General features: G+C 37.6%; 1 protein-coding gene across 3 annotated transcripts; it reads left to right on the top strand.

Moving 5' to 3' along the window:
- Positions 1-18,302: 18,302 nt before the first annotated feature.
- Positions 18,303-57,211, top strand: LOC127160183 (NACHT, LRR and PYD domains-containing protein 12). 3 transcript variants are annotated; one of them, XM_051102835.1, is made up of 11 exons: positions 18,303-18,529; positions 28,267-28,548; positions 28,689-28,730; positions 29,317-31,120; positions 31,297-31,470; positions 33,226-33,399; positions 33,528-33,698; positions 41,715-41,888; positions 53,502-53,675; positions 56,151-56,197; positions 56,326-57,211. In XM_051102835.1, the coding sequence occupies exons 2-11, from the start codon at positions 28,287-28,289 to the stop codon at positions 56,877-56,879; spliced, it is 3,576 nt and encodes a 1,191-aa protein (XP_050958792.1). In that variant the 5' UTR covers positions 18,303-18,529; positions 28,267-28,286; the 3' UTR covers positions 56,880-57,211. The 3 variants fall into 3 exon arrangements, 2 of the variants coding, with proteins under 2 accessions (XP_050958792.1, XP_050958793.1); XR_007826663.1 differs by lacking the exons at positions 53,502-53,675; positions 56,151-56,197; positions 56,326-57,211 and adding exons at positions 42,861-43,044; positions 43,703-43,998; XM_051102836.1 differs by lacking the exons at positions 53,502-53,675; positions 56,151-56,197; positions 56,326-57,211 and adding an exon at positions 42,861-43,998.
- Positions 57,212-66,948: the final 9,737 nt, after the last annotated feature.

The following is a 66,948-nucleotide window of genomic DNA, read 5'->3' as shown; positions in this document are numbered from 1 at the left end:
TAACAGTAATACGAACCTATTGAGTACTCCTGCCCCAAGAGCAGCGCATAATTCAGTTTGGTACTGTTAGTTTTACTCCTGACCCGAGAGCAGCGCATAGTTTGGTAAAAATAACAGTAATACGAACCTATTGAGTACTCCTGCCCCAAGAGCAGCGCATAATTCAGTACTTTAGTACTGTTAGTTTTTACTCCTGACCCTGCCCCAAGAGCAGCGCATTCAGTTTGGTACTGTTAGTTTTACTAAAAATAGTTTGGTAAAAATAACTAGAACCTATTGAGTACTCCTGCCCCAAGAGCAGCGCATAATTCAGTTTAGTACTGTTAGTTTTACTCCTGACCCGAGAGCAGCGCATAGTACACTAAAAATAACAGTAATACGAACCTATTGAGTACTCCTGCCCCAAGAGCAGCGCATAATTCAGTTTAGTACTGTTATTTTTACTCCTGCCCTGAGAGCAGCGCATAGTTTGGTAAAAATAACAGTAATACGAACCTATTGAGTACTCCTGCCCCAAGAGCAGCGCATAATTCAGTTTGGTACTGTTAGTTTTACTCCTGACCCGAGAGCAGCGCATAGTTTGGTAAAAATAACAGTAATACGAACCTATTGAGTACTCCTGCCCCAAGAGCAGCGCATAATTCAGTTTGGTACTGTTAGTTTTACTCCTGCCCTGAGAGCAGCGCATAGTTTGGTAAAAATTACAGTAATACAAAGCTATTGAGTACTCCTGCCCCAAGAGCAGCGCTAATGTTAATGCTAGCGCTAACTGACTAATGAAATGTCACGGAGATTTGAACGAGTTCTGTTGTCGCTCATATCGGTATCACGGACAGCGCGGTAGCATTGGAAAAGCATGTTTTACTCAATCTACCCCATAAGCAGCTTTGGTGCGATCGACTGATAAAGCAGTTGAATGAAAATGCATATGATGTGATATGTAGGCGATGATTACTTGTTCTGTGCGTCTTTGCCGGCTAATTATCTCAGTAAACGTTAGAGTTATGTTGATTTATTTATATTTTATTATATAAAATACATGGTAAATTCACTTACCTTGCGACAAATGCCTCCCACGAAGCGCTAATAACGTTTCTGTCTGAAGTATTCCCTCCACACGTCCAAATTTCCTGACCCCGCCTCTGCTTCAATTTCATTGGTTGAATCTGTCAACCAATCATTTTCCTTTCTGCCCTTAGAACATCTTTGTCTAAGGGAAATTCCCATCTGCATTTTTTGACCCATCTGTATATATTTGAATACAATTAAAATATTTTTGTTTCAAATATTGATCTACTATTTCCTCTTTAGTCATACACCTATTCTTATCGTTAATTTTACCATGCAACTGTAAATCTACTAACGGCATTTAAAACAACCAAGGAGGTATAACAGGTATTACTACTGTAGGGCTTGTTTTATACAATCAATTCCTATTTCCTTGGCCTCCATATCTGCATTCCACCGAAAACTCCTGTACTTAGTATTCTCATGTTCCCAACATTTTTGGAGTACTTCTTTGACTGGATGGGTGTCTACATGCCCCCTTACAGAATTCCAATATGCCATCTTTAACTTAAATGTCCTAAATTTTAATGGCATCTCTGCCATTTCCACCTGCATTGCTGAAACTGGCGATGTTCGAAATGGCGATTCCTGTCCTTAATGCTTGAGACTGAATAACACTAACTTTTTTTAACAAAGATTCTGATGCTGAGCTATAAGCTATATTGCCATAATCTATAATTGGTCTTATCATTGCACAATATACTCTTTGCAATGCCTGTCGGGTTGCACCGCAATCTACCCCTGCTAAACATCTTAAAATATTTATTCCTTTTTTACATTTATCTTGAACTTTCTTTATATGGGATGCAAAAGTTAGCTTTGTATCCATCCATACTCTGAGGAACCTAATTTTTGTTACCTGCCCTAAAGTTTGCCCATAAAGGTTTATTTTGATATTAGGGGATTTCCTCTTCTTTAAGAAAAATATCACTTTGGTTTTTTCTTCAGACAACCTAAAGCTTCATTTATTAACCCAATTTTCCACTTCATTAACTGCTTTCTGCATGCTTTTCTCCACATACTCAACATTTCTTCCCCTTCTCCACAGGGCACCATCATCTGCATATAAAGACTTGCCTAGTCCTTGTCCAATCGCTGAAAATATATCATTTATCATTAAATTAAGTAACACTGGACTGCACACACTACCCTGTGGGGCCCCATTATCTATCGAGTATATCCTAGAGTAACTTGTTCCAACCCTAACTTGAATAGTTCTGTTAAACACGAAGTCCATTATCCAATTATACATTTTCCCTTTGATTCCCATATTGCCTAATTTTATTAAAACTCCCTTTTTCCAAAGCATATCGTAGGCCTTTTCCACATCGAAAAAGACCCCTACTAGCACCTCCTTATTCGCCATTGCTTTTCTAATTTCAGACTTTAGACATAATACTGAATCCATAGTATTTTGCCCTTTTCTAAAGCCACTCTGATAATGACTTAAAAGGTTTTTGCTTTCTATTACATAATTTAGTCGAGATACTATCATATTTTCCATTACTTTACATAAGTTAGATGTTAACGCAATGGGTCTATAATTTGATGCTACTGTATGGGATGATATTAGACTCAAAACGATTAATAGATGAACGCACAATTATCCATGTACTGGATCAATTTTATGCATGTGTTTGAGTCTGGAATTCGGGATTAAATGATTGTGCAGCGATTTGTACAAATAAAGACATGTTTGCACATAAAAATGTTCTGTTCTGCATTAATATATCATAAATTGCTCATGCAAAAAGGAATCAGTGCATTTGTGGATCAGGTGACATGCGTGCATTTATTGAGGTCTTGCTCGAGTCAATCTTGTTCCGTTCATTTGGATTTTGAGACTTCATTTTCGCAGTTTACAGCATTTCATGACGCACACACACACAACTACCAATGAACAAGGCCCAGTGCAATTCATTAACGTGTACGCGATTCGAAGAATTCGCAAATTTGCGTCACTACACTAATGTGAAAAATGTTATAATTTGCATTAAAGTATCACAGTTTGTGCACGTGGCGATTAAAATGTTCATTTGTGGATCAGACGACATGCATGCATTCATTCACATCTCTTCTGAATCGATTCTTTTTGATTCATTTGAATTTTGAGACTTTCGTTCCGCCCTTTTAGCCTTGCCCAATCCACACACACACAGCTCACGATCCACACGCAGCTGAACCTAAGAAAATCGGCGACCGCTAGATGGCGCTATAGCCACAGTCACATGTGCGCATTCCATTGTGTACGCTTTTATGAATGTTACATCGTGTTTTATTTGTTTCTTTTTGGTTTGGCTATTCTCCCCTGCCTGTTGAAATATAGTAAACATGTTTTATTGAACTTGTTCTAACAGAATAACTTAGATTATTTTTGCCAAACAAGAACTTCGTCATGGCACCTTTTTCTGTACTTCAATGGCACGTTGTCACTTATTCCTTCCTTGTATTATTATTATTAGGGCCCGAGCACCGATGGTGTGAGGACCCTATTGGAATTGCTCAGTTTCTTCTTCTTCTCCAAAATGAACTGCATTTTTGAGGGCCTAAACATGCTCGAAAAGTCATGAAACTTTGCACACGCATCAGAACTGGCGAAAATTTACGTCTGAGGGTTTCAGAAGTGGGTGTGGGAAAATGTCTCAATAGCGCCACCTATAAAATTTCAACGGAGCGCGCCTCAAGCTATGTTTCACCTACATGTATGAAAATCGGCACACACATGCAACACACCAATACCTACAAAAAAGTGTCCAGGTACGAAATCCAAATCCCAACAGGAAGTAAGTTATTTTGATTTTTCCCGGCAAATTTTGTGTCATTTTTGCCATTTCCAGGTGTCGTACTTGAACTCCTCCTCCTAGAGATTTATTCAGATCACCACCAAATTTGGTCAGTGTAATCTAAAGACCTTTGCGATGTTAAATTGTGAAGATCTTGAGTTTTCGTTGAAGGGCGTGTCCATGGCGGCCTTACAACGTTTGATGTTTCGCCAAGGGAATAGAAATTGTTGTAACTCAGACATACGATGTCCGATCTGCCCCAAACTTCACATGTTCGATAAGAGTCCTGACCTGAACACATCTAGAGGCCAGTATTCCGTTATAATCATAGTGCCACCTGCTGGCAACAGGAAATGTCTTGTTTTACACTAACTTAAACATGCAATGTCCAATTTGCACCAAACTTCACATGTTTGGTAAGAATCCTGACCTGAAGACATCTAAAGGCCAATATTCAGTTATAATCATAGCGCCACCTGTTGGCAGCAGGATATGTCATGTCTTACACTAACTCAAGTGTGCCATGTTCAATCTACACCAAACTTCATATGTTTGACAAAACCAATGACCTGAAGACATCCACATGCCAATATTCAGTTATAGGCATAGCGCCACCAGCTGGCAGCAGAAAGTTTGGCACATCTAAATGACTTTGACATATTTCTCCTAAATTTACTATGTGAAAAGCATTGTGCCCACCATTCGCCACCGATCCGCAGTGAGCCCGGGTGCGAGGGCCCTTTCATCGCTGCTTGCAGCTTTAATTATTATTATCATTATTATTATTACTATTATTATATTTATATATTATTATTAAAGTGTTATTATAGTCGCTTGTTTAAGCCATTAGTAGGCTAGTCGCACGTTTCTATTAAAGTGTGATGCGATCAAGGAAAGCCCAACATATGGTGAAATTTAACCTTTTACTTGATACCATATGAAAGCTGGGTTCAAGCCCTTTTCAAAACAGTTTTTATTTCCATTTTTTTTATCTATTTCCGTAGATTGAACGTAACAATATGACTATCTTAAGTTGGCTGATATAGATATGATTTTCAGGAATTGAATTTTGAGAAAAACGGGTTTAAAGTGAGATGGCTTTCACTTTCACTTCAGGGGTTTAACAAGATCTGTCTGTCAAATCAGGAGCGCTATACTGCATCATTACACAAATACACTAACGTTTGTTTTCTTCTTCTTTTTTGTGTCATGGCCATAGTCTCCAAACTTTTGATCACCCCTTGTATGTTTAGATTGCACGAATAATGTAGCCTACCTTGAAGTTTACATTTAGAAAAATTTGCGCAGCCCAACTGTTCACTGTGCATAAAAGTTCACTGGACTCTTCCTCTTTAGTAACTTACTTCATCCTTCATTTCTGGATGTGAAGTAAGATTAAGTGAGCAGCTAAGTTACAGTACTTAAGATTGCATTGTTGTGCTCCGCCATCTCACGATATGAAAAATAAATAAAAACCTTGCATGCAACATATTTTTCGAATTTCCTGAAAACATCCCGGCGCTTTCCCAGATCGCATCACAATTGATTATATTAAACCAATTTATTGTTTATTATGTAAATCTATTATTTATTATGTAAACCAGGGCGACAAAAAGGTCTTCTTCACATGTAAAATCATCCTCTTCAAACCCATAACATACACTCTCTCATTACTCTAAGTCGTATAAAATTTCTCTCCTACTGAGAAGATGGCGAATCAGCATCATCAGCTTCATCTTTGCAGCCGACACTGACCCAGAAATCAGTTTATCAAAAAGTACATGAAATATGTTACAGCTATTTTTTCCCTAGACATTCATTGTCATTCCTTTAGTCAGCAAGCTTTATTCGTCCGCTTGAGCGCGGAACAATCTATAAACGGCTCACTGGTTTAATATATTATAGTTAATTGAATATAAACGTGCGATTACTAATGGCTCAAACGAGCGACTACAATAGCACTTATAATAATAATAATAATAATAATATTAAGGAAGGAATAAGTGACAACATGCCATTGAAGTACAGAAAAAGGTGCCATGACGAAGTTCTTGTTTGGCAAAAATAATCTAAGTTATTCTGTTAGAACAAGTTCAATAAAACATGTTTACTATATTTCAACAGGCAGGGGAGAATAGGCAAACCAAAAAGAAACAAATAAAACACGATGTAACATTCATAAGAGTGTATGGAATGCGCACGTGTGACTGTGGCTATAGCGCCATCTAGAGGTCGCCGATTTTCTTAGGTTCAGCTGCGTGTGGATCGCGAGCTGTGTGTGTGTGGATTAGGCAAGGCTAAAAGGGCGGAATGAAAGTTTCAAAATTCAAATGAATTAAATAGAATCGATTCAGAAGAGATGTCCACAAATGAACATTTTAATCGCCACATGCACAAACTGTGATACTTCAATGCAAACTATAACATTTTTCACATTAGTGTAGTGATGCAAATTTGCAAATTTTTCGAATCGCGTACACGTTAATGAATTGCACTGGGCCTTGTTCATTGATAGTTTTGTGTGTGTGCGTCGTGAAATGCTGTAAACTGCGAAAATGAAGTCTCAAAATTCAAATGAACGGAACAAGATTGACTCGAGCAAGACCTCAATAAATGCACGCGTGTCACCTGATCCACAAATGCACTGATTCCTTTTTGCATGAGCAATTTATGATATATTAATGCAGAACAGAACATTTTTATGTGCAAACATGTCTTTATTTGTACAAATTTGCCACAGCCATTTCACCCTGCAGCCCAAGACTGGCTACCCACTGAAGCTAAGCAGGGCTGAGCCTGGTTAGTACCTGGATGGGAGACCTCCTGGGAAAACTAGGTTGCTGTTGGAAGAGGTGTTAGTGAGGCCAGCAGGGGGTGCTCACCCTGTGGTCTATGTGGGTCCTAATGCCCCAGTGTAGTGATGGGGACACTATACTGTAAAAAGCACCGTCATTCGGATGAGACGTTAAACCGAGGTCCTGACTCTTTGTGGTCATTAAAAATCCCATGGCACTTCTCGTAAAGAGTAGGGGAGTATCCCCGGTGTCCTGGCCAAATTCCCTCCTCTGGCCTTTGTCAATCATGGCCTCCTAATAATCCCCATTCACTGAATTAGCTCTATCAATCTCTCTCCTCTCCACCTGCAGTTGGTGTGTGGTGAGCGCACTGGCGCCGTTGTCCTGTGGCTCCCATATCTTATTAAAAATCCTTAAAATAATATTTAGAGATGCATCAGAAAGATGTTTTATCATTTTATAACAAATTTCATCTTTCCCAGGAGATGTACGTTTCACACACTGTAGCACCTGTTTTAGTTCATACATAGTTAAATCTGCATCCAATGTACACCCAGACGGAGCTTTTTGTATTAATACATTAGGATTATCTTTCAAAATTTGATCCCTTTGCACTCTCATACTATCTGATATATTATTGTTACTGTGAACCTTAACAAAAGCTTCTACCAACTCCTCTGCCTTTTCTATGTTAGTCATTTTATATTTACCTTCTTTTATTAAAACTGGAATACTTTTATTCATTTGCTTCCCACCCATTTTCCTAATCATATTCCACATATCACTTATATCTATGTCTACACCAATTTCATCACAAAACTTTCTCCAATAATTTCTTTTTGTTATCCTTATTACCTTCCTTACCTCTGCCTGAGTTCTCTTATAGTTAATAAAGTCATCAAAAGAGTATGATTTTTTAACTTTTCTTAGAGCTCTGTTTCTAATTTTAATTACTTCACTACCTTTTTCCTGTCCACCATGGTACAGCCTTTCTCATTCTAGCCCCTTTACTCTTCCCTATTATCTCTTGTGCTGTACTACACAATATTGTATTTATTTTGTTATTTGCATCTTCTACATCTTCAAAATTAAATTCCGTACTAAGCATTTTAACTTCACACACCTCTTTATACTTAGCCCAATCTGCATCTTTAAACTTCCATCTTACCATATTCTCCTCATGACATTCATCTACTTCTATCCCTATTGAACATTTTATGGGATAATGATCACTTCCTAAAGTACTCTGATATAAAACTTCCCATTCACATTGCCTAGCTAAGTTATTGGATACAATTGTTAGATCTATTACCGAATTTCTCCCTCTAATTGCATCTAACCTTGTTATATTTCCATCATTTAAACATACAAAATCATTACAATCTAAAATTTCTTCTATTACATACCCGTTTTGATCATTATTTACACATCCCCACAAGGTACTGTGTGCATTAAAATCTCCGCACCACACTATGTTAGAATTTCCATCTACTCCAATATTTTTAGTTAGATCTATATTTAATCTTTTACAGGGATTATAAAAATGTATCACTCTTATATTACGATTATCTGCCCTTACATCAATCACAACTGATTCATACTCCTCATTCACTTTCACCTCCCTGTATGCTATCCCTAGCTTAACAAGAGTGACCACTCCTCCTCCATTTCCATTAATTCTATCTTTTCGTACTACTTCATAACCTTGGACCACATAACTTAAGTTAGGTTTTAACCATGATTCTTGTACACATACTATATGTGGTTTAACCTTAAAATCATCTAGCCATTTCTTGAACTCTAACCCATTTGATATCAAACTTCTTTGCAAGACCACATAAGAGTTTAATGCAACTTCAGATTCTCGTTTATCTGTTGATGATCATTAATATCATTTTCTTTTCCCTTGTTTCTCCACATACTGTCTGAGAGTTTGCTTTCATGCAACTTCAGTTTCTCAGTTTTCTATTCTGAAGGTTGAAATGCCATCATTCAAATGATCTTAATATGCTCTCAGCTTTTTCTTGAACTTTCATTTCTCATTCTCATGTTGCAACCAGTTTACTTCTTTTCTTCATTGAATTCTTAAATGCCTGCATATGTTAATCCTTCTGTAATCTTAATATTTTGAACTTTAACAGCATTTCTCCTTACCTGACATCCTCCATACCCTGCACTATGTTCTCCCCCACAGTTGCAGCATTTCGGTTTTACACCTTCTTCACACTTTCCATATTCATGCTCCCCCCCCCACATTTGGCACATCGCTGTCTCCCTCTGCATACTGCTGCCACATGTCCATATTTTTGACACTTGAAACACCTCAGCGGCGGAGGAATGAAAGGTCGAACCACATAGCTCAAGAATCCTACAAACACTCTTTCCGGCAATTTTTCTCATCAAAATGTATCATTACCGAAAGACTATCACTTCTCTCCTTGTTCCGGGTGATTTTAAGTCTCCTTGCATCTATCACTTTCGCTCCTGTAATGTTTTTCTTAATCGTTTCTATAGCAACATTGATTGGAATTCCTGTAATGACCCCTCTCGTCCATTTCTTTTCTCCCATAAGTTGACTTGTGACTTTTTGCCCTAATATAGACTTAATCCCTAAAGCAGCCTTTTGTTGTTTACCATCTTTACAGAAAATGATCATTTTCCCATCTCTCAACATTTTAGCACTTTCTATATTTCCAATCAATTCCTTCAATGATTTTGTCAGTTTCAAAGGGTTCAAATTACTTGCTTCCCCTGACGTAAACTTCACCATTACTTTAAATTCCTCCTTTATTTTCCTCACCTGGTGACTTCTCTCACTTTCTGTTCCTGAAGTTTGGCTCCAGTCTTTCCTTCTTTTCCACTTTTCTACTAAAGTCCATTTGCTACTTTTACTTCTTTCATATTCCCCGCCATCTATTTCATCCTCCATATCCAACTCACTTCCGGACTCTATTCCACTTCCGCCCATCCTGGTCTCAGTCACAACTCAGTGTTGCCACCGTACTCCTTTTTCCATACTGTTAAAGGGATAGTTCACCCAAAAAAGAAAATTGTCATAATTTATTCAAGTTTTCCCAAATTCAATCCTTGATTCTGTCACACCCCTGTGGACTGTTTTGTTGGTTTTGCCCTCGTGTCCTTATTTGGTTTTTCCTGTTCCGTTGCTTGTTAAGTCGTCATTGGTTTATCACTCCCACCTGTCTTTGTCTATTAGCTGTCTTGTATAAGTTTGATTCAGTTCCTTGTTTCTGGTCCGTTCTTAATGTTAGTTTTCATCGTATTGGCATGTGTTTTCCCCACTGTTCCTGTTTGTTCCTGTTCCCTTGGATTATTATATTATTGGATTATTATATTAAAGCACTTTTGTATGATTTCCTCGTCCTTGCTCCTCCTTCCAGCACACGACCTTGACAGAAGAAAGGACCCAAAACAACACAAATATGTTCTGGGCTGAAGAGTTCCTGTTTAATATTCTGAGCGTGTTACATCTGGTGAGTTGGAGCGATTCTACGGTTAACGCGTGCTTTCAGATGGGGCTAAAAGACGATCAGTTGTTTTGTTCCTTGACTCCTGACGATTGTCGCAGACCCGTAGCAGACTTTATTAACTATATCCTTGCTCTAAGTAACTCTGAGTTCTATGTCGATGTGGAGGATTCTAATCTTCCCCCCATTCGAAAGTACGCGGACGCTCCAGCTCACCACCAGCCAGCATCCTCCACCTGCTGCTCCAATAAGCTTACTCCCGCCATTCCTCCCTCATTTTCCCCAGTTCTCCAGAGCTCCTCCCTCATCCTCAGCCCAGAACCTGCGACTCCGGCCGCGGCCCCATGCTCAAGTCGACCTGCCGCTGACCCGCGCTCAAATCGGCCAGCTGCAGCTCCGCGCTCAAGTCGGCCTGCTACAGCTCTGCGCTCTAGGCCGCTGGTGGCTTGCCTCTAATGTGGCAAGCCACATTAACATTAAAGACAATATGGACTGGACGATCCCCCTGAGGTTTAATCTCCCTGAACTCACTCCTTCTCCAACGTCTCTGCTGGCCCCGTCCAGCCCTCCTACCTCTCTTCTGGTGCTGTCCAGTTGTCCAAAGCGCCATCCTCTGCCAGCGCCCTCCTGAGCCAACGCCTCCTGTGTGCCCTCCCGACCCAGCGCCTCCTAAGCCCGGTCCTCCTGTACTCTCCCGGGCTGACAATACCGTAATTTCCCCCAAGAAAATTTTGGGGGTGAACTACCCTTATGAACTGTGTGCTCCGCTGTGGCTGCCCAGACTGTATACTCGGCCATGGCTCCCCGAGCTCCCTGATCCGCCATGGCCGCCCGGACTGTGTATTCGACCATGGCTCCCTGAGCTCCCTGACGCGCCATGGCTCCCTGATCCGCCCTGGAGGCCCACCCCCCCTCCTCGGGGGGAGTAATGTCAAACCCCTGTTTGTTGGTTTTACCCTCATGTGTCCTTATTTGTTTTTTCCTGTTCTGTTGCTTGTTAAGTCGTCATTGGTTTATCACTCCCACCTGTCTTTGTCTATTAGCTGTCTTGTATAAGTTTGATTCAGTTCCTTGTTTCTGGTCCATTCTTAATGTTAGTTTTTCGTCGTGTTGGCATGTGTTTTCCCCGCTGTTCCTGTTTGTTCCTGTTCCTTTGTTGGATTATTATATTAAAGGGGTCATCGGATGCTAAGTTCACTTTTTCATGCTGTTTGAACATTAATGTGTGTTGGCAGTGTATGTACAAATCTATCCTATAATGATAAAAATCCATGCAGTGGTTTTTAATTAATCTGTAAAAATAATATTCCCTTTTTCAAATCAAGCCGTTCTCAGATGCCTGTCGGTGTGCCGTCACACGACAGACGCCGCTCCCACGATAGTTGATTGACATGAGCTCTCACCTCAGACCAGCTGTCACAGTCCAGTAACTTTCCGTTTCCGTTTCGATGCCGAAGCAGGGATGTAAGTTAGACAAGAATATCTCCGATTGAGCGATTGAGGTGTTATGTTGCTGGATGTAGTAATGAACATAGTGGTCGTCATTTACTCCCGACATCTAAACTGCTGAAAATGCAGTAGATTACATTTGTTTGTGAAGGGAATACGCCTCCCGATCTACATATATCTGTCTATGTTCATGCGAATTATTCATGATCCAGCTTCACTTACAGCAGAAGTGAGTATAAGCATTTTTTTATGAATCTTTGCGATTGCCTTTCCTAATAATGTGGTAGTTAGGAAGTTTAGCGGCTAAACGCGGCTAATGTAAACAACACCGTCTTTCCACACAGAGAAGAGAGGGGCGGGGTGAGCGAAGCTCATTTGCATTTAAATGAACAACCCCTTAGAATGAGATGATTTTTGCAGAGCTCATTTTGGCAAGGTAAAAAGGGTGTTATTTTACAAAACCATTGAGAATTTTTAATCAAAGTATATTAGAGACTTTTCATTAAGACCCTAAAGAATCATATCAACTTGGGAAAAATGGGCATCCGATGACCCCTTTAAAGAACTTTTGTATGATTTCCTGATTTCCTCGTCCCTGCTCCCCCTTCCCGCACAACCCTGACAGATTCTAATTTATCATAAGCTTTGATTTGGTCTGAAGGATTATTGATTATTTTAGTTTGAAGACTAAAATAGCTACCAAAATAAAAGTCGGTAACTGCAGTTTGACTAAAAGTAATGACTAAAAGTTGTCAAAAATGCAATGACTTTTCGTCAACTAAAACTATGAAAGATTTAAATAACTAAAATGTGACTAAGACTATTAAGCATTTTAATCTCAAGATAAAGACTAAGAGTAAATCAAAAATTCTAGTCAAAATTAATACTGGATCAAACTGTATGGAACAAAAATAATGCCAAAAGTATTTCAAATAAAAAGCTTGTTGAATTACACAACTGGGAAAAAAAATGCATTGCAATTAACAGTGCTTACATTTTAATGCATTGTATTTTCAGGGGTTGCATTTTTGTGCGCTGCATTTTAACATGGTTGTATATTTAAGTAGTGAATATTTCAATCGGAAACATTTCACCAACTTTTTCATTGTTAAAAATTCAATAATTAATATTCACCTCACAAAGTCCATTTCCAAAATATTCAGTTTGTTTAATAATTCCAACAATAACATTCGTCAGACAATTTTCGGTTAATTTTATTTCACTTTACAAATTCGTTTCCGAAAATTCACTGGTTCAAATTCGACAGCTCTTAGCAGCGCACATCCGGGAACTGCAGGAAAAGCAGTAGAGTACCGGTAGAAGATCGCCATCTGCTGTTAGACGTCCTCACCAGCAGGTGGTGATAGCGGCTGTAAACGGCTTCATCAACAGGCCTGTGCAAAGCGATATGTGCCGAGATGGACCAAGCGGTGAGTATTAAATACCAATTAAGACATAAAACCGAACTTTACTTCTTCAGTTGCCTATAGTAATATGTCATTTCTTTTTACCTTGTGTAAACATGATCTTCTTTCACTGTAACGTTAAAGGTGATATAACGCAATAAATGTAACACATCACATCCAGTTTTCCTGTAGTTGGCAGTTATGTTACGTTTTAGAGAAACCAACGTAATTCGCAGAGAACAACTTGTCTTTGCTATTGACTTTTATTTGCAACAAAAATGTGCACTACAAAAATGTTTTGTTGTGTTTCCAGTCCAAATACTGACAATAATTTACTTGCTTGTCTAGTATTTTTAAGATATGTGGAGTGGAAACAAAACATAATGAGTCCGCAGTGCACACAGCGTTCCTCCACGCCTCATGATGAGCATCGCACTCACATCAGATGCGCTGGAAAACACTTGCCCCACTTCCGCTGTTGTCCCACCACAATGTCGTCACTTCTCATTCACCTTTTCCTCCCCTCTCTTTCACTCTTCAAAACCTTCTCTCCCATAGAAGTGGTGATTCTCTCTCTTAAAATCAAACGCACGTAAACGCCATTCAGAGCAGGTTGTTCCATTCGTGAAGCTTGTCACTCGTGACTGGTGACTTCTCCATCCCTCTTTTTAAACAGCTGAAGATGACTGGATGTCAAATTAACAATTAGTGGTGACGCATTACCTTTTGCCACAATACGAATTTTAAATTTACGTAAAAACAACCGAAAATACGTACAGACAGAATGTGCTTTGACCAGTCAGTTATCCAGAGATCAGAATCACTGCGGTTCTGACATCTCGTGTTTCAAGGTAAGGAAAATTATTTACATTTGTTAATTTGTATTTGCGATTTGTTTTTCGACAACTGGTTTTGGGTTGGTAAGCAAAAAAGTGCACCAACTGAAATGGTTTTAGGTTTTTAGGTTTTAGCATTGGGTAACTTAGCCATTAGCCATAAGTGGTTATTATCAATCTAATATAAATTAATAATTATGTTATGCACTTGTTGTGTTTATGTGTTCTAAGATCACACTTTATTACACCATGGCACACTGTGACAAAGAATTTAACGAGTTTCTCAAAAAAGGCGCGATGTTGCAGCGTCCCTCTGAAAGGTTTACGACTGCACCAAAATCCATGCATATAAAATGCCATCATGAGGAAAGGCCACAATGACCCTGCAAAAATGGCCCCGAGTCAAAGCGTCAAGCAGGGGCAAACAGTTATTCAAAACCTAGACAATGAAAGTGCAAGAAATCATTTGGATCGTCTTCTAAAACAATCCATAGATGTCTTTGGACGGCCAAACCAGAATGGCCTAAAGGTCAGTCTTTTTTGAATTTCCAAACTTTATGGCAGGGTTGCCCAAACTCAGTCAGGGAGGGCCAGTGTCCTGCAGAGTTTAGCTCCAAGTTGCCTGAACACACCTGCCTGGAAATAGTTTCTAGTTATGTCTAGTAAGAGTTTGATTAGCTGGTTCAGGTTTGTCCAACTGGGGTTGGAGCTAAACTCTGTATGACACCGGCCCTTCATGCCCGAGTTTGGGAACCCCTGCTTTAAGGCAATTAGTGTATATAAAAATAAGAAAGTTATGAAAGATGAGTGGAACAACGGATATAATTTATTTATACATTTTATATTATGTTATTAATTTTAAGATTAGAACAGACATAATCCTATTAATCTTGATGTGCAAAACAAAGTGTCAAGGTTTTTTAACAGATGTAGAGACTTAATGATGCACAGATATGGTGTAAGGTTTAAAATTCACAGGAAAAGAAGAGAAAAAAGGATCCAGTCCAGCGGTAAAATCAAATATAAAATGAGAGATAGGCTTAAGTTACGTCCACAACAACCAAAACCTTCTACTTAACATGGCACGGTTCTGTTGAGCTAAATGAAAAAAACATTAATTGTATTGTTTTGTTTTGAAAGAACAAATATGATTTGACTCACTTTTACATGCATTAATCAGATGTCCAAAGCCTACAGAATGTCATGATGACCAAGGGTCCAGATCATGGTTAGATATAATTATGATTATTACATTTTAACACTTATTAGTTGTTTTTGTAAAATCCAGTTTGTTTTTTTTGTTTTGTTTTTTTTGCATATAAATAACAGTAATTTTTTTTATGATGTGCTGTTATAAAAAAGTGCCCACGATTGCTTTGCTGGATATATATACACACATATACATATACATACACACACACACACACACACATATATACATATATATATATATATATATATATTATATATTATCCTGTATTTTCTCATTTTCTATGCCCTTACCCTAACCCCGCCCCTAAACCTAACCCTTACAGGAAACTTTCTGCATTTTTACTTTCTCAAAAAAAAAAAAAAAAAAAAAAAAAAAACTCATTCTGTATGATTTATAAGCTTGTTTCCCCATGGGGACCTCAAGTCCCCATGAACCTGTGTGTTTTCAGGTTTAGGTCCCCACCAGGATATAAAAACAAGACCACACACACACAGTTGCACACAGGCTACCTGGCTTTCCAGCAAATGCTGGATACCTACAGACGTATCACCTGCATTTCTATGGAGCAGACTGAAATGTTTTCCACATTATTTTTAAATGTTGGTATGCTTATTGGACTACAGTATTTTCTCTGTCTCTGTTCACATATATTTTGTTATTTTTGCATTTCGCAACCATGAAAAAAACATGAAATAACATTTTATTTTTAACATTTACTCTCCAAGCAAAGCATGCTGAGAAAAAAAAATCTAGAAATCTGCTGTAACTTATTCCATGAATGTGTGTGTATCTATGCGTGAACATACATTCAAATTTATATGGGACCATCTATGTGCAATATTTATGCACAAGAAATGATACCCTAAATGAAACAAAATATAGGTAATATATATCGATTTATAAGACTTTATGAAAACTACGTGTTATTTTTGAATCCATTACTAAATGTTTTTACTTTATTTACTTTATATTTTTACTTTATTGACTATTAATGTTTAGCTATACATCAGGGGTTCTCAACTCTGAGAACATTTTTTCCATTTTTCCATTTTTTTTTTCCAGCTCCAACCCTAATCAAACACACCTGAACAAGATCATCAAGGTCTTTAGGACAAAGCCACTAGATGGCAAACCTGCAACCATTAGACAAGAAAGCGTAACGGCTAAAGCTAACGCTTACAGTCTGACAGTATGTGGGAAAGGAGACCAGAGGTCGTTTTCTTTGAATGGATGTCAGTGGAAGAGAGGCTTTACTACACTGAATAAACAGCGTTTTAGAAGAAACGGCTTATCATTTAATGAATCAACAGCCTATCTGCTAATCTTTTTTTAATTACTGACTTTTTGCAACAGGTGGGATTCAGATTACGGCACATCTCATTCATTCCCATGGTATCCGTAAATGGCGATTGAGTGTCGCACAACTCTGACTGAAATTCAGTGACGTCAAGGCTGTAATGTGATTAAGGGACACGTGATCCAAGTTAGCCGTTACACTTTCTCCAATAGTAAGTAATACAGACCCTCTCATTTCCCAATAGTAAGAAAATCTCTATTTAGGATCACAAAAAAGTTACAGGCAGGTGAGTAAGATCAAGGTTGGACTAAAACTCTGCAGGAAAATGGATCTTGTGGGTCAGAGTTGAGAACCCCTACCATATATGGTCAATGCATATATTGCAGTATACTGAAAAATATAAGTAGTTTTAGTTATTTTCCATATATAGAAGTGTATTATATATGACATTATATTTTGCAATATAGTCCCATACATTGTTGTTTTGTAAAGGATGATAACTATATTAAGAAATCATATCAGTAAATGGAAAGAAAAGCCATATGGGGAAAGGGGCTGGAAAAAAAACAAAATTCAATAAATTAAAGAAAGGGTTTAAAAACCCTTCACTGCAACAGTTTCCACCCTACCCCACAGCTCTGTGTGTATAAAGCCCATACTGTAGAGCAGGGGTGTCCAAACTTTTTTAAAGGGGGCCAGATTTGATAGCCTTGACACACCGGGGGCCAGATGCTTCTCCATATATAATCATATATATGCATATATAATTACTCTCTTACATTACATTCATTTGGCCTTTACACTAACAGTCAAAAGTTTTTGAACAGTAAGATTTTAATAGAGTCTCTTCCGCTCACCAAGTCTGCATTTATTTGATCCAAAATACAGCAAAAACAGTACAATTTTGAAATATTTTTACCATTTAAAATGAATATATTTTTAAAATGTAATTTGTGACATGTGAATTCAAAGCTGAATTTTTAGAGTCATTACTCCAGTCACATAATTCTTCAGAAATCATTCTAATATTCTGATTTGCTGCTCAAAAAACATTTTTTATTATTATTATGTTAAAAACAGGTTTCTTTGATAAATAGAAAGTTCAGAAGAACAGCATTTATCTGAAATAGAAATATTTTGTAACATTAAAAATGCCTTTATCGTTACTCTTGATCAATTTAAAGCATCCTTGCTAAATAAAAACATTAATTTTATAATTTCTTTTCCAAACTCCTAGCTTTTGAATGGTATATATAAAAGCTTTTTATTTCAGATAAATGCTGATCTTTGGATTTTTTTTTTTTTTTACTCCTCAAAGAATCCTGAGAAAATGTACTCAACTGTTTTAAATATTGATGATGATGATGATGATGATAATAATAATAATAATAATAATAATAATAATAATAAAACATGTTTCTTGAGCAGCAAATCAGCTTATTAAACTCATTTCTGAAGGATAATGTGACTGGAGTAATGATGCTAAAAAATCAGCTTTTAAACCACAGGAATAAATTACATTTTAAAATACATACAAATAGCAGTTAGTTTAAACAGTAAAAATATTTCCCAATATTAATGCTTTTGTTGTATTTTGGGTCAAATAAATGCAGCCTTGGTGAGCAGAAGAGGAATTTGAATTATGTTTGGCGGGGCACGTACAATACATTTCAATAGACAAGCTGTGGGCCGTTTGAAATTTATCCACGGGCTGCATTTTTGAACACCCCTGCTGTAGAGGAACTGAGGGCTCCACACCCTACCATGAGTACAAGCCTATACCACAAATCAGGAATTATATGTGTGCTGACAGCTGAGGTGTTAGTCATACAATAGCCTCTAGCTGCACAGCACACAGGCTTGTACAGGCTTGTACTCATGGTAGGGTGTGGTACAGAATACCAAAAAGGAAGTGATGCCAAGAGTGATTCAGAGCTTGCTTGCATGGACTAAGAGGTTCATGCATGCATATATATATATATATATATATATATATATATATATATATATATATATATGTAGGTGAGTGTGCATGTGTGTATGTGCGTGAGTGCGTGCATATGTGTGTGTGTTATTCTTCTGATTCTCATGTCTCTTCATGAAAGAAAACAGGAAGCTAGTTTCAGTTGGTTTACGAAATCTGTTCAACACAACAGTTCAGAGAAGGAAATACAAAGATCTACAAATATATTTTGAGGTGAGTGTTTCATTCTTCTTTATGGTTTTTATCATAGTCTTTTTTCAGTGTCTCATTGGTCACTTAAGACTTTAAAGCTGTGCTTATGATGATGATTAATTTAGATGATTCTATTGCAACAGATGAGAGTGTCTTTGTCAGTGAATCATGAAAAGGTGATATTGTTAACCCATGGTGTGAAATCACTGTTTCTCATTTTACTCTTTATTAGTGAGTCTGTGATTCTCAAAACATATTTTTTATGTTGTGCTCTTTACTTTTTGAGGCAAAAACTATCACTCAACAGCTTCATGCATCTGCAGAAAGCTTTAATGTAATACTGTGTCTATATGATGAGCTTTATAACATAAAACATTATACAGTGAGGTCTATATATATTTGAACACTGACTCAATTGTCATAATTTCAGCTCTGTATGCCACTAGAATAGATTTAAAATGAAGAAATCAAGATTAAATTGAAGTGCAGACTTTAAGCTTGAGCTTGGTGAGAATCCTTTGGAAGCAATGACTGCCTTAAGTCTTTCTGCCTTTAGTTTTGTCTTCAGCAAGTGAAATGCATGCTCAATTGGGTTGAAATCAGGAGATTGGCTTGGCCATTGCAGAATACTCCAGGTTTTTTTTTTTTTTTACCTTCAAAGACTCTTGGGTTCCTTTTGCTGTATGTTTTGGGTCATCGTCCATTTGTACTAAGAAGTGCTGCCCATTCAACTTTTTGACTGAATCTGGGCAGAGAGTATGTCATGGAATTCATCTCACACCACAACGAACAGGACAGGACAGGAATTAAAGGGTCATGAAACTCCAGAACACATTTTCTGAGATGTGAACAAATATGTACAGACTGCATTTCAGTGAAAACACTAAAAGCACTCTTAAATGTAATCAAAAAGTGGAAATTGGTTATTTTGTTTATTTTTCTGAGCAATTTCGTTCTTTCTGGTTGAAAAGCAAAGTCGAGGATACGTCACGAGATATGACGTAGAGCTGGCCCTCGGCGTGTGTTACAGATAGGCTGCAGGGGAGAGAGAGGGTCATTTTTAAGTCACTGAGCACTTTTCTGCATTTATTCATAAGAAAGAGCTTGTTAAACCCACTGCTCTGTAGTGTGCATAAAAAATATCTGCTGTATTATCCATAAGATAATACAGTACCGTTTCTTCTCTCAGTGTCATTCAGAGACATGCCTCGACATAGATGGTCGTATCGTCTGTGCAACAACCAAAAAGTATTGTTTGTGTTTCCCTACGACGCGACCAGAGCTGAGGCTTGGGTGCAGGTGGTTGGTTTTCCGTGTTCCGTGACGATTTGCACTTCCTGTAGACGTACACATATGGTCCTGGACCGACCGACGCAATATAGATATGATCTGCACGTCGGACAGACATCTCATGTTTGTTGGGAATGTAAATTTCTGTTTTTTAAAGTAACAACCAAGGGGCCAGCGGCAGTAAATTGATCATAGTCTATGTTTGATCAATTTTACTTTCTCAAATCATCACGATTCAAGCATTCAATGCTAGTTTAAATGTTAAATCTAGATGAATGTGTGCTATTAGGTGCATATCCAATTGTTTGTGCGGAGAGTATAGGCTAAAGGGCGTTTTGCAGAACATGAAGGCTCAAGGGTGTTTACTTGCTTCCGCTGTCTCAAAAAAGAAACCAAATCTCAGCAAATAGATGCATCACAGACATATGTATATGTAGAAAACTTTAAATTACTACTTAAGGAAATAAAACAAATCGAAAACAAAAACTCTTTATCCATCTAGATGCATTTCTCTCTAAAGACGCGTCCAATGAGAAAATGAGTTAGGATCATCAACTTCATCCTTGCTACACTGACTCAGAAAACACTAGTTTATTAATAAATAATTCAAATATCTCCTTACTATTTCCCCCAACACATTCATGGTAATTACTTTTGCCAGTGCTTTGTGGCAAGCTTTGGACTATTGCGTGCACTTGAACACGGATCTCTCCCAGCAGCGCTGAAGGTGCGCTCACTGCTGCTGCTGGTGGGACACTAAACACCATCCATAGGTGGTTGTCTTGACAGTCACGGTACCTTGGTCTTGTGTCGTTTCCACTAGCAATGAAATGCAGAACTCTATTTGCAACTGCATTAGCTGTTAATTAGCTGTCTTTATGCATTTGATGACACTCCCCTTTTTTATGCAAACCCTTCCTTTTTTCAACACATTACCCACCCACTTTGTCACAGTGGAAACCTTTTCCACTCTGAGGTGTAAAAAAATACTGCTGAAGCAGGGGTTTCATGACACTTTAACACCACGCAAACACACAATCTTGGTTTTGTGGTCAAGAAAAGAAGGAAAAACCCTGCTTTTAAAAATGGTGCAGGTGGCAACTTAAACCAACTCATTAGCACAAAACTCGAATATACACAAAAAATAATGACATATGGACACATTATTTGACTCAAACCAGCAACAAAACATGTCATCCACTGATATCAATGAAAATTGTAACTCAGTCTGATGTATTTTATGTTACAGACTGTATTTGCAACGTACTTGTCTCGCTCAAGTCCAAAGCCGTTCTGACGAGAGCGGGATGCGATTGGGCAATTCAAACAGGGGAAATGACATCACAGCTTAAAACTCAATATATTATTTTGAAACAAAAATACACTTCCATATAGTCTTATAAGGTTATTATTAATGTTATGTATGAAGAGACATAAATAAAAATAAAAATTTATTTCTTAGAAAACTTTAAAGTTTGCTGGAATTGTCAAACTCAAAACATTTTAAAACTGTAGGTGAGGCTTTTTCTTTTCTTTACCATGACTCAAGTCATTCAGACGAATAGCAAAGATACTTTGCCTGGTAGAAACATGCCCTTATACACTGCCCTCCATAATTATTGGCACCCCTTGTTAAGATATGTTAAAAGATGTGTTCAATTTTTATTGTAGAAGCATACTCTCACACTAAAAATTGTAGAAAAATATAACCTTCAACTCAAGTGAATTTTAAGGGGAAAAAAATCCCTGACTAAGAAATAACTATTTTTCATACAATCACCTGTTCCACAATTATTGGCACCCCTAACAATTCCTAGGAAAAAATGTAATTGAAGTATTTCTGTCATTTCTACAGTAGTTTACAAAGTTGATCAGAGTATCTAGGAACATTTAATTAGTAATTCATCACTTCCTGTTTCCCTGGGGTATAAATATGACGTGACACAGAGGCCATTTCTCTTATCCACTTTTCAACATGGGAAAGACAAAGGAACACACTATTCAAGTAAGGCAGATGTGTGTCGACCTTCACAAGTCAGGCAATGGCTACAAGAAAATAGCCACTCGCCTGCACCTGCCCATATCTACTGTCAGAGGAATCATTAAGAAGTTTAAAACAACTGGAACAGTGGTAAGTTGTTTCACAGTTTCTGAGCCACTACTTTAGCTTTTTGGTTGGGACAGGGGAACGCATGGGCTAGTTTTGTGAAATGGTCTGTTATGACTAGAACATCAATGCTCTTCCCATGTGTTCCCTCTGTGGACCAGAAATCTATACATACAAGCTCGAGTGGTGCACTTGTTCTGATAGATTCTAGGTTCCTGAGTCCTTCCAACCACACATCGTTTACAGTATGAGACATAGTTTTTGACATATGTGTCCATACCAGACCAAAAAAACCTCTGGCATACAAGGTGAAGGGTTCTGCTTTGGCCTTGATGACCTGCATCATCATGAGTTCCTCTGAGAGCAATGGTTCTCAATGAGTGTGGACGTACAAGCTGGTACCTGACTTTACCAACCCAATCTTTGGACCTGAAGAGAACTCCTTCCTTTACTTTTTTCCCAGTTTTTCCCAGTGCTTTAGAAGTTGCATTACTGGTGCAGTTTCATTGTCCCTTTCTCTACATGATGGTCTCCTTTTTCTGTCAACAAAGAACACAACAAAGGACACAGTGGGATCTGCTTTCTGCTTCATCCGTATCTCCTCCATAGAGAAAACTAGCTGACACCTCCGTGGGCAAAATGATTGTTCTGGGCTAGATGGACACTATGAACTGTACTGATGGCCTCCCAGTTTAGACAGGACTTAAAGACAGCTTTCACCCCTTCACTACTAACCATCTTCAGTTCTTCCTCATTAGATTCCATGCCATTTTCACACATTTGATGGTACACATTCATTGACAATCTTAAAGTTTCTTGGATAGTCTCAGAGGTCACATGTTCAACTTTAGTCTCCACAGCATCACAGACCTCTAAATTTCTGGCAAAAGGTCAGTGGCTCAAATGATCAGCAGGAACATCTTGGTCCCAGGTATCTATCTTAAGTCAAAATCAAAAGGGGCAAGCTTAGATATCCACCTTTGCTCGCAAGCATCTAACTTTTGCTTTGACATTATATACATCAGGGGATTGTTATCAGTTAGCACTGTAAATTTGGCCCCCTTCAGCCAATGGGTGAATTTCACAAACTGCCCACTTCAGCGCATAGAATTCTAACCTATGAGCGGGATAATGGGACTGGGCTTTTGACAGCGTCTTGCTTGCAAAAGCAACTGGTCAGGTTTTGTCTCACCTTCTGGAATCTGACTTAAAACTGCACCAAACCAATACATAGATGCATCTGTGGATAACAGGAACGGCCTTTTGAAGTCTGGGTGGGCAAGAACAACAGTGTGAGAAAGAGCATGCTTTATCTTTTCTACAGCTGTGTCACACTCTGCAGTCCAGTCTTCAGGACTTAGACGCCTAGGGTTGGAAACAAAGCATGTCTTTTGTCCATCTTATGTTATGTACATTTGAATAACAGGCATGAGTAAAATTTACCCCGTGGCGGTTCTAATATTAAATGCTGCTCGGGTCCAGTGGCAATGGCTGTGACTGGTTTCGCTTGTCTTTTGTCAGGGCATTCAAAACTTCTGTGCCCTGTCTTGAAACATCTTAAACACAGCCCCTCTTTAAAACAATGAGTCTTTGTTGTATGATCTTGAGCTCTGCATATTTTATAGGGGACTACAGAGTCTACAGACACAACCTTACCCTGTTTAGCATTCTGTTCTTGCCCCTTCTGCTAAACAAGGAACTGCTCTAGAAGAGAAACTACACACCCCAGGAGAGCTGAGTCCAAACCGCTTGCCTGATTATTGGGAGTGGGCTGCTGTTGTGTCATGCACCAGACATTAGAGGAAGCTTCATCAACCCTTCTCTCTCTATCTACTTGTGCAGACTGCTGGTCTCTGTGGTGGCTATCAATTAAGGCTTGAATTTCACTTGCATTCCAACTCTCCAGGGGTTTACTTTGAAGTGCTGTATACAGACCGGGCTCAGGACAATGCAGGACAATGCCTAACAAACATCATTGTTACTTCGTGACTAGAGTCTTCAACTCTTTTCCCTTGTCTTTTTAGGCATTCATCAGCTAAGTCAACAGCCTTATTCAGTCTGATCCAGTACTCCAAGCCACTCTCTGACTGCTTTGGCAAGGTCTCATAGAGATCTCTCATAGGCATTGTGGAGGAAAGTGCATCTCCAAAATGTTGTCTTAGAATCGAAAGAGATGACATGTGGGTCTCTAGCCACATCAATCAGAGGATTGTTGCAAATACATGTCCTCAAAATGTCTTTGGTATAGCCCATTAGCTTGTCAAGAATCTCTTGGCCCTGTTCGGATACACTAAATCCCTTCTTTTTTAAGTAAGCTTGCATCAGTTTTATCACCTCTAAAGGTATGCGGTTCTTTGATGTCTTGATGCCTGTTAACCCTCTGGGGTCGAAAAACGCGCCGGCGCGGTTTGTGGCCGTTTTTCTGATAACGCCAAAAAGAACTTAAATTTCTCCGTCATTTTTGATCGTACAGATAAGAGCAATACATCAATCGAATCTGTAAGGAATTCACTTTTATTTGTGTACACTCATAATAACAACAACACTCTGTGGTTTTGTGAAATAAGGCAAACAAACAGGGTATGTAGTTTGCTGCGTTGTTGTCTGTGATCGTCATTAAGAAATGCGTCACTAAAATGAACTAAAACTCAGCGAATACTCCACACAGAGACAGGAGAGAGATATCTATAGAAAGCCTGATATGTCTATTTTTGAATGGAGTAGGTCTTATCGAAAACAAATATCATGTGTTAAAGTAATCTGTATGAAACCAACTCCATGTCCAGTCTTTCTCGTGAGACCTAATTATTTTTAATTTGATCACGCCCACGAGCTACTTTCGGTTTGTTATTATAATCAGCCACGTGGAGGCGCAAGCGGCGAACCGCCCACATCAACGTCAACAAAGCGGAAGATTCACTTTACTGTTTATCTCGGCTACTTCATCTTGTTACTGGAAGAAGACGCGCTGTGAGGATAAAGATTTATATTTCCCTCAGAGGAAGAACGCGATGCGATGCACGGCGAGATCCACCGAAAGAGTAAGTCTTTCTTTTATTAGCATACTTACGTTAAAGTGAAACGTTATGAAGTATGTTTCATTTCATTGCATCGAAATGTTTGACGACGACAGGATGTTTTTAATGTTCTATAAAATAAAAATGACGCGATATAAAAGTAATCGTGTTTACACTGTAACACTGAATGACAGAGTCTAAGATTGTTTAGACCAGACTACTGTCATATACTCTGTTCACGAATTGATGTTTATGACGTGCTTAACAGTAGTAAATTAGTTTCCCAGACATGAAATGGTTTTGTATTGTATACTACATACAAAGCATGCTTGTGTTTATGATTATAAATTCTTATTTATTTATTTATTTATCTATCGTATAACAATAGGATAATATACTTTGTTCATGAATAGGTGTTTAACGTGCTAAACAATAATAATTAGTTTCTCAGATATAAAATGCCATTTTTTAAAGATAGTATAAAGCATGTGTGAGTCTATGACTACAGAATCATACTATATGTATATATTACAGATGCTCCTGATATTAACATGCTCACAGTTGTTGTTTTTTTTTTTCTTTTTTTGTCTAGTGATCTGATTCCTGCACCACAGATGAAGGCTACATGAAGAGTGCTATACCAACATTAAATGTTCAACTACACTGTTTTTTTTTTTTATTGTAAGACAATGTCCTGGACTACTGATGATGAGTTTTGTTTCTTAAATCCATGGAAAGAAGCAGCAATCACTTAAATATCAGGTATAATTTACTTGTTTCACTTGTTGAACAGAATCCAGAAAACAGTTTTCAGGAATGACACAAGGTCTGTTCACGTTTCTATGGTTAGATCAGTGTAGTCAGTAATGTGCTTTTGACCTTCATTATGTATGTTTTGATGATACTGTGTTGTAAATAAAATACAAATAGTCTAAAACTCCATTCTTTGAATCTCTCATTGTTTCTACCTGACATTCACAGTCTCATTGATGGGCCATTAGGGGAGGGCCTTTTGTCTCTCAGGTGTAGATCACTCAATATTCATGGTCGTTGTCACTCCCTCGCATATTCCCTTTCAGTCACAAAACATGTCTTAGAAAATTTAAATCAATATATTGTTGTCTGTAAACGCGTGAATGAGATGATTTTCACATCTTTATGTAGAAAAAACTCTAGACTACCACATCCAGTTCTCAAAAGTCTTGTGGACTAATGTTCTGAATGTGTTTCATGGTCTTATTTCAGTGACTTAAAGATTTTAGTTTTTCACTAACCACGCATAAACGTTGTTTTCTCAAAAACACAAACATGTATTTTAATGTTGCTTGCATATTATTATAGCCCAGTTTGTGCTGATTACAATGTAATCAGACTTTAGCCATTAATATGTTTTTAAGATACTGAAAAAAGCACAAATGTCAGGGCATGTCAAAACTTCTCCAGGGCCCCAAAACACCCTCAGACCCCAGAGGGTTAACAGTTAGGTTAAATTTGACAGGTCAGGCTCTGGGGTGAGGGCTGTTGTGCAGTCACATAATCTCTCTGAGCATTTTGCCCAGCAGATCTAAAGTTTGCAAGGATTTGGTTCCTTATTTCACTTCCCAGCTGCTTCATTAAATCTCCCATTGTCTGCCACTGATTCACTTGTTCACCTCCTGGTGGATTGTTTAGTCTTTCTCTATGAGGCACTGTTGTGTCACTACTCATGCCTTGCATAGTTGTGCTACTGGTTGATGGGCGAACTGGAGGAGCTACCACATTTTATTCTAACATGCTGTTTAACTGGGCCCTCCTCCCAATTCCAGTAGAAAACCTCTGCAAGCTTAAAACACCACTCCTTCCACAAATAGGTGTCACATTTGCAGAATTCACTATGTTCTTGTATTTTGTTGTGTGTAAAGCTGTAACTATCCATGTCTAAGTCACACTGCTTTATCTACCCCGAAGTTCACTCAAACCAGCATCAAAACATGTCATACACTAATATCAACCAAAATTGTAACTCAATCTGATGTATTTTAACAGAGCGCATTTGCAACGTACCTGTCTCACTCAAGTCCAAAGCCGTTCTGAGGGAGGGATGCAATTGGGCAATTCAAACGGGAAATGACATCACAGCCCAAAACTCAATATATTATTTTTGAAACAAAAATACACTTCCATGAAGTCTTATGAGGTTATTATTAGTGTTATGTATGAAGAGACATGTAAATAAAAATAAAAATAAAATAAATACAAATTATTTCTTGGAAAAAATTAAAGTTTCCTGAAATAGTCAAACTCAAAACACTTCAAGTACATCCCTATACACTTAAGAATTTATCCGGCTGCTTCTGTCATCTGTGATAGCCCTCTGTAATCTCAGGGTCCTCCATTGCCCCTCAGTTTCAGATTAGATGGAGTAGTCTGTTATTGTCTCCGGTAGTGGCTACCATCTTTCTCTCCAGATTTAGCATTTATGTCTTAGTATTCCCCACTGTTTATCTCCAGTGTGTTTCCCTTATTTCCTTTATTATTTTTTGGCACTTTTTTGCCTTTATTATGACAGGGAGAGAGAGGGGATGGATCAGGAAAGGTCCTCGAGTCGGGATTTGAACATGGGACGCCCGGAGCACAACGACGCTGTATGTCGGCGCGCTGCCCACAAGGCTATCGTTGCTGACATCCCTTATTTCCTTATTTTTCCATGACCTCACATTTTGTCATTGTGCTCTGCCCCCCAACAGTCGCTTTGTGGCACCCCTGGTTGGCCCGTTTATCTGGCTTGCAGGGCATTGGGAAGGATACGTATTGAGTTTCATTTGTTCTGATATGTTTGCCTGCCAGCATTTGCAACCTCAATGATGTAACGTAGTTCGGGTTGTGAAGTTTTCCATAGGGACCCCATGACATCAGTCAACATAATGTTGAATGTGACTCACTGAAAAGGAAATGTCTCAGCTATGTATGTAAGGAGGGGGGGAGTGGCTCGGCATGCAAATTCCACTCGCCAATTCTCATTGGCTTTTTCTTCTAAGCTCAGAGGTTATTGGGGCTCCCAATCATCATTATGCATGGTTAGTAAATAATACCACTTCATGAGATACTGAGATATAGAGATTTTCATGTGTCATGTACTGTACTGATTCTACACCTACAGTATCAGACAGCATTGAGACATTGTGTACAGCATTTTTTTTATTTAGTTAACAAAACTTAAAGCAATTTTAGCTGATTTGTTTAAACAATTTTCTGATGATTCACATTTCTATTCACATCTTCATAATCCAAATAACATTTGAGCACTTAGGTCCACATATTAAGAGTGAAAGTACTTCAGATCTTTTCTTTTTCTTGACCTGCAGCTGTGAGTTGGTGAAGGACGATGGCATCTGTTAAAGAGCTGCTTGTGAACTCACTGAAGGAGTTGGTAGAAGCTGAACTGAAGGAGTTTCATTGGCACTTAATGAATGCATATCATAAGCATATACCAAAATCTGAAATGGAAAAGGCAGATATATTCAACACAGTGGATAAGATGGTGGTGTGTTTTGGACCAGAAGAAGCTGTGAAGATCATGGTGGACATTCTGAAAAAGATGAACCAAAATGATCTGGCTAAACAGTTGGAGAATGAACAAAAGCAAGGTAACATTTAATTCACTGTGACAGTAATGTGATTAAATATTTACATGTGTTACTGTTTGACTTAAACCTCTTTGCTCTGCTGATGTGTTTGTGTGATAAATGTTTTCCAGTGAGTAATTCTCTCTTTCTCTGTCACACAGCTCAGACTGAGGGCTATAGGAACACAACTGTCCCTGTTGGAGGTAATTCACAACAAATATGAAGTAAATAACAATCACTGTCTGTAAATGGAAACAAGAGAAAATATAGCTGTAAGCAACAATTACAGGGCCAGTCACATCAGCGGCAGATCTTATAGAAATGTATAGGAGAGAACAGTGTTTCCGCAGTGGTACCCAGTTCACAATAGTCTAAAAGAATTATGATACAGTTGTTTATTAAAGTTGACCAATAGATGACACTTTCACCAAATTCACTTGGTGTCACCCAATGATTGCAATCACACATGCAAAGGTTCATTTAAGAAGGTTAAAACATATTGTAAATACAGCCTCACCTCCAGTTCGATGCGTTGGATGATGTGAAAATCATTTATCAACTTTGGTAACATTAGTCATCCTAAAGATTATCTCAGTCAGTCCAATGTTCTGGAAAAAAAACATAAAAACATTCAAAAATTTTTAAAATTGAAACCAAGTTGTTAGGGATGTACAGCACTGTTTTCAGCAGTATGAATCTGTCTACATCAGTTATTAATATCATGCTGATATGAAAAAATGTGTCTTTTTTAATGCTTTTTTTGTCTTATTTATTTGTTTTTACTTATAGAGCTGCAAAACTTCTTGAAAACTCACAAAAACAACATAAAGAGGAAAGCAAAATATATTTTTGAGGGCAACAAAGAAAAGGACACAGATCTCAAGGCTGTTTACACAGAACTGTTCATCACAGAGGGAGATATGGAAAATGTCAATCAGGAACATGAGATTCTGAAGATTGATGATATTTTCAAGAACAAAAAAACACATGACAAACCAATCAAATGCAATGATATATTTACTGAGCTGAGGAAAAACAACGAGGAGAAGATTGTGTTGACCAAGGGAGTTGCGGGCATTGGAAAAACAGTCTCTGTGCACAAATTCATCCTGGACTGGGCAGAAGGAAACACCAATCAGGATATAGACTGTGTGTTTCTGCTTCCATTCAGAGAGATCAATGTGATTAAAGACAGAGAGGTCAATCTCCATGAGTTTCTGCTGAAATTTTATCCTGACTTAAAAGATCTGGAGAAATCAATGTTATATAAGGAATGTAAGCTTGCATTTATATTTGATGGACTTGATGAAAGTCGACTACTAATGAACTTTAAAAGTGAAACAATAAACACTGTTGCGGAAAGAGCATCTGTAGATGTGCTGTTTACAAGTCTGGTCAAAGGTACGCTGCTTCCATCAGCTCTCGTCTGGGTGACATCACGACCAGCAGCAGCCAATCAGATCCCTCCACGATGTGTGGGTTTGTTCACAGAGGTGAGAGGGTTCACTGATGATCAGAAGGAGCAGTACTTCAGAAAAAGAATCACAGATGAGACTCAGGCCTCCAGAATCATCTCACACATTAAGATGTCTCGTAGTCTCTACATCATGTGCCACATTCCTGTGTTCTGCTGGATCACAGCCACAGTACTTCAAGATATTCTCACTGAGAACACTGCAGAGAACATCAGCACAACACTCACTGAAATGTACATTCACTTCCTGTTAATACAGATGAACATGAAAAGCCAGAAATATGATGAGCAAGATGAAATAGAACGTACAGAGCATCTGCAATTAAACAGAGAGTTGATTTTGAAGCTAGCCAAGTTAGCATTTAAACAGCTGAAAAAGGAAAACATTGTGTTCTATAAGGAAGATCTGGAAGCATGTGGTATTTATGTGAGTAAAGACACTGAGTTCACAGGAATGATTGCGGAGATCTTTAGGAAGGAAGATGGACTTTATAAGACAAAGGTCTTCTGCTTTGTGCATCTGAGTGTTCAAGAGTTCCTCGCTGCAGTGCATGTGTTCATCTGCTACCTCAACAAAAACATGCGAGAGCTTCGGTTTTTCTTTGAAGATTCGCAAACTACAGCCAGGCAAAGGCTTAAGTTCTTTTTTAGATTTGTCAAATTTTATGACTTAACAAAGAGAGCAACTGATAAAGCAATGCAGAGTAAGAGAGGACACCTGGATCTGTTCCTACGGTTTCTGTTGGGAATTTCACTGGAATCAAGTCAAAACCTGCTCAAAGGCCTGATCACACACACTGAAGACACCAGTGTGAGCATCAGAAAAATAAGTGCACACATTAAACAATTACAAAAAGAGGACATCTCAGATGAAGCTTCAGTCAACCTATTTTATTGCTTACTTGAGCTCAAAGATCATTCATTAAATGAGGAAATCCAGAGTTACCTCACTTCAGAAGAACATCCAGAAAGAAAACTCTCATCTTCAATGTGCACAGTGCTGACCTATGTACTGCTGATGTCAGAGAAGGTGCTGGATGAGTTCAATCCAAAGAGGTTCACGTCACCTTTAAACTACAAGAGACTCATCCCAGCTGTGAGATGCTGTAGAAAAGCATTGTACGTAATTTCACTGACTGGTGTTCAAATAAAAGTTTTGTTCTACATCACTAAACAATTAAATATCAAAATATTATGTGAAATATTTTCCTGCTCCAATTATGAAGGGTACAATAAGTCATTGCTGAAAAACTGAACATCAAAAAATAATCTGGCAAAACATTCTATTTTGGCAGATTTGATGGCTGTGATTTTGATGAAACATGCTGTGAAACTGTGTCTTATGCTCTACAATCGTCAAACTCCCATTTGACAGAGCTGGACCTGAGTTGCAATTGTCTGCGGGATTCAGGAGTGAAGCTGCTTTATGGTGGACTGAAGAGTTCACACTGTCGACTAAACACATTGAGGTTTCACATTCACTGAATCACTATGTTCATATTTGTAATGATTTTGGAATGATTTATAAGTGCTTTGTTGCTGTATACTAATTATAATGTTTTACAGATATACAGTGGATACGGAAAGTATTCAGACCCCCTTAAATTTTTCACTTGTTATATTGCAGCCATTTGCTAAAATCAAGTTCTTTTTTTTCCTCATTAATGTACACACAGCACCCCATATTGACAGAATTGTTGACATTTTTGCAGATTTAATAAAAAAGAAAAACTGAAATATCACATGGTCCTAATTATTCAGACCCTTTGCTCAGTATTTTGTAGAAGCACCCGTTTGATCTAATACAGCCATGAGTCTTTTTGGGAAAGATGCAACAAGTTTTTCACATCTGGATTTGGGGATCCTCTGCCATTCCTCCTTGCAGACCCTTTCCAGTTCTGTCAGGTTGGATGGTAAACGTTGGTGGACAGCCATTTTTAGGTCTCTGCAGAGATGCTCAATTGGGTTTAAGTCAGGGCTCTTGCTGGGCCATTCAAGAACAGTCACAGAGCTGTTGTGAAGTCACTCCTTCATTATTTTAGCTGTGTGCTTAGGGTCATTGTTTTGTTGGAAGGTACAACCTTCGGCCCAGTCTGAGGTCCTGAGCACTCTGGAGAAGGTTTTCATCCAGGGTATCCCTGTGCTTGGCCGCATTCATCTTTCCCTCGATTGCAACCAGTCGTCCTGTCCCTGCAGCTGAAAAACACCCCCACAGCATGATGCTGCCACCACCATGCTTCACTGTTGGGACTGTATTGGACAGGTGATGAGCAGTGTCTGGTTTTCTCCACACATACCGCTTAGAATTAAGGCCAAAAAGTTCTATCTTGGTCTCATCAGACCAGAGAATCTTATTTCTCACCATCTTGGAGTCCTTCAGGTTTTTTTAGCAAACTCCATGCGGGCTTTCATGTGTCTTGCACTGAGTAGAGGCTTCCGTTGGGCCACTCTGCCATAAAGCCCCGACTGGTGGAGGGCTGCTGTGATGGTTGACTTTCTACAACTTTCTCCCATCTCCCGACTGCATCTCTGGAGCTCAGCCACAGTGATCTTTGGGTTCTTCTTTACTCCTTTACATTTAGCTCTTTACATTTAGCTCAGTTTGGCCGGACGGCCAGCTCTAGGAAGGGTTCTGGTCGTCCCAAATGTCTTCCATTTAAGGATTATGGAGGCCACTGTGCTCTTAGGAACCTTAAGTGCAGCAGAATTTTTTTTGTAACCTTGGCCAGATCTGTGCCTTGCCACAATTCTGTCTCTGAGCTCTTCAGGCAGTTCCTTTGACCTTATGATTCTCATTTGCTCTGACATGCACTGTGAGCTGTAAGGTCTTATATAGACAGGTGTGTGGCTTTCCTAATCTCAAGGATGATCAGAAGAAATGGACAGCACCTGAGTTAAATATATGAGTGTCACAGCAAAGGGTCTGAATACTTAGGACCATGTGATATTTCAGTTTTTCCTTCTTAATAAATCTGCAAAAATGTCAACAATTCTGTGTTTTTCTATCAATATGGGGTGCTGTGTGTACATTAATGAGGAAAAAAAATGAACTTAAATCATTTTAGCAAATGGCTGCAATATAACAAAGAGTGAAAAATTTAAGGGGGTCTGAATACTTTCCATACCCACTGTAGTCTAATTGCACTCCATAAATTGTCTTATAAACTATATGATCTATCTGATAAACTGACATTATATTGCAGTTTGTTTTGTTCTCTTCACAGGCTATGTGGCTGTAATCTCACTGCTCAGTCTTGTGAGAGTTTATCATCAATTTTAAAATCCTCGAATTCTGTCCTGAGAGAGCTGGACCTGAGTAACAATGACCTGCAGGATTGTGGAGTGAAGCTTCTCTCCGATGGACTGAAGAATCCAAACTGTCAACTGGCGCTTCTGAGGTTTGAGTTCAAATACTTGATTCTTTAATTTTTTAAAAATTAATTACTAGTTAATTAAAGTTACTTACTTCAAAATAATCACACTAAGATTTATTATGTATGTAATTACTGTGTTATTCTTGTTTTAGATTTTCTGTATGTAATCTCACTGCTCAGTCCTGTGAGAGTTTGTCATCAGTTTTACAATCCTTAAACTCCAATCTGAGAGAGCTGGATCTGAGTAACAATGACCTGAAGGATTCAGGAGTAGAGCTTCTTAATGGACTGAAGAGTCCAAACTGTCAGCTGGAGAGACTGAGGTAAATGGTTTTCCATAAACTAATTAACAACATGCTGTCACAATTAATGGCCATTGAATCTGTGTCATCTGCTCTCAGATGAATGCTTGAATGAGAGAAATGCCATTTTCAGGCTTTTTTTCTGAGTCTGTAGATGTGGATTGTATTGAGATTGAAATGGCAAAATGGCCTGAAACAATTACTAAACAAACTGCACAACTGCTGCATTTTCAAGGATAGCTTCTGACAGTACTGAACAAGCTAGTAACCTTATCATTCTAGCTAGCTTTCAAAATTAACATGGTGTTAGTGTGATTATCAAATTGTGAAGGTGATTACATATTTTAAAAAAATGTATGATTATATACATATACAATATACAGGTGAAGTGTGACACTGTTCATTGACACAAGAAAATCATGTCTCAGAGTGACTAAGTTTTAAGTAAATTCTGCTCCACATGAACTCATCTCTGCCAGCGCTGTGAGTTTGGATCACATATAACATGGATTTAAAATCAAAACGTACCAAGTTTGTAATGAGAATTGTTTATAAATCTGTTGAAGCATCAAAAAGCTTTTCATGGTTTTCTAAAATATTATAAATTATGTAATATTTTTTATATACTTTATAAAATTAATTAAAGCTCTATTGTTTAAAGATTGAAAGCAAAAATATTAGGACAGACATAAATTAAGCATTTCATTCTTACTGTTTTCCATAGTATAGCATTGAATAAACTGTAAACTCTGTGATTTATTTGTAATTTATTTGTATTTGTTAACCTGCAATAATTAAATGTTAAATAATATGAATATCCTTTATACATTTAATCCCATTGTGTTAACCGATGTCTTTGCTGCCGACCTACGAATTCAACCATACCAATAAGCAAAAATTACTCAAGATAATCTAACATTTGTTTTCCTTTTTTTATTGCTGAAGAGTTGACACTTTTTTCTTCTGCGGTCTACTGTATAGGCTTTTGGTGTGAAAAGGCTTTTACATTTGCCAAAAATAGAACTTTTTATATTAAAAACAAACAAGCAAGCCCTGCCCAGATTTAAAAAGTAACGCAAAAGTAAAGTAATGCATTACTTTCCATAAAAAGTAAGTAACATAATTAGTTACTTTTTAGGGAGTAACTCAATATTGTAATGCATTACTTTTAAAGGTAACTTTCCCCAACACTGGTAAGACCTCTAAAAAGATCATCAAAAAAGATTCAACAACTAAAAATCACATACAAATTAATTAAAACAAGCTTACTGCTAGCCAAGCTAACATTCTGTGACAGTTACTTCAGTTAAGAGCAACATGGGCCTATCTAAGGCAGAGACATTTTTTAAAAATGAGGAGCTGGAGATAATATATCCAGCAGAAGTTAAATCTACAAAAGACAAGAAAAAGATGAAAGAGATTATCCTGGGAGAGAACCCAGAGATACTGCTGTTTGATTACAGTGGACCAGAAAACAATCAGATGTAACAGTCCGGTGTAACCTGCTCTTCTTTACTGAACACCCATCAGCCTGGCACACCACCCTCTGCTGGACCATGACATGTAAAAGAAAAGGAGGCATCAGCAAAGGCAGACAACTCACTCTAAAGGGAGAGAATGACACATTGTTAATCTTTATCATAATAGCACAGTTATGTTCCAGGGACTGGAATCCAGCCATAATGAATTCCAGAATAGCTTTAGAAACCTTAAACAGGAAGTTCAGAAGATTAAGGGGGCTTATTATGCTCTTTTACAAAGTCTTGATTTTGTTTTGGGGGTGTACTAGCACATGCTCTCATACTTTGTGGTTCAAAAAAAGCATTATTTTTCTCAAGTCATGTATCTTAAGTAAAAAATAAAATAGCAAAAATACTGTTTACAAGTATGTACAACAAAAATTGTCCCTGAGTGTTTAAAAAATTATGCATTGTAAGGAGATATACAAGTTGCCATCATTTTCTGCAAATGAATTTTGCATGGAGAGGATGGTGATGCAAAAGAGCATTGACATCTAGTACTCCAACACAACATGTAGGCTGAACTCTATATGCAAAAAAATGGTGCTCAAACCCTACTGTGTTCCACCTCTAAATAACAAGCTTGACCTCAGTATTAATAGCTATGATGGTTTGAACGAGTCCAAACTCAGACTCACCATCTTTTCTACTGATGAAAGAAAGACATGCACATCTTGGATGACATGGGGGTGAATAAATTCAGGATTTTTTTCTTAATGTTAACTAATCCTTTAAGATCTCCATTTGTGTTCCACAAAAGAAAAAAAAAGACAGCGATACTGATATCATATTTAGATGTTTTAGCCTAATGTTACTCATGATTGTTAAACTTTAGATATATTATTTAATGTTTGTTTTGCCATTGCTAGCGTTTATTGTTTTATGCCATTTATTCTAATCTGCCCATTTCCTGGGGAAAAAAAAACTGATCTTTGTACTGAATATAAAACCATTTTTTGATTACCTTAAGTTTATTGGTGTTTTTCTCTTATTCAAATTATAAGTGATATAACTAAAATTAATAATTAATTAGGTGAAGTGTGCAGTGTGGTAATTTATATTGCTTATTATTGTCTATAGGCTATTTTAGTCATTTAAATAACGTGTTATCTTAATTGATTAATGACACTGTATTATAATATTACAACACCCAAATACTGTATGTATTTACTTCTGTCTAATTTCATCAATGTTGGCTTGTTTAGCTTATATTGATGGTAATGAAAAATGATTAGGGTAGCCTGCATAAAAATCTGAATCAGAATCAGAAAGAGCTTTTATTGCCAAGTATGCTTGCGCATACTAGGAATTTGTTTTAGTGTCATTAGCTTCCAGTACACAGAGACAACAACAACTTACAGACAGTAAACATAAGATGAGAAAAAAAATGCACGTATGTAAATATAAACAGACAAAAATTAGAAAAATAAATTGAGAAATAAATATAGATGACAGAATAGAATAGAATAGAAAAGAATAGAATAGAATAGAAAGAGGTAGAGATGCAGGGAGGGGGTGGTAACTAATAAATAAAAAGTTATTGCACATTATATTGCACAGTGGGGGGAACATTTAACTGTTCATAAGGAGAATTGCCTGGGGGGAAAAACTGTTCTTGTGCCTGGTTGTCCTGGTGTTTGGGGCTCTGTAGCACCGACCAGATGGTAAAAGTTCAAAAAGAGATTATGACTTGGATGTGAGGGATCCAGAGTGATTTTCTGAGCCCTTTTTTCACTCTGGATGAATAAAGTTCTTGAAGGGTGGGCAGGGGAGCACCAATAATCCTCTCGGCAGTCCAAACTATTCTCTGTAATCTTCTGAGGTCTGATTTTGTAGCTGAGCTAAACCAGACAGTTATTGATGTGCATAGAACAGACTCGATGATGGCTGAGTAGAACTGTTTCAGCAGCTCCTGTGGTAGGTTGAACTTTCTTAGCTGGCGAAGGAAGTACAAACTTTGTTGGGCTTTTTTTACAATAGAGTTGATGTGAGTGACCCACTTCAAGTCCTGGGAGATGACAGATCCCAGGAGCTTGAATGTGTCCACTGTAGCCACAGTGCTGTCCACAGCCTTGAACATAAAACAGCAGGACAAAAAATATAGTAGATGGCTAGATGACATAAATGTAGTAGATGACTAAATGACATAATCATTTTATGACTCTAGACACTTATTATGACAGTGTAAGTCATAATAAAATCATATTACTCACTTGTTTTAACTCATTTGTTTTAACTCGTTTTAACTATTTTCAGATATTCACATATCTGGCATTCCGCCACTGTCTGATACTTAATCAAACTGTATTAATCTGTCATACCATAACACGACTATGTGAGTACATATACAATGGTTGTCTGAGGTAATTTCACGTCACTAATTTTGGCCTCTAGTAGTTTAACAATATTGTTGCCATGAAAAAAGTTATAATTCTGCTAATTTAACATAATTAATAATGAAAACATTTTATAAACAACAAAATGACCCAACAAACTCAGCCCAGCATTTTGGGTTAAAAAATAACCCAGCATTTTTTAGAGTTATCTTTTTAGCAGTCTCTGTCCACTTGTTTGGTGCACACCAGGGTTTTGATGGCAGCATTCACACTTACTCAAACGAACCACACTAACAGAGCTATCACACCAGGGTTCATTTTATTTAAACCAAACATGACAAGTGTGAACACACCCTAAAACTAATTCAAAGCAGAATAGGAGGAAAGACGTATGACATCATAAAAGACATATACAATAGGAACAAATTTTGTGTCAATGTCAATGACAGACAGACTGATAATTTCAGTCAGACCAAAGCAGTCCATCAAGGCTGCAACCTCAAGCCGACTCTTTAATATCTACATTAAGCCTCTGGGGTCTGAGGTGACTTTGGGGCACTTTAGATGTTTTGACATGCCCTGACATTTGTGCTAATTTCAGCTAATTATAACATACAACTGGCCAACATATATATTTTTTGTATTCAGCACAAACGGTGCTACAATAATATGTGAACAAGATGGATGTACATGTTTGCATTTTTTAGAAAAAAAAATATTATGCGTGGTTAATAAGTTTTAGGAAAGTTTTAGTTTGGTCATTTGTATTTTATTTACAACACAATACAATCAAAACATACATAATGAAGGTCAAAGATTATTGTTGTACTCACTGACCTAACCACAGAGATGTGAACGGACCTTGTGTCATTCCTGTTTAGCAAGTCAAACCAGTAAACCATACCTGATATTTAAGTGTTTGCTGCTTCTTTCCATGGATTCAAGATAAAAAATAAAAAATAAAAAACATAGTCACAGAGCTTATTTTACCGTAGAAAATCAGTGAAAAATAACATCTGATGTTGGTACAGCACTCTCAGAAGAAAACTGTCTGAAGGGACTCCAGTAAAAATCAGCAAGATTCATCTGCGGTGCAGGTATCAGATCACTAAAAAACAAAAACAAAAAAACATCTCTGAGCATGTTTATATCAGAAGAATCTCTATATAACGATCTTGTAGTCACAGATTCACGCATACTTTGTACTATGTAAAAAGGACGTTATATCTGAGAAACAAATTATCGTTTAACACATTATAAAACTATTTGGGAACAGAGTGTTATTAATAAACATGATCTAGACATACTTTGACTCGTAGCTTTCATCGTGTTACAGTGTACACTCATATTACTTTTATATCGTATTTTGATTTATATTATATAGAACATGAAAACTTGGTCACGTTGTATAAAATTTAGATACAATGAACTACATATCATTTTCAAAATGTAAATGTGCTAGTAAATGTGTTCAAGCTTATGTCAAAATAACATGTTAACTAATGCAAAAAAGAAACATTACTTACTCATCAGACTGATCTCTTCCTCTGGATCAGCTGCGCGTCGCGTTGTGTTCTTCATCTGAGGTAAATTCCGTGTTATTCTTCTCAGCGCTTTTTTTTTTTTTCTGAATGTAAATTCTGCCATTCCTCTCAGCGCGTCTTCTTCCAGAAACGAACAGTAGCCGAGATGAACTTGATGAAATGTCGAGCTTTGTTTACGACGATGTGGGCGCTAACGCGGCACCGCGGACGTGGCTATTTATCATATCAAAAGCAAAAGCAGCTCCTGAGTGTGATTACATTAAAAATAATTAGCTCTGAGGGAAAAACTAGGCATCACGTTGGTTTCACATGAATTACTTTAGCACAGAATATTTGTTTTTGATAAGACTTTATCTATATATATTTATTTAAAAGTACAGATATCAAGCTTTCTATAGATATATCTCTCATGTATGTGTACTGAGTATTTAGTGAGTTTAGGTTCATTTTATTGACGCATTTCGAAAAGCCATTCGCGGAGACAGTAAAGACTGAGAAAGCACCCTGTTTATTTTCTTCAATTTAAAGAAGAACACAGTTCAGTTTTTATTGTGAGTGTGCACAAATAAAAGTATACACTTAATGGTTTCCAATGATGTATAACACTTATTTGTGTGACCAAAATCGACAGAGTATTTTTAGTGTCTTTCACACTGATCTTAAAAAAGCTGATCACACCGCCGTGACCGTCGACCCCAGGGAGTTAATGAATTGGCATCAAAACTTGAGAAGTCCTCTTATACTAGCCTGGCCCTAGAGGGCAAAGAAATCAAATGCCTCCTGTATGCTGACGATTTTCTGCTCTTGTCACCTCATAAAGCGGGGCTACATGAAAGCCTCTCAATTTTAGAAAATTACAGCAGAGACTGGGCCTTACCAATTAACATGGAGAAATCCAAAATTATGATCTTCCAAAAAAAGCCTCACCTTACTGACAAAAAATATAGTTTTACAATCGGGGAAACACTTCTTAATCATGTCACATGTTCTAATTATTTGGGTCTCACAAGTTCAGCTTCTGGTCAATTTGATCTGGCAATAAAACATCTGACTAATAAGGCACATAAAGCTTATTACACTATTAGAACATCACTGTTCAAATTCAGCCTACCCATTAAATTGTGGCTAAAAATTTTTGACAGCATGCAAAAGGCTCAAGTGAATGCCAACCAGCCATTTAAAGGTAAAGGTGCAAACTCATTGGTTCATGTCGCATATGTGGCCAATCAGCTTGTGCCAAGTTGTATAAGGCTGTGAATATCATCCGTTACGTTAATGCCTGTCACACTGCGTCATCTAGAGGTTCATGAAACAAGTAGGCATTTAATTTGCAAATACAAAAAAAAACCTACATTTCAAATATATTTTGATACAAAAATTCAAATATTTATTTATATATTATATAAATATTTGTCTATTAATATATTAGTTTGCACTTACATTGCTTAATGCATATTTATTTTGACAAATACCAAATTCTCCTTGTTGACTGTTATGGTTAGAAAAACAAAACATTTATTCAAATTCTGAATGGATTAGTCTAGAAAGTACGCAATTAGCACTTCCTTTATAACAACTTCATGAGATCACTATGAACTTAAGTGAGTGACAGATTATAATCAATGAATCTCTCTACACTGCACAATGAATATCTTATTTACATCATGTCTACACTTTATTATAATGAGAGCATTCACGAGCATGCAGAACTAAAAAAAATCTAGAATGGCCAATCTGAAGTGTTTAAGAAATCAACAGAGATGTCTGTGATTGGTTACATTGCTCAAAGCTACAAAAACATGTTGAAATAAATGTCTGACTCTTTCCAGAGTGCAAACGCAAATACGCACTTGAGAAGTTGCCAAATGTGTTTTGCCAATATGCTGTTATTAGTTTCAACAGTGGGTGATTTTGGTTGCATGGGAAAATGCACATGTGGCATCAGAGCTTGAGAACAATGTCAACGCTGAACGACTGAGAGTTGGCAGCCCTGGTTAACCCTTAAATGCATACCTCGGGTCTTTAGCGACCCGTCATTCACTACCCTCTCCCTCCTTCCTTTTTTAAAGTTTGACATCATCATTTTTTTAGTATTCCTCAGTATTCCTTGATGTATTATAAGCAATACATCACAAAAATAAAATAAAAAAAAAAAAATATATATATATAAAAGAATATCTTTTTTTCTGATTATTTTTTTAAAAAGTGTATAGGGTTGCTAGAGTAACTGTTCTTAAAATATCAAGAGAGTTTTTCTGTTAGAAGTTAGAGATTATGTGTAGGAATATGTGATAATGATTGAAGAAACATTCATGCATTTAAGGGTTAACTGTCATTGAAATTTTTTTTATTATTATATTGTGTTATTTGAACAAACAGAATGTGCCATGGAATATGTGGCTTGTGTATTGTGTATTATGGCAAGCCACTGTAGCTTAAAATGTTCCTAGGCTTCATGTTGCTAGGCTGCAACAAACAATTCTTCTGATAATAGATTACATTTAACTTTTTTTATAATAATTGTATATTAATTAACTAATTGTCAATTATTTTGATGATTAATCAGTAGGCTTTGATAAATTATTCAGCTAATAATATGGCTGTTTGTTAATTTGTTTTTGTTTTTTTTCTTCACAGGCTGTGTGGCTGTAATCTCACTGCTGAGATCTGTGGAACGTTGTCATTAGATCTACAATCCACAAATTCCTGTCTGAGAGAGTTGGACCTGAGTAACAATGACCTGCAGGATTCTGGAGTGAAGCTTCTTTCTGATGGACTGAAGAGTCCAGCCTGTCAGCTGGAGAGACTGAGGTAAATAGTTCTCCATAAAATAATTAACGAAATGTTAAGACAATTGACCATTGAATTTTGTCAACAAATGTTGCGTCTGCTCTCAATAAAATGCCAGAACTAGAGACAAAAGCAACATTCGTGAGCATTTTGTTTTCCATATTTTTACAGAAGTCTGTAGAGATGGATTGTACTAAGATAGAAATGGCCTGAATTAATAACGAAAAGGACTGCAAAACTGCTGCACAGCTAGCAGCACTATCTAACGGCTGTGTGCAGATAGTCAAAAATGAGATGGGAGTTTTTTGACATTTTTTGACCCTAACTGTATTGTCCTGGAGTTCACATGCGCATCGCATAGCTATAGAAGACATTTGAAGTTAAAGGAGAAGTCAACTTCCAGAACAAAAACTTATTACAGATAATATACTCACCCCCTTGTCATCCTAAATGTTCTTGTCTTTCTTTCTTCAGTCGTAAAGAAATTCTATGGTGCCCCAAGTTTGAACTTCCAAAAAGCACTTTAACCCTCTGCGGTCAAAAAACGCACCGGCACAGTTTATGGCAGTTTTTCTGATAATGCCAAAAAGAACTTAAAATACTCCATCATTTTTGATCGTACAGATAAGAGCAATACATCAAATCTGTAAGGAATCTACTTTTATTTGTGTGCACTCATAAAAACAACAACACTCTGTGGTTTTGTGAAATAAAGCAAACAAACAGGGTATGCAGTCTGCTGCGTTGTTCTCTGTGATCGTCATTAAGAAATGCGTCACTAAAATGAACTGAAACTCAGTGAATACTCAACACAGAGACACAAGAGATATATCTATAGAAAGCCTGACAAGTCTACTTTTACATGAAAACAAATATCATGTAGTAAAGTAATCTGTATGAAACCAACCCCATGTCTAGTCTTTCTGGTCAGACCTAATTATTTTTAATTTCATCACGCCCACGAGCTACTAACACTTTTGATATTATAATCAGCCATGTGGAGGCGCAAGCGGCATACCACCCACATCAACGTAAACAAAGCAGCGAGACTTGACTGCATTGTTTATCTCGGCTACTTGCATCTTGTTACTGGAAAAAGACGTGCTGTGAGGAGTAAGATTTATATTTCCCTCAGAGGAAGAGCGCAATGCGACGCACGGCGAGATCCACCGAAAGAGTAAGTCTTTCTTTTATTAGCCTACTTACCTTAGTTGTTGTGTTACTGTGACATAACTTGTAGACATTATAGTAGTTAAATTTTTTCCAAACTATAATTCCTGACTACATGTGCAATCAAGTGAAACGTTATGAATAATGTTTCATTTCATTGCATCGAAATGTTTCACGACACCAGGATGTTTTTAAATGTTCTATAAAATAAAAATGACGCAATATAAAAGTAATAGTGTTTACACTGTAACACTGAATGATAAAGTCTAAGATTGTTTAGGCAAATCTACTGTCATATACTCTGTTCACGAATAGATGTTTATGACTGGCTTAACAATAATAAATTTGTTTCCCAGACATGAAATGGTTTTGTATTGTATAATACATACAAAACATGCTTGTGTTTATGACTGTAAATTTATTTATTTATTTATCTATCTATCGTATAACAATAGGATAATATTAGTTTATTATTAATACTCTGTTCATGAATAGATGTTTAACGTGCTAAACAATAATAATTATTTTTTATATATAATTTAAATGCCATTTTTTAAAGATAGTATATGTGAGTCTATGACTACAAAATCAAACTATATGTAAATATTACAGATGCTCCTGATATTAACATGCTCACACATTTTATTTTTATTTTTTTCCCCTAGTGATCTGATACCTGCACCACAGATGAATGCTACATGAATGGCACATGACGAGTCCTGTACCAACATCAGATGTTCAACTACACTGATTTTTTTTGTAAAACAATTTCCTGGACTACTGATGATGAGTTTTGAAGCAGCAATCACTTAAATATCAGGTATAATTTACTTGTTTCACTTGTTGAACAGAATCCAGAAAACAGTTTTCAGGAATGACATAAAGTCTCTTCACGTCTCTATGGTTAGATCAGTGTAGTCAATAATGTGCTTTTGACCTTTATTATGTATGTTTTAATGATACTGTGTTGTAAATAAAATACAATAGTCTAAAACTCCATTCTTTGAATCTCTCATTATTTCTATATACTGTAACTAATGTTCTAAATGTGTTTCATGGCGTTTTTTTTTATTTAAACGCAAACATGTACATTAATGTTGCTTGCATATTATTGTAGCCCAGTTTGTGCTGATTACAATGTAATCAGACTTTAGCCATTAATATGTTTTTGTGGTGATTTTAGCTCAATGCGAAATGTGTATAAATAATTACAATTAATTATGATTAATTACAATTATTTATATTAACTGCCAGTAGTATCTGTAGCAAAATAAATTTTTCCATCAACTAATCTGTTTGCCCAGTGAACATTCAGCATAATTTTTATATCAACTCTAAGAAATTATATTTTCTTAGCCAAAGTAAATACAAGTAAAGTTGCATTAGAGCATGTAGCTCGAATCGGAATCGTAAAGGGACATTTATTTGCAAGGCAGAATCAGAATCAAAACTCATGTAATTTGTGCACAATAGTTTATTAACGAAGGACTAACACATAACTAATCTAAACAAACAAACGTGAAATCACTCATACATGGGGGAATGGTCTGTGAGAAGCAGTTAGAGAGAGATAAGGAAATGAAGCTATGAAAAGAGTCAGTTAGCCACCTGAGTGAAACCATCAATTCTGTCTACAGCTTATACTAAACCTCTGTTTGTTTAGTTAAATGTAGGATACTTGCATTGCCTTGGTCGTTGAACAAGTGTCCAAATGCAGTCTCAGGTGAAACTCTTGATGGTTTGGAGCAGTGGTGGTTTTGGAATTGCAATCACGTTCTTCCGGGTCTGAAGTGTGATGAACTCCAAAGATGTTCTGACTCGATGGTGACTGGGAGTTTATTCCCATGTGAAAAGTGAAGAAGAACCAAGAGCTGAGAGGGATCCAGCTGAAGTCCTGTGATCTTTGGGGAATGGAAAGACAAGGCCACAAGGCCTGGCGCGTGCTTAGGGAAGTCCTGAAGAGTTCTAGCTCATCTTCTTAGGTTCTCCAAGAACCACTGACTGGCTGAGGCGAGTCATGAAGATGAATTCCAGGGTTAAGTGGAACTGTCTGGCTCTTTGTGGTCGAGAGCCACAGCTCTGAATGTCAGAACCTGTTGGGCCCGCCAGGCACGCCCTGTGCCGGCTCAGGCTCCCCATGGGTTCCTCCACATGGGCAGCAATCGGAAGATGTTGCAGACGAGTGAAGAGAGTGAAGAGAGAGAGAGGCGATCAATCATTTGATGCCTTTAAGCTCTCTGTAGGCTGCGCCTCCAGGAGGTCCACAAACCAATGGTAACTTTCACCTTTGGAGGAAAAGTTTACAACTCTTTGTCTGTGAGCCTGGTAATTTGCATATGTAATTTGATTGGGTGTTGATGCAAAACTACTAAAGTTTCTTAAAACACTAACATGTTGCAACGGTATCAACATATAATATCCACCATCATTTAGATGATCAAAATACAAATTCAAAGAGACCAAACATGGCATATGTGGGTTATACGGCTAGTCATCTATCATAACACATGTGCAGTAGAAAGACAAATACAAATACAATAGGCAAAATTAAAATACAATGCAGTAATACTGTACACAGTGACCTGGGCTATGTGTGATAGGAAGGTCAAAGAAAGGTTTGTCTGTGAATGAATAGGAAAGTGTCTATTTCTATAGGCATTGTGTCTTTCCTATGGGCAAATGCAGCATGGGCAAATGTGCATTCCTCTGGGCAATAAAACCTCTTATCAGATGGTCGTCCTGGCAACTGAGCCCTTTTGGGGTGTTAGTTGCTTTGGGCGTTGTCTCCAGAGCTCCACCATATAGCTGACTTGTTGAGTTTAAAGACTATTTGTTTGTATGTCTGATTGGTCCAGATGCTACATTTTTAAGATACTGATAAAAGCACAAATTTCAGGGCATGTCAAGACTTCTCCAGGGTGCCAAAACACCCTCAGACCCCAGAGGGTTAAATGCGGCATCAGACGATTCCAAATGTGGTTGTAAATGATCCCAGCCAAGAAGGGTCTTATCTAGCGAAACAGTCAGTTATTTGCTTTAAAAAAAATACAATTTAAATACTTTTTAATCCCAAATGCTCATTCTTGTCTTGCTCTGCCTGAACTCTGTGTATTCTGGTTCAATTAAGATATGTCCAAAAACGTCTTCAAAACTCATGAACATCTTGGATGACAAGGGGGTGAGTACATTATCTGTAAATCTTTGTTCTGGAAGTGGACTTCTCCTTTAAAAAGTATATAATTTTTTTTTTTTCCAAATCACTGATTGTTCCACTAGATAAGACCCTTCTTCCTCATCTGGGATCAACTCAGAGCCCTTTGAAGCTGCAAATAAACTGCATTTTGGAAGTTCAAACTCACGGGCACCATAGAAGTCCACTATATGGAGAAAAATCCTGAAATGTTTTCCTCAAGAAACATAATTTCTTTACAACTGAAGAAAGAAAAACATGAACATCTTGAATAACATGGGGGTGAGTAAATTATCTGTAAATTTCATTTCTGGAAGTGAACTTCTCCTTTAATTGAAGTGAAATATGTGTAGGGGCACATCCTTTTATCTGTTTGAAAGCTCTCCTATGTGAAGCTCTCTGAAGCTGATTAGGCAAGTGTGAGTACAGATGAATTTATAAATCTTATTTATTGTAGTGGGAGGAGTTACAATCACCTGAGCAACAGCCGATGCTCGCTGTTACACTGTAGTCTGCCTGAACTATGTTTGAGCTCCATTCATCACTGCCTGTTAAGGAGATTTGTGCTGAATGTTGTGATGAATGTAACAGTTCACTAAACTAAGAAAAAAATATAAATTGAACATTAATGCAAAAAAAAAAAAAATGGAAAAAATAAATCACTGTGTCATTTTTGCACAAATCTCTTTTGTGGTCGGGAATAGCAGCAAATTCTCATTGGATAGTGAGTTTTTGATTGACAGCTTCTGGATCTGGAGGTGAAGATTTTAGTGTTGTGTTTACAAGTGCTACTGTGTGAATCTGCAAGCACTGCTTATTTAAAGGGGTGATGTTTTTTTCACTTTTTAAACTTTAGTTAGTGTGTAATGTTGCTGTATGAGCATAAACAATATCTGCAAAGTTACAATGCTGAAAGTTCAATGCAAACTGAGTTATTGTATTTTAAATTCATAGCAGTTTAATGGCAACAAAAAATGGCTTGTAGGGACTATAACAAGCTTTTTCCAGGGTTGGTGACATTACAAATTGAGATATTTACATAAACCCTGCCCCCAGGAATATAGAACAAAGGGGTGAGGCAAGAAGTGAGGAAGAGTTGTTGTCATGTTGTCTGTGGTTTTTGTTCACCAAAAGCAAGTGTTTTTGGTTATTTTAGAGTACAAGAATACTCTGTTAGTTTTAGGAAATTTCTAAGTTCAGCTGATGGTAAACTGTAATTGGCTGTTAATGTTGAAAGCCTGTCATTGGTTACAAAAGAAATGGGGTGTGGGTTTTTGGGCTTTTACTGTGTATTTGCATGTTGTTTTGAACGTGCTGTAAAACAGGGACATTTCCAGGGACAGCTCCTGTCTGGGACAGGACAACAAAAACTGGGAAATGGGTGTCCCCAGTAAACGGGGACGTCTGGTCATCCTAACATCTCATTTTTATCCTCTTTTATTCGTTTGGGTTCCTCTCTCTCTCTCTCCCCCTCTGTTATCTTTTGGGGCTTCCCCGTTTGTTCCGGCGTTTGTTTCCAGTCCAGTCCAGTGAACCAAGTTTCCGCTCTGCCCAGTTGGTGTAACGTGTGCTCTGCCCTTAGTGCTCGCTCTTCTCGGATTGTCTCTGTGGATCTGACCCGTGCTCTGGTTTTCGATGCTGTTCCTGGCTACCGTCCTCATCTCTGTCTGCGCCTCTCTCGACCCTTCTCCGCTTGACTATTCTCCTGCCTGCCGATTCGGATTCGTTGCCCTTCTTCTCTCCTGACGCTTACGGAGGCTGAGCGCTCTGCCTGGACGGGGTTTGGATTATTTTTGGATTTTGGAACTGTGCCCTTTTCTGTCTACGGACTATTTATTTTGCTTTTGCCATTTTTGCCAGGGCTACTGGCTAATAAAATTGTTCTCTGCCTCATCCGCTCTTGGGTCCTTTCTGTCTTGACACACAGCTGCAGCGGGTACTGCAAATCGTCTTGAGGTAATAAAATATGATGAAATTCATATTTTGTGTTAAATTATTTACATATGTGGCAAGTAGCTGTATAATAAGCAAGATAATTTCACAGTGGGGTCTTGTATCACCCTGAAAATGTTTCTTTTTACATAAAAATCTAGGGATGTACCGAAATAAAAAATTCTTGGTTGAAACTGCTTTTTAATAATTATTTATTAATTTATAATAATAATGATAATTATTATTTATTATTTTTTAGCAAAATAAAATAACCAAGTTTTGTGACTAATTATCAAATAATGTATAGTCCTACAAAGCTATTTTTATCAGAGCATGTGAGCAGAGCATACAGTCACGAGAGCGTCATTTTACCAGCATTTTCCAGTATAGCAGTATTATAGCATGTTACAACAGTATGCAATGCTATTGCAAACAGTAACAAGTATACATAGAAATTGTGTATACTTCTGTGTATACTTCTAAAATCTGTCGGCATTTCCATTGAGCATAAGCGGTACACGAGTGGAGCATTCATATGGGCCGTGAGCAACTCAACAGAACGCACATTCATAGAGCGAAATATTGAGCGGAGCGTCATACATTGAGTGTTGTGCGCTGAATACTGCTGGACTGCGTGGCAGACATTTTCGGCCGTTTATCTCTTTCGAATTTCTATAAAAATCAGCAGTACATCAGTCTTGCCGTGCCCCCCCTTATCATAATTCCGTGCCCTCCAGTTTGGGAACCACTGCCCTAACATAAGCAGTAGCATTTAAAAATCACAGCATATCTAAAAGTATGAGACAACAACAAACATACATAGAAACATATCTTCTGAAATGTCCTGTAAGAGCCATGGTTGCACAGGTTCTGCACCTTTTCACTAATATTCTGTGGGTCTCTTTCAGGCTCAAAATTAATAAGCAATATTGAAGATGCTATTGTTTACAATACAATTGGAGTGCATGTGAGGGGCGTGTCGTTTCTGAACAATCAAGCCTAGAAAAACCCAGTCAACCACCCCTTTAATTTAGCCTCCTGGGGTCGACGGTGGCGCCGGCGGCCCGAATTGCATATTTTCATGACACGAGCAAAAAGAACCTAAAATGCTCGCTCATTTTTGATCGTACATATAAAAGTAATACATCATTTAAATCTGTAGAGGATCTACTTTCATTTGAGTACACTCACAATATCAACAAAACATTATTCTTTTGCAAAACAAGGAAAATAAACAGGGTGCGCATTCAGCAGTCTCCGTCTCCACACGTAAGTCTTTGAAATGCGTCAGTAAAATTAACCAAAACTCAGCGAATACGTGACGCACACACGAGAGAGATATGTATAGAAAGCCTGATATTTTTACTTTTAGATGAAGCCGCTCTTGCCGAAAACAAATATTCTTTGATGAAGTAATCCGTATGAAACCAACTCCATGTTCAGTCTCTCCCGTCTGCTTCATTATTTTGAATTAGATCACGCCCACGGGATGCTTTCGCTTTCATAGTGTAATCGCCACGTGAGGGCGCGCCAAACGTAACCGCCCACATCACCGTAAACAAAGCACAGAGACCTTTTCTTTTCCGAGTTCATCTGGGCTACTTGTCATTTCTGTAAGAAGATGCGCTGTGAGGAATAAGCATTCAGAGGAAGAACACGACGTGACACACGGCGCGATCCATCAGAGGAGATATTTACATGAGTAAGTCTTTCTTTTATTAGCCTGCTTGCGTTAGTTGTTACTGTGTTACTGTGACAGAACTTGTACACATTTTACTAGTTAAGACTTTTTGTTCAAACTATAATTCATGACTAGAGCAAGTGAAACATCATGAAGTACGTTTCATTTCATTGCATCAAAATGTGTCACGACGCCAGGATGTTTTTTAACGTTCTGTACAATAGAAAACAATGTGATATAAAGGTAATAGTGTTTACACTTACGCTTAACAATAATAATATAGTTTCCCCGATATAAAACGTTTTTGTATTGTATAATACATACAAAGCATGCTTATGTTTATGACTTAAAGATCATATTATTTAGTTATTTATTTATCGTATAATAGGGTGTTATATGAGTGTTTACACTGAGTGTATGTTTAGACCATGTTTATCAATACTCTGCTCTCGAATAGATGTTTAACATGAAAAACAATAATTATTAGTTTCTCAGATATAAAATGCCCTTTTTACGTTAGTACAAATGCGCGAGTCTGTGGCTAAAAACTCATACACTATATATATATATATATATATGTATATACATGCTCCTGATATAAACATGCTCACAGATGTTTTTCTTATGTTGTTTGTTTTTTAGTGATCTGATACCTGCACAACAGATGAATCCTGCTGTCTGTCAAACTGAGAGCGCTGTAGTAACATCAGATGTTCAACTACACATATTCTAGTGTAAAAAAAGTTCCTTGACTACTGATGATGAGTTTAGAGATATCAGGTATGATTTACTTTTTTCACTTGTTGAACAGAATTCAGAAAACAGTTTTCAGAAACTGCACAGTCTGTTCACATCTCTGTGGTTAGATCAGGGTGTTCAATTGTGTGTATTTGACCTTCATTATGTATATTTTGATTATACTGTGTTGTAAATAAAATACAAACAATCTAAAACTCCATTCTTTGAATCTCTCATTGTTTCTTACCTGACAGCCACAGTCTCATTGATGGGCCATTAGGGAGGGCTCTTTGTCTCTCAGGTGTGAATTGCTAAATATTCCCTTTCGATCACAAAACATGTCTTAGAAAATTTACATCAATATATTGTTTTCTCAGAACGAGTGAACGAGATGATTTTCACATCATTTTGTTGAAAAAACTCTAGCCTACCGCATCCAGTTTTCAAAAGTCTTGTGAACTAATGTTCTGAATGTGTTTCATGGCCTTATTTCAGTGACTTAAAAATTTTAGTTTTTCACTAACCACGCATAAACGTTGTTTTCTCAAAAACACAAACATGTACATTCATGTTGCTTACATATTATTGTAGCCTAGTTTGTGCTGATTACAGTGTAGCCAGACTAGCCATGAATGTGTTTTTAAAATACTGAAAAAAGCACAAATGTGAGGGCATGTCAAAACTTCTCCAGGGCCCCAAAACACCCTCAGACCCCAGAGGGTTAAGAACAAGAAGTTCCCCTTCAGTCGTACTCTGATGTTACGTCATAACTGACATATTTGGAGGTCTCACGTGGGAGCCCAATCACCTCTGAGTTAACTGGAAAAGGCCAATGAAATTTGGCAAGTGGAATTTGCATGCCAAGCCACTCCCCCGTACATATGGGTATATAAGATGGTGACGTGCATCCAACTCACTCAGATTTTTGCTTCTGCGCTTCATCCTGAAAGCTTTACTGGATTGAACTCATCATTGGGCAAACCAGCAGTTTTCCAAGAGAGTGTCTTTTGAGATGTCTTTCCGACCATGTGCTTCTGGATGCAGTACCTTCCTAACCTCTAACGATGGACACGATCGCTGTCTTGCGTGCCTGAACCATAAACACACTAACGCGGCGTTCGTGGATGGTTCACATGTTCACTGGGAATGCATGACCATGGCTATGCTTCTACCCATCTTCTTCTATCCAGCCCAGTTCAGCGGGCCGTAAGAGCTTCTAGGAAAAGAGCAAGCTCTCCCTGGTGCAGAGCATCTCTTTTCATGGTATGGAGTTGGATTCGGTCAACATGACAGCACGCCTCACAACGAGCTCATGCAGTCAGTGCTGAACTGTCTAAACCTTTTCAGACCTCAACTGCAGTGGCACATCAATTGCCTCAAGTGGCTCGCAGTGCTTCTTGGTATACGCCGGTTCCTACCGATGTTACGCAACATGCATGTGCTAGTCTGAATAGACAACGTTGCGATGGTAGCGTACATCAACCGTCAAGGTGCTCTGCGCTCCTGACACATCGCAACTTGCCTGCCATCTCCTCCTCTGGAGTCAGACATGGCTCAGATCGCTGTGCACTATTCACATTCCGAGGAGCTGAATCATGCAGCCGATGCACTCTAACGACAGCTCACTCTTCCCGGAGAATGGTGACTCCACCCTCAGGTGGTCCAGCTCATCTGGAGTCGATTCAGCGAAGCTCAGGTAGACCTGTTTGCTTCCCCTGAGTCCTCTCACTGCCAGCTGTTTTACTCCCTAACCGAGGCCATCCTCGGCAGGGACGCGCTGGCACACAGCTGGCCCCAGGGCCTTCTCAAGTACGCCTTTCCCCCAGTGAGCCTCCTTGCACAGACCCTGTCCAAGATCAGGGAGGTTCTGTTGGTTGCGCCTTGTTGGCCCATCCGAACCTGGTTTGCTGACCTCATGCTCCTTGAGACAGCCTCTCCCTGGAGGGACACGGCAGACCTCACTGGCCTTCCTTAAAGATTCCAAAATTCTTCCGTATGTCGAACTTTCAACCCCCCACACTCACATTCAAGTTCACCTAACTTACACAAATACATGCACTTACACAGTGTGCTTAATGTTGGTTATTGCTGGTTTCTCTTTACTTCATTGTGTGTGTGTGTGTGCGTGAACTTGTATGGACTAAGATTTATTTTTTCCCCCTTTCAAATCTGAGAAAGTTTGGAACTCAAAGACTTTTACGTCTTAATTTTTGGATTGAGTTGATTTTGAATTGAAGGACTGAACTGAACAAGGAGCAATACTGTTACTTACTCATTTCCATTATTGTATTTCCTTCTTCCTTTTCCTCAGAAATGTTTAAACACTGGAAATTTAAATATTGTAATTTTGTTTGAATTCTTTCCTAAATAACATTTTTTGACCTGGATAAAGATCTATTTTTGTGAGTGTGTTATTTAACTCCAATGCGTTTGTGTTATCATGTGATGAGCACATTGTGTATCACTGGTTTTGTTTGTGCTCTGTTTTGAATTTATCCGGGAACTGAAAACTAAAACTAAAGAATGCAAATATTTTGACTTAAGAAATTTTGGTTTTTGTCTGGTGCCTGATTTTTTTTTAAAAGGTATTCATGTCTAACTGACTTAAAATCTAATCTGGGGGCTGCCACCATTACAAACACCTTTCAAATTTATTTTTGCGTATAATGTCTGGTGATTTGGGGAGAATAACATTTGTAACTTCATGATAATACTAAATAAGTGTAAAATTATCTTATTTGTGAACAGAAAAGGAAAGCACTATATTAGTGGTTTTAAATCCTGGGGACCTGAATCAGATGTGTTAAACAAGGGAGACACAAAATGTGCATAGCAGTGGGTCCCCAGGACCAGGGTTGAAACCACTGCACTATTTGATATGAAATACTGTACAGACTTTTGCTGTTTATTTATATTTTTATAGGTTGTCTGGCTGTATGGTGACAGAGGAAGGCTTTCGTCATGTGTCTTCAGCTCTGAGTTCAAACCCCTCACACCTTAGAGAGCTGGATCTGAGCTACAATCATCCAGGAGATTCAGGAGTCAATCTGCTCTCTGAAAAACTGGAGGATCCGAACTACACACTGGACAAACTCAAGTATGTAAAGCAGGGATTTTTTTAGGTTTTATTCTTTAAACATTTCCATGTCTCTGAGTATACAAAAACATTTCTAGAGGATGCAACAATATAAAGAATTTACACATTTTTTAGATGTATTGGTTTATTCACATTTTTCAATAAGATGTTTTCTATAATGTATTTCTATAATAAAAACGCATTATTGTATGTCTTATTAATCAGCCTCAGTGATTAAACATTAAAGATAAAACTAAAAGTTTGAAAAACAATATGCACTTTGTATGTAAATGGCCATTAAACAAAAGAAGAAAAAAAAACAGTATGGCACACTTTTTTAGCGTCTGTTTCCATAGTGACTCATCGATAACTATAAAGATTTTAAAAAAATACCTTATTTGTCCTGTCAATGTCACACTCTTAACTCTCAAACTTGAAAATCACCCTGCTCTCCAGCCTAAAACAAGGATTTTAACCTGGTCTTTTAACCTGAAAGCCTTCTGGTTGCAACTTTTGTCTGTAAAAATTTACAATCTTAGATTCTCTACTCACAAAGGAAGTGGATTCCAAATTTATGATCGGCCCATTTGATTCCCCCGTTCGACATCTACAGCATAAACCCCACTGGTATAGCCACCAGAAATTTTTTAGGGAAAAAGTGCATCATTATTGATCTCTCTGCTCCCCACAAGTGCTTTGTTACTAGCATTAACAGCCTAATGTCTCTTTCAGAATTCTCACTGAACTATCACTACATAGACCAAGCAATTCAATTAATTAGATCTGCCGACTGTGGAGCATGGTTATCCAAAATTGACAATGCATCAGCTTTTAAAATCATGCCAATAAGCCTCAATTTCTTGCATCTCTTCAGAGTATGCTGGCGTGACAAATATCATTTCATTGTCCGCTTAACTTTCAGATGTAAAAGCAGTTCAAAAAAATTTGACATGCTTTCTGAAGCCCTGTGCTGGATCCTCTCCAATAATTACAGCATCCCTTATCTTTTTGCTTAATGATTTCCTTATCAAATTGCCTAGCCTTTCTCCCCGGCACTGTTTAAAAAGTTTTCTCTGAACTAGGGATTGCAATTGTGTCTGAGAAAACCGAGGTATCTGCCACCTTGCTCAAGTTTCTCTGAATCCTTTTCCATTGAGACAATGCTGCTGCCACTGCATTAATAAAGGCAGATCTAGTTCCTCAGAAATAATGCCATTCATCAGACGTTTCATCTGACTCTCTCCCATTTTGCCTTTCAGAAATTCAGAAAATTACTTTCTCATGCCCACCTGTCACCCACCCCAGTGGCTCCTAATTCAAACCTGATGTTCCAGTTAACCACCTTCTCCACTAGCACTATAACTTATCCATTCATTTCATTATTGAAGCTGTATCCCCAAAAACACTAATAGCTCATACTGGATTGCTTGGAACTGTTCCAAAACCTTCTATTTTCATTATGAGCTTCAATTTCTTGACTTTTCTCTCACCATTGTTCCTTTTTTTAAATCTTCTATATCACTTTAAACAGATCCAACTCACATCTATTAAAACATATCTTAGCAGCATTAATTTTTTTTCTCCTGTTTGCCACTGAAGCAACCTTCTCTCCTATAAACTCTTAACCACTTTACTGCTGCAGCAATAAATTTTCTCCCTCAACTTTTTATTAGCCCTTCCACTGCTGCAGTAATCATTTTTCCAGCCTACTATCTTCTATTCATAGCTTACTGTCACAGCAGTGATTTGGTGTGACAACACACCTGCCCGGGAAGTTTCTAGCATACCTAGTAAGAACTTGATTAATTGGTTCAGATGTGTCTAATTGGGGTTGAAGCTAAACTCTGCAGGACACCGGCCCTCCAGAACCGAGTTTGGAGACCCCAGGTTTAGAGCTTGCTGCAAGGGTGGTGGTACAAATCACTGCTGCAAATCACACTGCATTAATTCCACTACTGCAGCAATGATTCTCACCATCGCTCCCGTTGTAGTCCCCTGTTCTCAAAATTTACTCCACTGGTGCAGCAGTAATTCCTGTGCTCCCACAGGAGCAGTTCACCCTGTGAAAGTTTTTTGGGGGGTTAGTTCTATTAATATTTACATCTGAATTACTCAGTTGGTGGCCAGCTAGTTGTTTTTTCTAAGCCTTTTAGGGGGGTTCTTATTGGAGCTCAAGCCAAACCTCAGGATCGAACCTCCTTTGAGGACAATAAGCCAAGTTTGTTTACCATTATCTAGCAGGACTGAATGGGCAGGTGAACTTGAGAAATATGTATCATATATCATATATCACCCCAAGTACCTTGCAACTGCATAGCAACACCCAGAACACCTTATCAACTGCATAGCAACCACCAGAACATATTATTAACTACACAACAACTACCACAAATACCCTAGCAACCACAAAGCAACAGTCTAGCAACTACCCCAAGTCCTTTAGCAAGAATATAGCAATCACCCAGACTAAATGTGACTTCTGTGTGTGTTTTCTAGTGTGGACCATGGAGGAGAATGCAGGATTACAGCAGGATTTAAGAAATGTATGTCTATTACCCCCACACACACATACACACACATATACACACACACACACACACCTACACACTTACATGCACAAACTGTTACGTGATTGTTGTTTTGTACTAAATGTCTTTGTTTATTTGTTCAGATGCCCGTTTTCTCACACTGGATCCAAACACAGCAAACAAGCGTCTTATTTTATCGGAAGACAACAGAATGGTGACAAATGTGAGAGAGGATCAATCCTATTCTGATCATCCAGAGAGATTTGACGTGTGCCAGGTGTTGTGTAGAGAGAGTGTGTGTGGACGCTGTTACTGGGAGATTGAGTGCAGTGGACGTAATTATGGTGTGTTTATATCAGTATCATATAAGAGCATCAGCAGGAAGGGACTGAATTATGAGTGTGTGTTTGGAAATAATGATCAGTCCTGGAGTTTGGACTGCTCTCCTTCCAGATACTCATTCAGACACAATAACATAGTGACTGATCTCCCTGTGAAGTCCACCAGCAGTAGAATAGGAGTATATGTGGATGAGAGTGCAGGAACTCTGTCCTTCTACAGCGTCTCTGACACAATGAGCCTCATCCATACAGTCCAGACCACGTTCACTCGGCCGCTCTATTCTGGATTTGGGTTTGGGGTTAGGACTGTGTATAAGATAAGTCCTTTTAACATATCATCAGTGAAACTGTGTTAATGAGTCAGAATAGATTCATGAGAGATTCTACCCATAATGCTTTGAGCTGCATGATAAATCAGTAACAGTGAGATGTTATAGTTTTTTCATGACATTAATACTGCAGCTCAACTTCTGTTACTCAAGTAACATTCAGAATAAATCCATCATTATCCATGTCATAAATCCTCATACACACAGTAAGATCGATCTGTGTGTGTGTCTGAGTGACACACTGAGTGATGTGCTTTTATTGTAATGTCACATCAATATTTGTATTATTACCATCAAAATTATGTTATATTTGAAATGTATCTTTCACAAACATGATTAATGAAGATGTAATTAATTTCTCTAAATGTTCTGTGTCCTTTTTGGCATGATGACACTGCTTTGTTGATAACTTTAAACTTTTTTACCATGTGTGGAAACGTTATTGAATATTTATTGTTATCTTTTTTGCATTTATGCAATATACTGTAGTCAAACCTAAGAAAGTAGACCTGAATATTGCACTGCGTTCCCGGGCACACAATTTGCATAGCTGTAATGCATAGGCAGGGATTATGCTGATTGTGAATGAGCATGTCACATGTATGTTCCTGTTTTGGTCCTGTTTTGCTACCGTAGTCCTTTCTGTGTTTTATTATTTGGCTATGTTTCCTGTTCTTGTTTAGTTTGATTGACTCCCTGCACCTGTGTTTATTAAAGGGGTCATCGGATGCAAAGTATACTTTTATACATTAATATACATTTAAACATTAATGTGTGCTGACAGTGTATGTACACATCAACCCTATAATGATAAAAATCCATGCAGTGGTTTTTAATTAATCTGTAAAAATAATATCCCCTTTTTCAAATGGAGCCATTCACAGATGTGTGGCATCACACTGTCAGAGGCCACTCCCATGATAGTTGATTGACATGAGCATCTTAACGAGTATAAGGGTTTTTTTATGAATCTCTGCAATCACCTTTCCTAAAAAGTGCTAGTTAACTAGTGCTAGTTGTTTCACAGCTAAACGCGCTAAATGCAGCCAAAGTAAACAATCTCTCCGAGCACAGCTCATCACTGCACAGAGAAAAGAGAGGGGAGGGGCGAGCAGAGCTCATTTGCATTTAAATAAAAATCCATCAAAATGGGTTGATTTTTGCGAGCTCATTTTGACAAGGTAAAAAGGGTGTTAAAACATTGTGCATTGAGAATTTTTAACCAAAGTATATTATAGACTTTTCATTAAGACCCTAAAGAATCATATCAATTTGTGGAAAATGAGCATCTGATGACCCCTTTAATAGTATGAAGTGATTTTGTTGTGCTTGTTTCTGTATCCGAGTTTGAATACTTAGGGGTGTGCGATATGATGAATTTTGATCGTGGATGATTAAAATGTCTCCACAGTCTGCTTTTGAATAAGTATAATAGTAATTCACTGCAATTCCATTAGTATACGATTTTTCCATTAGTCTTTCATTTAATCTGTGTCAATACGTTTTAAACTTAATCCAATTTTAACTTTTTTTTTTTCAGTTGTACAAAGATATGTCTGCTGTTGGCAACAGCACCTCAGGTAGCACTGAGACAAGAGACAAGAGATGAAGCAAACAAGTATTGCCTAAACATCCTCCTCATAATCCATAATTTGTACATAAATAAATGAAATGCACGACGGCGTAACAGCTGTCATCATAATCATCATGGCCGTTCCAAGGGAAGCTGTTGCTTAAAGTCCCTAATATACTGTACAACGCAACATACATCCATATCTAATGTTAACTCTGCAGTAGAGTGACACCGTCACACCGACAGAGGCCGCTCCCACGATAGTTGATTGACATCAAGACCAGCTCAGACCAGGATCGCCTTTCCTTATAACGTGGTAGTTAGGAAGTTTAGCGGCTAAATGCGGCTAAAGTAAACAAGATTGTCATTCCACACAGAGAAGACAGGGGCGGGGTGAGCAGAGCTCATTTGCATTTAAAGGAACAACCCCTTAGAATGAGCTGATTTTTGCTGAGCTGATTTTGACAAGGTAAAAAGGGTGTTGTTTTACAAAACCATTGAGAATTTTTAATCAGTATATTAGAGACTTTTCATTAAGACTCCAAAGAATCATATCAGCCTTTGGAAAATGGGCATCCGATTACCCCTTTAAGTTGCTGGGGTATATTTGTAGCAATAGCCAAAAATACACGGTATGGGTCAAAATTATTGATTTTTGTTTTATGCCAAAAATCTTTAGGATATTAAGTAAAGTAAAGATCATGTTCCATGATCATAGCAAACCATTCATCAATGGAAAGCTTATTTATTCAGCTTTCAGATGATGTATAAATCTCAGTTTGGAAAAATTGACCCTTATGACTGATGGTTTTGTGGTCCACGGTCTCATATTATTTGCATCTGCTTTAAAGTCTTGCCAATTAAAGGGGACATCAAATGCCCATTTTCCACAAGTTACTCACTTCTTCGGTAGGTGAAGCTGGATCACTGATGAATTGCTATTCAAGAATCTCTGCGGTTGCAAACAGAAAAACTACAATATCACAGAGATGAAGAAAGAAAGCCCTTCAAAGCGTAATCACAGAAAATGATTTGGTCACTATTACAAGCACAGTCAAGACTCCACAGATGCCTTCAACTGTCCCTACCTGAAGCCCATGTTGCAACCATTTTGCCTGTCCACTGTATGGAGCCACTGAGACCAAAGATCAAACCATTACCATTCACCTGCTGGTGGACAAAAACTATGTCTCCGTTTATGTCAGACCAAACATTTGAGTTAGACCCTTTCACATTACCATGGTCAGATTGACTTTTGTACAAGGTTTAATGCTGACTTTAATAGGCAATAGTTTTTTTCTGTAATGGCTTGTGCACAAGTTTGTTTGAAAGCATGCATGTTTCCACGTTTTTTCCCCCACTATCCCCTTCCCCCCCTTTGTATTTCCTTGTGTGTACTGCTGTCGTGTGGAATTTTTTTAATTATTATTTTTTTTACTTTTGCTAAACAAACCTGTACACCAGCTATTGCACGAATAAGCATGGCCTCTTGATCATTGTAGTTGAACCATTTACTTGATCTTGATGTTTATGGTCATACTTTTGAGTTGTATGCTACCATTGCACCTGAAATCAGATGTACTTGATTCCTTTTAAATGAGAATTTCACTTCCATAAAAACAATTTACAGATAATTTACTCACCTTTCTTTGACACACAAAAGCTCTGAAGCCTGCATCCTCCACCGCTGAATATGGGATATTGTATTAAGGGATAAATTGTACATGGGGCCTAGTGGTAGTAATGGGTCACTGGCTGGTTGGTGGTGGTGGTGGTGGTGGCTTCATGAAACTGAGGTTTAGGGGTACAGATGATGTAGTGGAGGTAACGGGACATGAAGTAGGAAGTTGGGGGAGTATTTTCTAAAAAAACATTGGCAATATATATACTTTTTAACTTCAAATGCTTGTCTTGTCTAGCTCTGCAGTGTGCATGTGTACTCTGTGTACTCCGATTCAAGACAGTTAGGGTTGAAAAACTCCCATCTCATTTTCTCTTCCAACTTTAAAATTGTCCTACATCGCTGTTTTACCTTTTTTGTAAAGGGCATTTGAGCTTCTTTGCACATAACACTGGGTTTATACTTCTGCAGTGATGTAAGATGATTTTGAAGTTGGAGGAGAAAACGAGATGGGAGTTTTTCGACAAGTGTACTGAACCGGAACAAAAAACAAAACTTTTTTTTAGTTAAATGAAATCATTAAAGGAGTGGCTCATACAGTGCTGTTTAATTGTTCCAAAATTGTTTTAGTTGTTTACTTCCCACGTACACACACACACACACACACACACACACACAAATAAATAAATGAAATAAATAATTAAAGGAATATAATGTATTGTAAATGTAATGTAATCTTTATTCAAAAATATAATGTATGGTTGTAACCATAATCAATAGACTAAACAATATGGTGATTGTTTCAATATCGGATGTCTGTGAGTTCTAGGTGCCTTCCATTGTACAGCATGGATAAACTTGAGTGAACTTTTGGTGACTTCTAAGAAGAACACCTGCTTATGTTATAGGGTGAGATGAAGCTATTAGGGAAATGGTTCAAACTAGTAAGATTTCAAATTTAGAAAATATGCCAGGACAAGCAAAAATTAATTGTAGCAAACCAGAGGAGAGAAATCAACTGTGATACTATTGGTCAAGAGCTGATACAAATAAGGTATTAAAGCTAATGCCTGGACAGAACAGATTCAGATGCAAATTAGTAGTTAGATGCTATTAATACCTATGAATAGTGGCAGATACTATTTGTGCCTCAGTATTGTTAAACATTAAATGCTATGCAGTAATAACAGCATAAATTATTATAGTCATTAAAATTATTAAATTGATGGCACCTTATTGGGACAATAAATCCCTCCCTACACCGTCCTGTAACCTTACCCAAAACGCTTCATTATTAAACACATTTAACAATAAATAAATAATAATAAATATATCCACATTTCAGATATTTTTGCCATTTTTATTTTAAATAAATGCCTTTACAATGTACAATGTGATGTAGAAAACGGAGAAGAGTGATTTACGCAAATGGTGGATTCAAACTCAAACTATCACTCTGCACCGTTGTTAGTGTAAATAACCTCTGGCAGCAATATTGAGTGGCATTTGAACTACAGATGGAACAAAAAAACAAGTTACTCAATCTATGACAAAACAGTGTAAATACAATAGCTGAAAACAGGAAAAAAAACACTTTAATTATTTATGCTCCATTGTCTCATGGGAACACCAGTATTAGAAAAGTTGAGTAGATTTTACTTATTTAAGCTTGTAGAAATGAAAGCACTGAATAAAATTGAGTACTAATATAGAATTTACTTTTTAATTATTTCTCATGTAGAAATTACATTTGTTTTTCTGTAGTATTTACCTCACCATATAATCATTTTTATCAGTGTAAAAGTTGCTGAAACAAAACAAGGTAAACTTTCATTTGATGAACAAGCACATACTGGAAAATATTTCTAAAGTGACAGTGACCACATCTACAGCCTTCTCTCCATGCAGCTCTCATCAGTAGTCCACCTGTGCTGCAAAACTCCCCCAACTTCCTACTTCATATCCTGTTACCTCCACTACATCATCTGTACCCCTAAACCTCAGTTTTGTGAAGCCACCACAACCACCATCAACCAGCCAGTTACTACCACTAGGTTGCTGCAAGGTATGAAGTGACAAAAGAAAAAAGTGAAAAAAGCTAACATCTGACATGAGACATGTGGATATCAGTAAATATGGATGCATACCTTGCAGTAACATCCCATTACATCAGTGAATCTAAGTTATCTACTGTTATCCTGTGAGTTATGAGGTTCCCTGAAACCCACACAGCTGAGCACATTAAAGAAGCGAAGCCTCTTTTGCTGGAGTCATTGGGAATAAGAGACAAAGTCACATGCCTTAAACACGACTCTACACAAACCTTCCTCAGATCAGACACATTCCCTGCTTTGCACACATCTTAAATCTGGTGGGTAAAAAAAGCCCTTTCTCAAACAGATCTTCATGTCATTACAGATGAATGCAGAAAAATAGTTACCTTCTTCAGATCCAGTACCAATGACACTGAGAAACTGTCATTCACCAGAAATTGTAATACCTCTAGATGCTAAAAAAAACTGCACTTGAGCGTTTCAGTCGTATTTCCGAATACAAACTCAACCTCTCTAATAGTGAATTATTTCTCATAAATCGTGCTGCACAAAATACTTCTTCATCTCCCTACCCATTTGCAGTAGCCCCTGACAAATTTACATATTTAGGCATGGTTGTTTCAAGAAATATTTCTGAGCTGTTTAACCGTCTAAGCTCCGCAACTCTCTGACTGGTAGAATCAATTTAATTAAAATAATTCTGCTCCCTAAACTTTTAGATTATTTCCAAACAATACCTATTTACATTAAGAAATCTCTTTTTTTGCTAAGATAATCTCGTCTTATCTTTGGAATAGGAAACCTCCTAGAATATGTCTACATTTTTTGCAAAACCCTAAAGAACAAGGTGGGATGGCCCGCCCAAATTTCCAGTTTTATTTGGAAATTATTATAATTTAAGAGCTCTGACTTATTGGCAAGGTTGACATTACATAACACACGTACCGGATTGGGTCCAAATAGAATCCTCAGTCTGCCTTCCTTCCGATGGATCTCCAGATTTGGACTCAACTTCACAGGTAACCAGCAAACCGTGGGTGAAACATTCCCACCATCTTCTCTCCATTGTGATATTAAACATAAACCCAAAAAAGAGCAACTCTGGCTCCACCTGTCCTGTCAGGATGGCAGCGCTCCTCTCACACTGTTGCTATGCGACAGGAGCAGCTATCGGGAACCCCAGGTGGCGTAATTAGGAAATTCTATGAAGGCGAAGCATCCTTCATGCACTTCAAAAGGGAACTTAATGCACTTCGGAGACGTGGCCTTAACTTTGGGACTCAGAGATGGACAATTGATGGACACTTCGCACCCTACCCTATCCCAGAATAAACTGTGTGCAGGTGATGATGGAATCAATCAATATTCAAACAACATGGCACGTGAGACATCACAGCTCAGTTAATTCAATTAAGACGTCAGAATGACCATTTGTTCACAGTGGCTAAAAACTCACTCCACTTTCCACTAGGCTCGTTTATTATAACAACTAGACGTCACCCTACACAAAAGCCACAAACAATAAGGTAACCAGTATATAAAGCAATAATCTTTAATTTTGTGTTTTTGTACTGCTATCATGCAAGATATGTCTACACGTTTTAACTTGAACACTTCAGTATTCAAGTCATATTTCCTATTGTTAATCTAATAGCACCCCTGTCTTAATATTTTTCATAACTGTTTCTGTTTTCTCTTGTTTTAGGACAATTCTGGAGACAATTGAAAGTAAAATTCATGGGTTATTTACTCTGCCTTAGGATTGCAAGAGTCCTTGGGCAGGTGAGGGAGTAAGTGGGAAACACACTGCTGAAACCTGGCCCTTATTTGTCCTCATTGATTGAGGTGTTAGGATAAAGGCCCTCAAACAATCCCCCTGTCTTAATTGCCTCCATCTCTGAGGAAACACCAGGGCCAAGTTCGGCAGTGGGTGACCGTGAGGAAGATGAGCCTGCACCACCACCAGCCAAGAAAAACGGGCCTGTGAGGATGAGCTGGTGGAGCTACTTCATAAAGACATGAGGTTCCAGAAGGAGACTGAGGAGAGAAAGGCCCAAGAAAGCTGGGAGAGAATGGACCGACTGTTTTCTCTTCTTGAGAGAATGATCAACAAATAAATTATTTATTAACCATTCTCTTCAAGAGAAAATGGTGGGAAATTGGTTCTTTGGACTGGCAATGAAATGTCCTAATTTGTGTACCGTTTATGTTTGTTCTGTGCATTATTTCTGTCATCTAATTTATTTACTTCAGTACTATTTTACTACATTTATTTAAATACTTTTTTTACATTTTGTATTGTTTTGTTATGCGTGGACATAAAATAATTCTTTACACTGTTTTTTTTAACTTATACTTCTTACATAACATTATAATAGAAACATTTAAATACTATTTTGTCTTAAAAATTAAATTGTTACATTAAAACAAATAATTCAAAACATGAGTGAAACTACTTTTAAAAACTCTTTACAACACAACTTAGGTTTACCTTCAGAAAAACAACATACAACTTTAAATACAAAACAGAACAAAACATTTTTGTTTACACTGTGATGACGCGTTTTAACGATCATCATCATCATAAATCCTTTAAACTTTTTTATATTTTGATTTTTAAAAATATGTATGTACATTTATAACACTACATTTTGTATTAGGCCTATATCACCTTTTCATCAAGTTAACGCTATGCGAGGGTGTTTCTAATGCCGCGTCTATGGGAGGGAGGGTATTTTTGACATTGTTCTCTCTTCTGACTGCCGATATCAGTCTCTCTTGTAATGGAAATTTTTAAATCTACTAATTACATATATTACATATAACACATTGATTGTATTAATCTCACTTAAATACATTTGAATACATTGTAGTCACATGATTTCTAACCAATTAACTTTTGAAGTATAATCACTAGTTTTTATGAGTAGAATACAATGATTGGGATATTGTGCAAGAGTGAAAGAACGTCTATACGTGACTGCTGCAGGGGAAAACAACATCTCAGAGGGATTGGGTACCAGGGGACGAGTCTTTGGTCTTGATTTCAGATGGCAGACTTTATTTACAAAGACAATAAAGCTGAGAAGTCCTCAGCAGAGCAAATCTATCTAAGTTCTTTGTGTTGCCCCTTTTATACAGTTTCTTTAAGGCATGTTCTATACCTTAAGTATATAATTGATTTCTCCCTAGGGTGAAAGTGAGAGGCCTCCCAGACTTGTTTTGGTATAGAACGAGACCCTTGACAGGTCCATGTGTTTCTTATTTCTGAGGGTATATAGTTTCACCATGCAGGCCTCTGTCTCCCACCAAGGTTTCTAGGCATCTAAGATTATAATGGAGGAATAACTTGATATATAAATGGCTACATTAACATTAATTATAATTGATTAATTCATAGCTTGCCCAATAAAATCTACTACATGAGCTAGTCTGAGAATAACCAGACATCAATACATTAACAGGTGGTACCATGGGGAGATGTGTTTTCAACCATTTCATTGGTTAGATGAGGGATTTTGCTACTTTGTAATGTATACTTTTGACTATAAAACCCTGGTCTGTGAGCCCCACCTTTATCTCTTTGCTCACAGACAGCTGTGTGTAAACCAGATCATTCTTCTCTGCAGAGAATAAAGCAAGACAAAGACAATCTCTGTTTGGTTTTTCATTCTCAGTCTACACAATTATTTTATTGCTTTATTAAATTAGAAAATCCACGACACTCTCAATTTGTTTCCTTTGAATGAAAGCCGTTAAAACACTATTGTGTAGTTTTTCTTTTGTTATTTGAGCAAAAGGGAATGCAAAAAATATATTTGTGGTACTCTTCTGCATTCACTGCTATGACGACTTCCGCTATGAGAAATATGAGAAAGGACCATTAGTGTCTAAATGTAATTGTTGACTTACTGCATAATATTAATAATAATAATAATAATAATAATACTTAACAAACAAACAACAACAAAAAAGGTCTATTAGTGTTCACACCACACAAACCAGGGTCTTCTAGGGTTTTTTTAAACACTTCATTATAATCACCATATATGCTGTCTTATGTCAAATACATATTTTAAACCGTTGTCAAGACTGTTTAAATTTGTTTCTAAATTAGACATGTAAAAGCTCACAAGATCTCATATAAGCCATAAGGTGAATTGTGGTTTTGCTTGCATTCAAAGAGAAAGCAGTTGTTTTAAATGTAACAATTTTTCACAATTTGACTCTATTTTGGGTCACATAAATGCAGCCTTGGTAAGCAGAGGAATTCTGAGAATGGAAAGAAATAATGAACTAGAAATTAATTGGGGGTTTTCACTGGAGTGTGTGTTGTGGCGGCCACCATGGGAAATGTAGTGTTAGGGCAGCTGGTGGGCTCAAACTGTGCCATACCTCTGCTGATGGCATCTGTGCGCCTGCTGGCAGGATGACTGGCAGCTCTAAGACTGCCTCAAACAAAACAGACTAAACACTGACACACACACACTCTGTCAATCCTGTGTTCTGGGACCAAACACTAAACCAAAGAGCTCTGACACTTTGCAGTTTTGCTATAAGTGCACTTCAAGAAGTCGACCCATAGAGTCTGCGCACTTTAGTTGATTTTTATTTGATAGTTTCATTTTAGTAGTTTATTTAGTAGTTTAGTATTTACATAGTAATAGATAGCATAATTAATAATAGTGTATTCCTCTTTTGAGAGATTCGTTTCTAACACTTTAATGTTTAAAGCTATGTAGGGGATCTATAAGTTGGATTTCATATGAGCTTTTATTTTGACATTTAGACGCGGGCGCCGCCATTATTGTTCCCGCGCATGTGTGACGATTAGACGGAGAGAGAGAG

Source organism: Labeo rohita, unplaced genomic scaffold (assembly GCF_022985175.1).
Source record: "Labeo rohita strain BAU-BD-2019 unplaced genomic scaffold, IGBB_LRoh.1.0 scaffold_30, whole genome shotgun sequence".
Classification (NCBI taxonomy): Eukaryota; Metazoa; Chordata; class Actinopteri; order Cypriniformes; family Cyprinidae; genus Labeo; species Labeo rohita.
This window is presented reverse-complemented; position numbering and strand designations above follow the sequence as displayed.

Coding starts and splice junctions, on each gene's coding strand:
- LOC127160183 (XM_051102835.1), top strand. CDS start 28,287: ATGGCATCTGTTAAAGAGCTGCTTGTGAACTCACTGAAGGAGTTGGTA. Junction 31,121..31,296: donor AGATGCTGTAGAAAAGCATT/GTACGTAATTTC, acceptor CTATTTTGGCAG/ATTTGATGGCTGTGATTTTG. Junction 56,198..56,325: donor TACAGCAGGATTTAAGAAAT/GTATGTCTATTA, acceptor TTATTTGTTCAG/ATGCCCGTTTTCTCACACTG.